At 34.7% G+C, this 60,948-nt stretch overlaps 5 protein-coding genes across 6 annotated transcripts in view; 2 read left to right on the top strand and 3 right to left on the bottom strand.

Moving 5' to 3' along the window:
• Positions 1 to 5,804: 5,804 nt before the first annotated feature.
• Positions 5,805 to 10,366, bottom strand: LOC132266304 (uncharacterized). Its single transcript, XM_059767162.1, has 2 exons — positions 9,755 to 10,366; positions 5,805 to 6,362 (listed from the first exon to the last, which is right to left on the bottom strand). Exons 1-2 carry the CDS (start codon positions 10,028 to 10,030, stop codon positions 6,174 to 6,176), a joined length of 465 nt encoding a protein of 154 aa, XP_059623145.1. The 5' UTR covers positions 10,031 to 10,366; the 3' UTR covers positions 5,805 to 6,173.
• Positions 10,367 to 17,722: 7,356 nt separating this feature from the next.
• On the bottom strand, positions 17,723 to 19,011 carry LOC132281638 (uncharacterized). The gene has a single exon (XM_059783329.1). The coding sequence runs from the start codon at positions 19,009 to 19,011 to the stop codon at positions 17,893 to 17,895; it is 1,119 nt and encodes a 372-aa protein (XP_059639312.1). The 3' UTR covers positions 17,723 to 17,892.
• A 6,287-nt stretch (positions 19,012 to 25,298) lies between these two features.
• Positions 25,299 to 32,701, bottom strand: LOC132266291 (protein GID8 homolog). 2 transcript variants are annotated; one of them, XM_059767151.1, is made up of 6 exons: positions 32,456 to 32,701; positions 31,555 to 31,714; positions 31,356 to 31,459; positions 27,259 to 27,390; positions 26,798 to 26,954; positions 25,299 to 25,997 (listed from the first exon to the last, which is right to left on the bottom strand). In XM_059767151.1, exons 1-6 carry the CDS (start codon positions 32,504 to 32,506, stop codon positions 25,876 to 25,878), a joined length of 726 nt encoding a protein of 241 aa, XP_059623134.1. In that variant the 5' UTR covers positions 32,507 to 32,701; the 3' UTR covers positions 25,299 to 25,875. The 2 variants fall into 2 exon arrangements, with proteins under 2 accessions (XP_059623134.1, XP_059623131.1); XM_059767148.1 differs by having other exon boundaries at positions 31,356 to 31,462; positions 32,456 to 32,700.
• Positions 32,702 to 35,924: 3,223 nt separating this feature from the next.
• Positions 35,925 to 49,054, top strand: LOC132266285 (helicase-like transcription factor CHR28). Its single transcript, XM_059767141.1, has 12 exons — positions 35,925 to 36,470; positions 37,414 to 37,453; positions 37,718 to 38,188; positions 38,307 to 39,355; positions 40,543 to 40,614; positions 41,198 to 41,275; positions 41,372 to 42,275; positions 43,514 to 43,644; positions 43,821 to 44,042; positions 46,537 to 47,154; positions 47,243 to 47,452; positions 48,607 to 49,054. The coding sequence occupies exons 1-12, from the start codon at positions 36,330 to 36,332 to the stop codon at positions 48,709 to 48,711; spliced, it is 4,041 nt and encodes a 1,346-aa protein (XP_059623124.1). The 5' UTR covers positions 35,925 to 36,329; the 3' UTR covers positions 48,712 to 49,054.
• An 11,692-nt stretch (positions 49,055 to 60,746) lies between these two features.
• LOC132266276 (uncharacterized) overlaps positions 60,747 to 60,948 on the top strand; it is an 8,188-nt gene continuing 7,986 nt past the window's right edge. Inside the window, exon 1 of the mRNA XM_059767134.1 lies at positions 60,747 to 60,948. This exon is cut by the window's right edge and continues 126 nt beyond it. Within this exon, the coding sequence (XP_059623117.1) occupies positions 60,853 to 60,948 (96 nt within the window). The 5' untranslated portion in view covers positions 60,747 to 60,852.

Below are 60,948 nucleotides of genomic sequence, written 5' to 3'. Positions count from 1 at the left end.
AACTCTAAGTTTGCCATTCTTCTTCATTACAGGAACAACATTAGACAACCATTCAACATACCTAACTGTTCGAATAAATCCTGCCTTAAGAAGTCTCTCAATTTCTTCTTTAATTTTGAGCTTTACTTCCGAAGACATCCTTCTTGGTGGTTGTTTATATGGCTGAAAATCTTTCTTGATCGGTAATCTATGTTCTACCAATTTTCTAGACAGGCCAGGCATCTCTTCATAACTCCAAGCAAAGCAATCCTTATATTCATTTAATAATTTAATCAAATCGGCCTGGAATTTAGGCTCAAGCAAAGCACTAACAAATAATGGCCGATTATCTTTTTTAGTACTAACATTTATTTCCAATAAAGGATCTTGCACCTCTGCTTTATTATCTTCCATCCTGGAAGGGGCTGACCCCAAATCTTCAAATTGGATTGCATCCAGTTTTTCGAAACCTTCTTCAATTATATCGGCCGTGCTGGCCGATACCTCTTCATATAGTTGTTCTTCTTTGGCCAGTCTCTTGTCAGCCAGATATGCTTTCAGTCTGATGCAAGCGGCCCTGAAAGCTTGCCACTTCTTGTCTTCATTGGTTTTGTGATCCATCAGTAACATCTTCAATGTCCTTGATGGTCGACCTGAAAATATCAATTTTCGGCCGAGCTGCTTCTGACAATAATTCTTTAATATCAACATTAATTAAATTCTTCTTCATTGTTGCCGCTGCTGGTCGTCCCATCCTGTTAATGCCAACAAATTTGATAGGTACAATAGTTTCATCATAAAGTGCAGCCTCAGCCGAATACACCCTAGCTATAAAGGGTTTGTTATCGGCCTCAACAATTTTTACCTCATTTCCGTCCCAAAAAATCAACATTTGATGCAAGGTTGATGGGATGCACATGTTAGGATGAATCCAATCTCGGCCTAAAAGGAGATTATAGGCCGCGGTTGAATCAATGATAAAGAAAGCCGTAAAGGATGTCTTACCGCCAATAGTAATTTTCAAAGGTAGAATACCTTTGGTGTTACTAGATCCTCCATTAAAACCACTAATGGCCACGTCGGTTGGAACTACATCATCCATGGTTTTACCCAATTTCTTCAAAGTAGTTGATGGAATGACATTCACCACCGAACCATTGTCAACCAAAACCCTATTGATTGGCTGACCCCAACCCATACTTTAACATACAACGGCCTCAACTGCTGTGTCATGGACAAAGGTGGTTTTTCAAAAATGATTTTATCGGCCTTAGATGGCTGATCCTGAGAGATCAATCCTATCCCGGCCGATGAACTTGTCGAATCGTTCTTAATTTCTGAAGATTCAGCCTTTTCTTCCTGCTTGGCTGACTCAACATCCCTGTTCACCGTTGGTTCTATCCTTGCTTCAAACACAGAAGGCAAAACAAATACCATGTTACAATTTACCTTATCCGGGAGAGAACCAAAACGAATTCTGTACTTGGCCGCATGCTTTGGATCCTGGTCGGGCTGATCATCTTTTTCTTCATAAAAGCATGCCTTATTCTCAAAGGATGTAACGACCTCCATGTCTTCAGCCACCACTGGTTCAATTTTCCTTTCTAGTTGATCATGGTCGATCTTGTCTTCTTTCCTTTTGAGTTCTGCATTTTTCCTTTGCATCCTCCTTTTTGGGTACGTGTAGGAGGCTGCTTAGGAAACTTTGGGTGACTTACTCGAGTCCATCTGCCATGGTCAACCAAAGGAGGTCTAACCGTTCTTACACGGCTAGATTCTTCTCCTTTTTGAACCCATATTTCTGACTGAATTGTTGGTTTCCTTTTGAAACTAGGATAAAAATGTTGTTCTGGCAGGACTCTATCGGCAACCGATGACCGAATGATTCTCACTGCCCTCGGCCCATTTTCTCTAAATATTGATCGATTGATTTCTTCGTGATTCTGTCTAGGCTGATGGCCTAACCTTTCGTGGACACTGCGCTTTCTGGTTGATTGGAAATAGCCCCTCTTGTCTGAGTCATTCCTTTGGCCTTTGCAATTTGGACAACAACCATGGTTGATGAGGGCAATTTGAGCTTCTCTTAACTGAATTTCCAAGTCCTTAACTTTCTGCTCATCATTACTGGCCGATGAACTACCAAGAACTTTTGGTAATCTTTCTTGTCTACCATTATCAGCGGCTTTTTCAGTTGCCAGGCTGATTACATTGGTACTGACAATATTAGGAAATGGATCACCATCGACCCCCATTACATCTGGCTTCTTTCCAGAGAATTTCAATACACCTTCATCGATAGATTTCTGCAATACATTTCTAAATACATAACAATTGTTAGTAGTATGATTCCATGAATTATGAAATTTGCAGAACTCTCTTCCTTTTAAATTATTGGTCGATGGTATATTGTGTCCTTTTGGCAAAATGATTTGTTTGTCGGCCAACAAATGATCAAAAATTTGTTCTGTTTTGGCCAGATCAAACGTATAAACCTTACCAGTATCAGCCGTACCCTTCCTGGCCGATGAAGTCGATGGCTGAGTACCACTGGTGGATACATTTGGTTTTGTTAAAGCGTCACATACATAAGGCTTCTTTAGAATGACTTCGGCTAAATTAGCTTCAAAATCTTCCTCTTCAACCACATCAGTTGAATAAACTTCATAGTTGGGGTCCCTATAGTACGTACCTTTAGAGGAATTTTTTCGTTCTTTCTCCTCTTTGAGAACCAACTCATACCTGGTAGCTTTCTCAGCCAGGTCATACATATCACGAAATGGAACTCCTTCAAACCTCTTCCGAAGTTCAAAATCAAGGCCGTTCAAAGCCAAACGGATGTACTCCTGTTCTGGAAGAGGTACACGACATCTTAATCTTGCTCTCCTGAATCTTGCAATGAATGTCTCGACCGATTCACTAGGCAATTGACTTAGCCTGGATAAATCGGCCAGAGTAGGTTCTGTCTCTGTACGGTAGAACTGATTGTGGAATAATTCCTCCATCTGTGGCCAATTAAAAACAGAGTTAGGAGGTAGACGAATATACCATGAAAAAGCTGCCCCTGTCAAAGAGTTAGGAAAAAGTCTCAATTTCAACCACGGGCTAACACTGGCCTCTCCACATTGAACCGTGAATCGGCCAATGTGTTCCACGGTCGATTGATTCCCCTCTCCACTAAAGGTTACAAAGTCAGGGACTTTATATCCTCTAGGGAACTCAACTTGGTCTACCACTTCTGGATAAGGAGTTCTATAAATTGGTCGGCCGGCACCTCTAAGTTCCAGGCCATATTCTTCTGTGAGTAAATCAGCTAATTGTCTTCTATCTAACATGACTTGAGGTGGCTGATTTAATATTGGTGGTATCTGATTAAAAACTGGCGGCTGATTAGCCGCTGGTTGATAGCAATTCGGCCAATCATGTGGCTGATTAGCCATATTCTGCCCCCCGAGCCCTACCTGTGGCGGCACATAAGTATACAGTGGGTTCGGTGGCCTCCACCTGATCTGATTGCCCCCCGAGTTCAAAGGCATCCGAGGAGGGTTTGGTAGAATTACCTGTGGCTGCGAACCTACTACTGGTGGCTGATTAGAACCTGCCAACGTAGGCTGAGGATAGTTTTCTGCCCAGGTGAATAGCGTATGAACCGGCTGACTTGATGTTGCACCTGGTTGGAGTGTCACTACTGGCGGCCATGGCTGTGATGTTTCAATGGCCCTCTCTGGCCGAGCAGCTTGTGATAGATTCGGCTGAGAAGCCGATTCCTGATTGTTGGAGCTGCTAGCTTGAGTCGGCTTGTTCAAAATAAAGGCTAAGAGTTGGGACATATTTTCATGCAAGTCGTTGTAGCGTGCTCCCATCCTTCCCATTGCATCTACCAAGGAGCTAACCTGTGCTTGAAGTACGGCTAACTCATCAGTAGGACCTGCTGCAGAGTTCTCAGCCTGTACTGGCTGATCGCCTTCCTCCAAATCTTCATCAGTAGCCACGGCCTTAGAATTTTTTGTGGGCCGTGGCATATTTGCCTCTTTTATAACACTCTAGTCGGGGTCCCACCGGGCGTGCCAAAACGTGTTCGCGCGGTTTTTGTTCCCTACGCCGGTCGATGGACTCTTCGCGGGCGTGCCAGAGTATTTGTACAAAATACTCAAAATATGTAATTGAACACCAGCCTAACCCTTTTTCCGATGGCTGACTCTCAGGTGATTGTGTGGGAGAGAGACTAGTAAGAACTCACAGCAAGGTTCTTTTATACCTTGTTTGTAGCAAGGACTTTTTAGAGTGTCTAAAGAAATGTAACGGCTGATGAATGTTTGAATGGATGGAATGGCCGAGTGAAGACAGGCGGCAAGAACTTAATCGATCGCCGGCCGAACGTGATGGCGAGAACTTAATCAATCGCCATCAGCCAAACACAATGGCAAGAATTTAATCGATCGCCACTGAAACGTGATAGCAAGAATTTAATCAATTGCCATCAGCCAAGTAATGATAAGAATTTAATCAATTGTCACTACGATTCAATGGCAAGAATTTAATCAATTGTCATTGAATTGAAAGCCTAACTAAAATTGCGTAATTAAAATTGGCATAATTGAAATTGAAAGAAAGTAAATGGCTGAATTAAAATAGTTGACAATGATCTAATCAATTGCCATTAAATTGAAATAAAGAAATTGATAAGAAAAAATGACGCAGAGTCAATTGAAAACATTTTTAGTTGAAATGCATGTTTTGTGGTGGTGCTGGACCAGTTAGAAATGGAATACAATACTTCTATTTATAGAAGTTCTATCTCAACTTATTTTCCTAAGTTATTGCTAGAAAATCTCTCCTTCTTTGATTCTTTTTCTTCACAATTTGAACTCAGTCAAATCCTATTGTTATTCTGCTTCCTTTCTTGTTTTGTTTCAGTAGGAAATCTCTGTAAAAACAACCTTCCTCGATTTAATCACATGTAAGTTGCCGAGATATTGCTAAAACGTTGCTAGAAAGTTGCTAAAAAGTTGCTAATTTTTAGCAACTCCCCTCCTTAAGTTTAGCAGCCCGTTTCATTCCCTTAAATGGCCTAATGGCCATTTGTAACTTTTGAACTTATACGGCTATTCCTTTCTTGTTGAAATTCCTACTTTATTGGGATTTAGTTATTTATTGTAACTAAATCTCTTAAGTCTTCTCTTTTGAATTGATGACATATTTGAATTGATTCAAATCTCTACAAATATATTTAGCAACAACCTTATCAACAAAGTGGCTGAAATATATTTGCCTAGATTTTCTCCTTTTGTCTCTCTATTGGCCGACTTCCCTTAAGACATAATAAACACTTGTCAATTTCTCATTGGTCCACGTCATCGCTGAGATGGCTGCCAGTTTTTGGTGCCAACACAAACAAAACGAAATTCTTACTGAACTAAATCCACAAAGGTAAATAAGAATAAAGAACATTTTGAGGGTCCAAATGTAAGTTTCACATGAACAAAAAACAAAACAAAAAAATCATGAAAACTTGATGATTGGGCATTTTCAGCACTGTCATTTCTTCCGTATCTGCTAGCTTTAAAATTGAATTGATACTCTAGGTAGATGACTGATATATGGAGAAAACGGGAGGATCAATCCTATAGTTTGTGTTGGTTTCTTAGTGGCGATTCAATATTCTGATCACCATCCCAACAATATATAAAAGTTGCAATGACCACCCAGATTCAATATTCTGATCACCATCCCAACAATATATAAAAGTTGCAATGACCACCCAAAAAAGAGAGGGGAATCAATTACCAACATCAACTCTTCTCCTCCAAAAAAGAGAGGGGAATCAATTACCAACATCAACTCTTCTCCTCTATTTTATTTACAAGAAAATCGATCCATTTGATGGGTAACCCATCGGAAATCATATCAGAAAACAGTGAAAAATATGATAATAGCAGTGTAAATAAGCCGAAGCCTTGCCTGCTATTCCAATGATAACTCTTTGGAAATGCTGATCCAGCTTGCCCATCGTCAATCACCAAGTGCTATACACAAATATTCAAGTGCATACCGGGAAAAAAAGGGTTACCTTTCAAATTGAAAAAATCAAGGCACTTGTATATCTAAACTCTAAAGATAGTGCATGTCTTTTCCTCAAGTGGGGGTCCATGATGTTGGAGTAAATTTGATGCAGGCACTTCTGATGTTCTGTTTTTTCAGGTTGAGCTTGAGCTTAAGTTCGTGTGTGAGTTGGTGTTTGAGGTGAAAGCAGGCAATGAGATATGTTGATGGGGAGGACACAGGATGTGTTCAGGGGGGCAAGGCATGGGAGCAGGGTGGGCAATGAAGGTAGGAATATCTTCTCCGGGCATCAACACTGAAACTTCTCGGGCATTTGCAGATACCTGAAAGAGAGAAGCTGGCTTACAAAGATGCAAATAGCCTAAAAATGATAACCTCATATGTTACATTATAATAGAAAGAAGTTCTTACTTTTTGTTACATATCACAACATACCAAAGAAGGTATTTGCTTCTATTATAGAAACACAAACGCCAAGAAGCAGTAGAAACTAAAATGCCTAGCCACTTTTAGAGTCATCCAATGCCCAACCACCCCAGCCTCAAATTCACTAAAGCATTTAGACACAAGTTAGACAACCGAACTGCGACGCTACCAAAGGTCCCAGATCAAGCTAAACCTAATTGATTATACAACACTGAAAACAGGTCCAATCAAAATATGAACTAAAGGTCATGGGGATCCAGTAAATGGATGGCTCATGACTCATGATGCATCTGCTCTTGGAACAAATCCAAACCTAGTAAGCACAAAAAAACGGGACTGCTGACTCTATAAAGTGAAAAAAGAAAACGACTAACAATGGGATGATCATAAATGAATAGAAACTTCGAATATCATAATAATTTATCAAGTAGCAACTATGATTTTCCAAAAAAAAAAAAAAAAAAAAAACCAAAAATAGATCATTGGAATCACATATGAGCTTTGGATAGAGTTCTCTGCAGGAGGGATAAATATCATCAGATATGTATGCTCTCGAAACAGTAAATAGAATTTTACAGCTAACAGTGCCTTAGACATCATTAATTATTAGTACATATCGAGATAATGAACTTTTGTATTGCTAACCAAATGAATGACATCACTTTGAAGTCATATTGTTGACATCCAAACACACTGCCACACAAGATAAATTATAATGAGAGATTGACGAGTGACGACCACCAATACTGGAAATGTTTTCTTTGCAATTGAACAGAACAAAACGTATGACAGCAGACTAAGCCAATTGTCAACACTTTAATTTAATCAGCAATGTTAGGGGATCTCCTTTTTCTTTTTCCATTTTAAAATTTTTGAGTAATGACAATATTTCAATAACTGACAATATACTTTATTTGACTTTTTTTAGAATATAAAAGGTGGATTCTTAGATAGACAATAACTTTTTATGAGGATAGATACAACATTAAATATTGATGAGCCTTGCAGGAATTATGACCATTACCAACGGGCCAATGGCCTAGCGGTATCAGCCTCTTACTTCCCAAAAGAAAGTCAGGAGTTCAAGTCTCAGAAGAGACGAGTGTATGTGAGTACCAACTAGGAAAAATAATAATAATAATAAAATAAAATAAAATTATGACCATTCCATCAAACAAGGGGATTTTCTAATAATTGATCAAAGATCCAAACAGAGGACAACTTCTTATGAGAAATCTGTAGAGCATATTTTTTTCTGTAACTCTTCATATCAAAGATCTCTTGTAAGAGATTAAACTAAAACATCTAGTCCTAAGTTCTGGCGGGGATTTGGACTTGCAATTTTGGTATAGCTTCTATCATGCTGGCCTACTAATACCAATTTTGTAGTCTAAAATGTTCATGTATTTGAGGATCTGAAATTGCATAGATCAATGGCACAAATAGCTTTAATAGATATCATGCTTGTTTATGTTTTAGTAGGACAAACCTAAGAGGGATATGATTATCACGTGAAGCAAGTTAGACCTATGAAAGAAAAATCTCATCTAATACACTATAATCAGCATAATAGAATAATTTTGGACAACTTGACTAGATCTTGAACACCGTGCTGTGCTATAGAACTTAGATGGTGCAATAGCATCTTATTACCAAATATTGTTTCATGCAGATTAATCAAATAGTAAAAGGGTAAGTGACAGTACAACCGTAGTTTAGCACATCTTAAGGCTGAACACAACAAATGGGTAATGGTCCACAATCCGCATTATCTGCTTAAGGTGGTCTGATTTGAAAAAATACAGATTTTTCAGAATCATTACTAGACCATGCCACACATGAGGTCTAGTTCAACCAAAAAGGAAATTGGAACAGCTGTTGGATTGCAAATTGTTTTCAACAGTCAAAAAGCAACGATGCACCACCTCACCAATTGACTGAAATAAGGGTGCATATATATAGTGAATAATTTATCAAATCATGTAAAAGTCCACATAGAATTCTTCAAAAAAAGGTATTGCAGACACAGATGGTTCATCGAACGAAACACAATGACCCAAATCACGACTAATCCAATAGGTATGCTTATGTGATGAAACTAGTTGGATTAACATTTAAAGCTGGAAAGAAGACAATAAACTAAGACTTGCCCACAAAGAAAGGTTGACGGCCTGTCCCCCCAACCACGATGCTGCCCATACCCGGCAATCTGGCATTATAAATAATTATAGTGATGGGTTTATGAATCCCCAAGTACAGTGGTGGGTCTAAACACCGAAAATGTTAAGAGTTGTGTATAAAGCAATAGCTCATACACTTTAATTGGGACCAATCAACCAGCAAGCAACCTATTGGATAGACCATTGTTTGAATATTGTGATAAAGAGACAGTGAGATTTTCAATGTACCAAATTTTAGGGGAACATGCACATGCATATATAATAAAGAATTTCAGGAGTAGTTATTGGGATGCTTTATTATCATCTACATGATTTTATTACTACAAAGTACAAAATTTAATATACGGTCTCAAACTTTGTTCATTTGCTAAGCAGAAATCCATTTTGCAAGTTTGTGGATATCAATGTCGAGGCTCCATTAATCTTGTACTAAAATAATGAAAACCAATTAAAAAGGGAGATTATAGATCAAACGTTGAACTTGATTTGACAAAACAAGGTTCCATTTGTTTTGAAGTAAAACATTTTCAATTGTCTGAAAATTCTGGCAAAAATCGTAATAATCAGAGCTAACAAGAGATAAACATGTCCACAGTAAGCATAGAAAAAATCATGATACATGTTTGGTGTGTGGCTTGTCCTTAAAGAGAACAACCTATTATCAAATAAAAACAGTGTGGGAATCTTTTGGGGGGGACAAAATAAAATTTGGTGTAAGAATCAGATAATCAGGGGGACAAAAAAAGAGAGAAACAAATAAAAGGTTAGAACTTTGAAGTGAGATAGGAAAAAGAGGGAAAAGAGAAAAGAAAAGAAAAGGGCAAGAGACTCAGGGAAGACATCTAGAATCAGAAACTTTAAACAAGCATCAACAAATTCCACATATACATATCATAAATGCATGGTAGAAAACAATACCCTTTTCAGTCAAAATGAGCACCATCTCTCAACACAAGAAGAACATCGAACAATTTTTAAGCTTACAAATTTGCAATATTACACTGGAACAATAGCACAAACAGTGTATGGACACAGACATATCACAAAAAGCACACAGACACAGACACATGTATAGAATGTATAGGATAAAGGGAAGTGTGATTACTCACTCTGGGTGATGGATGACCAAGCTTCCCATTGAAGCCCATCTGGGACTCAATATCTCCATGGTAGCGATCACGGGACGGGGTTGAAACCGACGAGGATGGTCTGAGAAACCTCTCAAAAATGGCCATAACAAGGAACATGGAGATGAGGATGGCAGTGGCAACAAAACCAAAAGAAACTGCATTCACTGAGTTATCAAAGTGCCTCCAATTGTCATCTCTCTGTGTGTACAGGGGAGAACTAGTTGGTGGCAAACCCCAACCATCTTTTTCCCCCATTTTCACCTCTAAATTTGACAGAGATTCACTAACATTATCAGTTGTAGAATACCCACAAAGCACAGAACATGTAAGACAATAATGGCAGTTTAGAGAGAGTGTGTGTGTGTTGCTATGGAGGGTATTCAAGGCTTTTGCGCCATTATCAAAACAACCCAATTCCTAAAATCTGCTATGCAGCCCTCTGAAAAGAGAACCCGACTCAGAGAGAGAGAGAGAGACAGAGAGAGAGAGCATGTGGCCCCCGCTTTACAGGCAGGTGACCGGAGGTTGAAAAAGAGAGCCTTGGGATTTGGATAGTTAATATACAGCTCTCCTTTCTTTATTATACAAATTGGAAATAGCACTGTGTTTTGACAGTTGAAATGGACTTCTCACTTCTCCAGCACATATGAAAGCACCAAATTGGGCTTGAGTGGGCTTCACGAGGCCTAACAATATATACTAAGCGAATTTTGAGCCACAAACCCAACAATCTCTACCTTAGCTCAAAATTTTATCTTCAAGTGCTTCTTCATAGCCCCACCTTAATTAGAGATTTCTCCATCTCAAATAAAGTAATAAAGCACTATGATAAATTTGAAAAACACTAACACAAAATTGACCTTCTAATCATTGACAAGGGAGATTAGTGAACTCTATCTTCAAGTGCTTCTTCATAACTCCATCTTTAATTGGAGATTTCTTCATCTCAAATAAAGTAATAAAGCATTATGATGAATTTGAGAAACACTAACACAAAATTGACCTTCAGGATTTAAGTGAAATTTAACCCCTATGGATCAATATATATATATATATATATATAAAGGTGGAACTATGAAGAAACACTTGAAGATAGAATTCACTAATCTCCCTTGTCAATGATTAGAAGGTCAATTTTGTGTTAGTGTTTCTTAAATTCATCATAGTGCTTTATTACTTTATTTGAGATGGAGAAATCTCCAATTAAGGTGAAGCTATGAAGAAGCACTTGAAGATAGAATTTTGAGCTAAGGTGGAGATTGTTGGGTTTGTGGCTCAAAATTCGCGTGCAGAAAATTAGTTTTCTTTTTGGTTTTGAAAGGTTGAAATTTCTAGAGGAAAGTATATCCCATTATGTTTCTATTTTAGAGTTTTGATCATTATGGTAATTTGCTGGACAAAAGTTGAGGAAGATTTGTCCAACAATGAATTGGGTTTGAAGATTCTATAAACAGAAATGAGTGTGAGATGTTTAGAGAGAGAGAGAAGAGAAAAAATATGTAAGGGATTTAAGGGTGAGTATTGTGAGGGAAGGAGAGAGTATATGTAATTCGAAAGAGATAATGAATGAGTGAGTTGAATTTTGACGTGTAAAATCTCTCTCTCATGGACGGACATGAAAGAGATAATAAATGAGTGAGTTGAATTTTGACATGTAAAATCTCTCTCTCACGTACGGACATGACGACCAATGGCATATAACCTGTAAGTTAAAGGGTAAACTAACAACTAATGGTATAAAACCTCCCAATTAGCCAGCGGGGGAGGCCGGTCATGGATAAAAAGTATGTGTAAGTGGATATATGTTTCTTGCAATGAAGAAGAAAAAAAAAAGATAAAAAAAGAAGAAGAAGGTAGTGTAAATTAGGCTAAATCTATCAAGCTTACAAAAAATGAAAAAATAGACCTCATGTATATGTGTATGCACTGTGTGTGTGAATTTCTCGTGTACCCATTTGTGACTCAAAAACTAAACATGGAGCCAGCTGAGCGATGCAATGTTTAAATTGTAATTGTGATTTGTGACCAAACTTTGAGAACCCTCTTTTCTCTTATTCTACCAAAATAATTATTCTGTATTTCATGTTGATTGGTTAACCAAAGAAAATAATAATAATAATAATAATAATTTTTTTATAAATTTTCCTATTTAAATGGACAATTTATTCATTGGTTAGGGACCCAACAGCGTTGATGTTAGGAGGCACAAATTGAGATGGTGTAGTGTAGTCCTTGGGGCTCAAAAAGGAAGAAAATGACATAAAAATAAATACTAAAAAGGAAGAAAAAGAACATATCCAACCAAACTTTGTGGGTGACAAATGACAATTACAACTTAACTTTACAATGTCTCTCGAGTTCCATGGTCTCGCCAACATGATGTTTGAGAAATGAGAGCTAATATCCAAAACTATTACTCTACATACAAACTCCAGCCCCATTAAATCATTAGTTTCTTACCCACCCAAACTTGTAATCTAAGTTATATGTCCTCTGCATTTTTAAGCTGAGAAATGAAAGTTCAAGTCTATGCAGAGTAATGGGAGTGTTACTATCTTGATTTTATAATCCAACGATGTGCGCATTTGTAATATCAGCGTTAAGTTGGATGAGTAGATAAAGTATTGTCCTAATAATAATTTTAGATTCAATAAAATTGCTTGTAGCCTTTTGCAATTAGAAAATCCAGGCCTAAACAAATGAAGTAGAAAAAGGGGGAGAGAGTTTGACTTTTCTCCAACTGAGGGCCAGCCCAATTTGTGATCTTGAAAATGAGAAATATTTACATATTTATTCTTAAGAGAATAATATGTTATTGAAAATAATTTTAATTTATGTAGCATGGACATGGATATGGAATACAGATACGTTGACACGTTAAATTTTTAAAAAGTAAGACACGGGTACGACTTAGACATGATTATATATAAATATAAATTTTTATTTATATACATATATTGATGAACAAGTATCATTTAATACTTTGATTGTGATAATGTGTGTAATGTCAATTTTTCTTTAAAAAAAAATTGAACACTTTAGAATGTGTTCATATTTTTTTAAAAATTATTGGGTAGGTTTGTGTTAGAAATATTAATGTTTGAAAGTGTCTGTCTAAGTGTCCAAAAAATGTCGGGGAAGTGTTTGAAAAGTGTTCAAAATAATAAAAATTTATTTTTATTTATGGACACATATATGAAGTATCCGACGACACGAACACGGCATGAATACGGCACATTTGTAGAAGTGTACGTGCTTCATAGATTTTAATATTTAGGAAAATCATGCCTTAAAATTGAAATTAAAATAATAATAATTTAAAATACAATTATTATTATTTTTTTATTTCATATTTAAAGTGTCCAATTCAATTCTCCAAACCCAATGTATGAATTAGTAATATGTTTACATTTAAAACACTCTTCGAACAGAAGAACAAATATTATCCTAAATCCAGGTAAAAATTAATTTTAGTTAAGTCTTTCAGGATTTGTGATTGATCATTTTGAACCCTTGAAATTTGTGATTTAACCAAAGGTAACCCTTGAACAAATTTAATGTTGCATGTATAATTCTATTAGAAAAAATAAGTAAAGAAGAGTTTGAGGTCATTATACAGTTAAAAATTTAACGATAGGAAGGAAAGAGTTAATTAAAGATGATATAAGGAAAGAAAGGAGAATAGGAAGGATGACTTATTTTTCTTCCTTTACAAATTTTCATCTGCCCAAAAATGAATGGAAGAAAGGAAAGAAAACAAATGAACTATTATAGAAGTTTTAAATTAAATACTATCCTAATTTATAAAAGTTTTAAATTACAATACTAATCTGTATAAATTACAATATTATACATATTATTGGATAAAATGGTAAAAATAATTAAAATTTTCTCTTTCCTTTGTATAACAAATATAGTAAATTATTATATTATTCTCTTGTCTTCTCTTCAACCGAATAAAAAGAAGGAAATACATAATATTTTCCCTACTGATGTCTCATCTATCCCTTTTTCTTTTCCTTTTATCTAATTTTTTTCTTTCTTAATGAACAATGACGTGCACATGATATTTTGAAAATATAAAATTCAAATAATACCCATATATCTTTAGATAATGACATTATATATATATTGAACCAAAAGGAGGAACACTTTAACTATTTTATATTTAATTATTATTTTTATTTATTTCTTATTCAATTATAATTTATAGAAAATACTTTATCTTTTTCAGCAATCAAATTCTTGTTTGTTCTAAAATTAAATGTTAAGAAGGAGTATTTTATTTATTTAATATATATATATATATATATATTGGCTCTAGAGCCCGTAACCAAATGTTGGATCCAAATACAAATCTAATAATGAGGATAATATTGACGAGGACAGTTTCGAAATTGCAAGGAGATGTTTGGACATATAACGATCCGCTACGGTCCAAATTCCAGCAATAAGAAAGGCAGGCTAAAGAATAAAGATTGCTTGGAAACGGCAAAGAAGAGTACCATCCTGTTTCATATCCACAAATTTCAGCACATTTCTGGTCCCCGCTTGACGTGAAAGGACTGATATGAAATTATAGTATAATATTTATTCATGAATTTAATTAGAAATTTATGTTAGATTGTACATTGAATTTAATTAGAAATTTATGTTAGATTGTATATTGAATTTAATTATTCTTTCTTCAATTTTTTATTTCTTTTCTTGATAAGAAACTCGCTCATGAATATAAAAGATTTGAATTCTGACAGGTGAAAGAATTATCAATAAGCCTGTTTCCAGTTTTGTAATTTGTTGAGATAAAATATAAAAATAAATTTTTTTTTTGTTGAATTATAAACCATTAATTAGCAGAATAGTAAGATAAAAACAGCTTATAAGTATATGTCGGGGTCGGGACCGACCGGAGGTAACACCACTTGGTACTCGAGAGGTGGCTCCACCCCCATCAATGAAGTCCATCCTTCATTAACAATCACATGCTTCCATGTTGGAATGTGCGCCCATGTCTCCCCAACACCAGAAACTCAATGGTCCCCACAAGTCATTTTCTACACGTGTCCATAAATAGCGACACAACAAGAAGATGTTGCCACGTGGCGTCAACAAGCCCGGTCGGAACTATTGAAGAAGGGTGGCATTACCGTAAATAAAAGGGGCACTTTTTTTTTTTTATCTCTCCTCCGTCGTGAGTGAGTCGGAGTCAGTGTCCCACGAGTCGCGCGTGCGCTACTCGCACGTGCGATTGCTTGCTCCGTTGTAGAAATTGCATGAAGCTTTTCTAAAGCGGTGGTCAAACTTTGACGTTTGACGGAGAGTTTGTGTCAGTTCTGGTGGTGGCACGTGCGAAACACGCGACTGCTCACGTGAATGATCTTTCCTTTCTCTTCTTTTGATGCGTTGAAAAGTTCAAAGCTGGCCTTTGAATTGAAATGAAATGTCGTTTGGACTCCTGCATAGTTCCTATCTACAGAGTCGGGAGGCCCAAATTAATTCACCATGGCCCACTTTATACATGGTGGTTCTATTGCTACTCTCCAAGATGTGGGCCTTAACTTGACCCAAAAATAGAGAGTGAAACTTGGGTGGGTCAAGGGCGTCAGTTCACGTGAAACTCATGATACTACAACCTTAGCTCGTCAAAGTCATGATGGTGTTGTTGTAATATTGTATCACCAATGAATAAAGCATCCAATCTTAAGTTCTTAACCCGACCTTTTTATCAATTACATGTATTCTTAAAATTATAAAAAGTTATAATCTTTAAATTTTTTTATGTTCAAGTTATTAAAAATCTTTGTCAGTCTCTTCGATCAATGTAAATCTAATCCCAATACTATGATCTCAAATGTAACTTATTAAAACTTTCAACCCCGCCCATGTTCCATCCCTAGTCACTGCTAGGGTAATATGTGTGAATTCTTTCATTCCACACACACTACTCTAGCAACAACTGTTATTACTTCGTGTATGTATCTGATTTTTGAGTCAAACTAAAGATGGAAATATATTCAGGAATATCACTAAAATAATATGAGGAATACAAAAGAGTGGATTGGGGGAAGGAAAATTAGCCCAATCTGAGACGTGAAAATGATGGTGGAAAAGAACCAAGTCTGGAGTATGTCACAGCCCAATTTCTTCACCTCTATCTTCTTTTCCTAGCCAACTTTTTATAGCCTTAGGTCATTTAGATTGTATTTGTTGGGCCTCTGGGTCATGTGAGTCAAGGCCCATGTCCCTTTTATGGATTATGATGTCCTAATCCCTACTTTTCCGGATCTACTGTCAAGTGTACGTAACTTCCTTTAATGACCTAAATAGAGGGTGGTTGTAAGGGTCTGTGTGCTTACTCCAACCTGTTTTTCGCTTTTTCTCCTCAAATTAGATCTGCCTTAACAAGACTCAAAATTGATTCTCCATTCTCCATTCCAAAATCCCTTCAACATTCCTAATGATCTCAAAGAGTCCTACTACCAACTCTTCATCTTTAGCTCCCTTGCTTAGCGCGTCATGTCGAAGGTTTAGGCCCGTCGATTGACAAGCCATAACTTGGATCGAGATTCTGAACCCATCGATTGACATTTTATGACTTGATCGGATTAAGATTCTAGATCTATCAATCGACAGTCTGTGACTTGATTGAATCGAGGTTTTGATTCCATCGATCGACAGTTTGTAACTTGATCGGATCGAGATTCTAAATTCATCGATTAACAGTTTGTGACTTGATCAGATTAAGATTCTGGGCCTCGATCAATAGTTTATGGCTTGGCTCTTGCTATGGGCTTGCATTTTTGCTGAGTTGGCCAGTCTATGTTATTGACCAAGTGTTCAAATCATTATGTCTTGTACTTGATGGTGATGACTACTTTGTTGACTTGGCTACCATGCTGACTTGGCGTAACCAACATCCACACTTAGTTTGTCAGTGGTACAAAAAAACTCAAAAACGAAGAGAGAATCTTGTGTTTAATTAATTGGCCGCCAAGATTTTAATCATCACTACCGTGTCTCGAGAAGATCCAAATAAATATATAGCTAGGTGAGAGTGTGGAAAAAACTAAGTTGGTTGGCCATTATTCAATTATAATATACTATTTCATGGAGTATATTGGGAAGAGTTTTTTATATCTAAGAAAATATTTTATTTAACTGAGTTATTATATATACCCATCTCATAACATACGACGTAAACGGCCAGAATCATTGTAGTATATTGGTTAGGAAGCATGCGACAAGCCCGGACAAGGAGATGGAAATTTAGGGTTCAACAATTAAAAAGAGTTCACGTGAAATCTTTCCCAATAAATGGATAAAATGCGACAAGCCCATTTGTTCGTTTATATGTGTACACCAATTAAGGATATAAAAAATAATTCCAATTCATCAAACTTTTTCAATTTCAGTTCTTAGAATAATGCTATTTGTAATAAAAAAAAAGTAAAATGTACACCAATTAAGGATATATAAAATGATTCTAATTTATCAAACTTTTTGTACTTACATTTGAGTTTATTCACTCTATTAAATGGATAAAAAAAAATTCAATTACACAAATAAGTTAAAGTAATCGAGTCTAAATAGTATTATTCTAAGAACTGAAATTGAAACACACAATTATTCGTTTACACAATTGTTCGTTTATATGTGTTTTAATTAAACCATTGATTACTGTACCTTCCCGAATTCTAACTCATATTTGTGCATTGGAGGGGAACTTTAGGCCCCAAATGAAAAGCAGTGTCATCTACTCACACAAATGAACTAATTAACTCAAACAACATATTATCAAAATCACCATCATTAGCACAAAACACACACACACACACACAGAGAATCATGTTAGGAAGCAGCATTACTTATTAATTGACTAACAAAAACATGTCATGGAAAAGTTACGGGGCTATTGGTAATCTATCCAAACATGACATGATTATAGTTTGGAAAAGTATCTAACTCGTTTACTATTTTTTGACAAAACAACTTCTTTTTATCTGCCTCACATATAATATATTTAAAGAGATAAAGACATATAATCTTTAATAAAAAAAACAAGTTTTTTTATTTAATTTTTTTTTAATTTTTTCCTTTGGTAAGGTAAGCGGAGAGTCTTAAGAAAGTTGAACAACACAACAATGACTACAGAGCTCTCTTTCTCCGTCCAACACCATCGGCTCAAGGCCCTTCCACGCGTCGCCGCTTGCTGACGTGTCAAATACGTGTACAATCCATATGGTCCTTGATGAATCCCCAGCCTTCCGATAAGCCGCCAAGAAGTACAAGTAGGTCCCAATTGATGCCACTGTAAGGTAAAAACGTTTGATGGATGAACAATTTTCTTCGTCACCGTACGATGTGGATGCTAGGGATGAAAGAATTTCTCTCTGTGACCCATCGACTATGTACCAAATATTCTCCTTTCCATCATATGCTTCAATGTGACCCTTCCAAGAATTTAAGCAGTCACCAGAACTAAATAATTTCCCGTCCACCGGAATAATCTGATTTGGTGGGACATCCAATTGCCACATCCCCGACTTGTGGTCCCACTTTCCAACCTCGGTATCATACACGTCAGCAGAGCTACGCAAGACGACTCGGTCCAAGTCACCCCGTTCCGCAAATCCACCAACGATGTGGATTTTCCCCTGCCAAGTCACACCCACGCATTTATACCTCAAGGTACTCATATTTGGTAAACAAGTCCACATGTCAAGCGACGGATCGTACACTTCAGCAGATGAGATACCCCTAGTGCTATCCCGGGTGGACTGTCCCCCAGCCACGTAGATCTTGTTGTCATACACCGTACAAGCAAAAGTGTATCGTGGTACATGAAGCGGTGCACACTCGGTCCATTGTTCGGAGATGACATTGTAACACAAAACCGTTGACCGGACTTGGATGTTCATGTCCACAATGTCGGCCGATTCGTCGGTGACGTGGGCGATTTCTTTCTTGCAAAGGCGGCCGCCGATGATGTAAATGTTGTCTCCGATTGATATCATGGCAAAATCCTTCAAAACAAGATTCTCCTCTAGGCCAGGAATGGAGGTGACACGACTCCAAGTATTGTTACATGGATTGAAAGAGTCTATCCAAGTAGATATGTTTACATTAGGTGCTGGCTCTCTGAAGCAAACTGAGACATAGATTTGAGGGCGTGAAGTGGAGTTTTCCGGCGATGAAGGCGGCGTGGAGTGTGACGAAGGGGATGGGAGGGAACCCATTGAATTGGTGGTGGGGGTTGGTGGTAAATTTTAGTGTGCAAGTCTAAGGTACATTATGATTGTCAAATGAGTAGTGTAATATAGATGGAAGTTAGATATATAGTATTAGTGTAGCGGAGAAAACAAGAAAAGGGTGATTTGTGAACCATCGACTAGTACGAATGTTGGGGCAGCATCCTAAGCAATCTTGATGGTGAAACCTAGGGTTTTCTTGTTCATGATTGATTGAATTTTTATGGCGGGTCGGTTGTCTCATGTGCTGTTGTTCATGGTGGATTTTGGTGAATTCAATGTAAATTTTAGGGGATTTCAATAATGAGAACTCCAAACAGTGTTAATTAGAGCAATAATTTGATGTCTTTTACCATATTAAGTGGCACATAATTGTTTGTATTCGATCATTCCACATCAACGATTTGCGTTCTGAATTTGATTAGCATAAAATAGTTACACGCATCTAACTACGCAATAAGAGACAATGTAAGAAAAAATAATGATTCTCAATAGAAGGAACTATAATTTAATGGTATAATTTTTTTATTCTAAAAAATGAAGTCTTTAAAAGAAGAAATTCTAGTTGTTAACAAAAAAGTATTTACTTTAACATTCCAAATATATATATACATGTACAAATATAAAGGACATATTCTAAACTCCAATATTTCAAACATTTAAGGTGCATACCTTTCATCAAACAAAGTATATTATTTTGAAAAAAAAAAAAAAACATTAATTGATCAGCATTGATATAAAGTAATATAAACTATAAAATTGAGTGGTCACCTAATATACAAGAAAAAATATAATAAAAAAGATCGTAACCTGAAGTAAGTAATAGTCAAAACACATAATAACTTTTTTCTTCAATTTGTTTTTAGTCAACCAAGCAATATGATTAAGAGACTCATTTCTTACAATTTATCTTCCTTTGATTTCAATTTCAATTTCAATCTTCGCACAAAACAAAGGATTATATTATTAAGCTATATGCCAACCAGTCTTAAGAATTAATATAAGCTTTGTTAAAATCTCATATACAGATGTTTTAAGGTCGTCATACGACTCATATATACCTGAAATCTGTACTCTAGTATTAAATTGAAAGTTTTCTTAATTAATATACAAAATGCTATAACATTGCCATTATTTAAGAATTTAAAGAAAAAGGAATTAGATTTATTTATCAAAAAAAAAAAAAATTTTTGAATGACTTGTTGTACATAGACATTAGAATTTTTATTTATTCCATATAAGAATTCTCGACCTTCTATATTGGACGTCTAGAAAATATCATTAGAGTGCAACTAAAAAAAACAATTGATACATGCTATCATTGAATAGATTTATCCTTGTACTCAAACATCTCCCACTTAAGTACATTAAACTATACAATTGCATAAATGGTCCAAGGTCGTGTTTGTTGTGTGTGTTTGTGCGTGAGAGAGAGCATGCAGAAGGAGGAGGGTGCCACTCTGAAAAAGCACCTGAAAAGAAGAAGGAGCAAATCCAAATGAGATATGCTACATGATACTCTATCTATCTATCTATCTATATATATATATATATATATATATATATAATATGTAGATCTTGAACCTCACACTTTGGTCTTATTGAGCCAAGCGCTGGACAGTTTGGTTTGCTTATCAAGAACTGTGTTTTTAGATTATTTAAAGTGCAAATTAAGTGTTAAAACTAGGCATGTTCCAAGATGGTATATATATATATATATATATATATATATATATCTGCTTTTGAACTTGTAAACTTTGTTTAATGCAATTAATAGCATACAGTATACTTTTTCTTGGTTAAAAAAGCAAAACATAAACTAAAAAAACAAACCAGTCAACCTTTCTAGTGCTGTTCTCTCAAAGTACAATACTTTTTGTTGTATACATGTGCATATCACTTGACTTTTACCACATTAAAAATCCATATTATTGCCCTCAACTAACAATCATATGCATGTGGTGTGCGTGTTGGGTTTTATTGATAGCTTTTGAGCCCGTGAAATCAAACCTGTAGTCACGATCGATCATAAATAAGGAAGAGAGTATCTTTAATTCCCATAATATGTTTGTAGTCCAAAACCAAATAAAAATTTACCATAAGAAAGAGCACGGAACTAATAGTCTAGAAAAGAAAATCACAATCAACTTTTTTTTAAAATTTGACCACACTCATCCTCCTCTTTTGACAAAAGAGATTACTAATTAGTTGTAATAACACAAATTGTAATCCCTGCATGACTGAATAATAAATAAATAATTAAATATTGGGTAGTGCCTTCTCTACTCCTAGCAAGTGTAGTGTGAGAGGAGTTACGGATTGACAAAAATTGACAGTTATTAATTTATTATAACATCACTATTGTGAGGAATAAATGTAAAAAAATAAAAATAAAAAGATGTAAAGAGGGTTCATCATATAATAAAAGGATTACCCAAAGATGGTAATACCAAAAATATATATATATATATATACAAAATTACATCCCACTACAAATTTCCAACAAAATTTGGTTGAGAAAACAACTTAAATGCAAAGCCTACGGGAATGATTTGTAAGAATCGGTAATTGAAGTCAAAGAGTTAGTTAAGCAACTTAAGTGCACACTCGCGCACACACACACTTCGTCCTATGAGACTTAAAATCTTGAAATTTTGATCTTTTATTTTGAAAGATCAAAATTTGGTTTAAAAAACAACTTAAATGCAAGGCCTACGCGAATGATTTGTAAGAATCGATAATTGAAGTCAAAGAGTTAGTTAAGCAACTTAAGTGCACACTCACACGCACACATACACTTCGTCCTATGAGACTTAAAATCTTGAAATTTTGATCTTTTATTTTGAAAGACGGTAAAATACTAATAGATTAGAGCCTTGATAATTAAATATTGTAACTTTTAATATTGTAATTAATAATTAATCCATCCGTCCTAAAATACTTGTCCATCTTTTTATTTTGAAATGTCCCAAAAAAACATGTCCCATTTCAAAATAGAATATACTATTTTTTATAATATTTCAAACTATCATTTTAACTAAACAACTATACTTATTACGGAATACTATTTTATCTTTTACCAATAATATATTTAAAACTTTACTCTTATCAATATAATAAAAATTATTAAAATTCTACTACCATCAAATGTTGGATTTTTCATGCAAGACATGTATTTTGGAAGAGAGAGAGAGAGAAATTGAATTCCAAAAACGGAAAGGATTGACAAGAAATGACAGGACCGCTTCGAATTATCGAATTGTGATGACTGTTAATATGTATGTGTGAGGGAGATTCTTTCTTTGTGTTGCAGACTTGCAGAGAAAACACGAGCAAAAGCACTCTGAGGAAAGCAATAATAGAACAAACTTTCACCTCTAAAAGTAAAAATAAGGTGAAGCTAGTTTTGGGAGATGGGAATATTTGGGCTTTTGCCCACTCTGGTATGAACAATTTGGGCCTACAGTTCCACATTGTTTTCAGATGTGGGCTCCTCCCTTCTCAGTCCACCTTTTCTCGGCAATTCCCTACAGCTCACCAGTCCAGAATTCCAGATCATAATGGTCCACAGCCTACTAAAAATGGGCCCCACTGAAAAGAAAATGCCAAGTGGCAAAAGCTGACCCATATTATTCCCCATTACCCACAAAACATAGGTCCAAAAGAGTGGTATGCAGTGAAGCCAAGTTCTAAGACAAAGGTTGCATTGTAGGATAGGATGACATGTCATATGAAATTAGGGCCAACTGCCCCACACCACATTTAAGGGTACAGTGGATAGTGGTGTATAGTACATAATGGACCAATGTGAGGGTATAATGGGACAAAAATGAGAATATGTGAAGGCAAAAGGGCTTTGGAGATGAAGACAAAAAGAAGAAGTTTAAAGAGCCCACAAGGCATTCAACTTCTTCTTGCAATCTGCTGGAGACAAAGCAGTTTTGAGCAAAAAAGCGTGTGTGGATTTGATTGATCATTTAAGACTTGTCTCCCTATTATTTCAATAGGGACTTATTAGGGAGTTAGTATGGAGGTATCAACAATGGACCACATGTCCATTTATTTCTCAATGGGCCCGAACCCTTATGCGAATTTGAATTTTCAACTTATTTTCTAGACTAGTTTCAAGTGAATTCGAATTCTCATCTTTAGATTAGGAATGTTATTATAAAGTTATTCTATTGAAGTTAGGTGCAACAAGAATCACTACCTCGACTATTAAGGGAGACTGAAAAATTCAGAACCTTTTATGTTAATCTCTTGTTGATAGGCATTATATTTTTAAAATAATACAGCTCATAAGGCACAAACAAATCATTTTTCATACCAAGTTTGTCATGATTTTCTATGAATAATAATAAGAGGTGAACCAACCTGAAGCACTTTTGATGATTTACGGAAATCTCTTATAATCTTGGCATGGGAAAGTATTTAATATGTAATCAATTATGCAGTTAGACTATAGCATGGGTTGAAATGGTTTGTTATTTTTTTTTTTTTTTTTATTTAAATCCAAAAAAACAAAAAATAAGAAGAAGAAGAGAGAAATAAAAGGGAAGCTATTAATATGTGATAGTATCTTTAGATTGTGAACAGTTCCTCTAAGCATGTATATACGTTTATGAATCTATGATGCTTATTAGTTCATTGATAGTTTGAGTTTGATTAAAGCACGAGTGCATATTTGTTTCGACTTTTAAAATATGTGCATGTGAGTTGTGACTTGTGAGAGTAGAGTCGGTCAACGAATCTTCTGTTATAATCAGGGACGGATTTGCATGCAAATCAGAGACAATTACTCTCTGAATTTTTTTAATAAATATATTTAATTTCACTACTAATATACCCATAAAATATTACATTTGCCCTCGCCTTACCTCTGGCTTACCAAGTTACAATGTGTGAGTGTTGTAGTGATTTTTATCACAATCACATTTATTTTCAACACATTTATATTTATTTTTTATTTTTTTAGTAATATGTAAGATGTTAAAAAACGTATGTGTGCGCGCGTGCGTATAAGAAAACGGGGGGCGAGGAATTCACAGTTAAGTGCCGATTAATTGGGCTGTGATAGTGATATGACCATAGAGAAGCTTTCTGCTGTGTGTGTGGATGATGGAATTCTAGATTCCCAATGCACAGAAAGCTTAGCACCCATAAAAGACAGCAATTGAAAGGGGCGGAGCTTCTTTAAAATACCATAATATAAAGATTTTGCATTTATTAGTGTGTGTGTACTCTGCTTTCGGTCTCCTTCCTATAAAAAACGTTGAAGCCCCCTCCCTTTTTCTGCTTCATTCTTAAGCTTTTTAGTCCCTTCTCATTTCAACTCAACTCTCCTTTGTATCTTCTCTCTACTCTTTTGGTCATCATACATTCCTGAACCAAACTTCTTCATGCTCCTCTAAGTCTCTTCCTTTCTAATTTCCACTTCAACTGTTCTTCAAAGCAGATTGAAGAAAACACTGCTTAGTTTATGTGCATTACTTGCTCTGCAATGGCGAGTGCTCGAATGCTTGAAAATTGGATGGGTAGCAAATTTGCATGCTTTTGAGTTTTACCTTGTGTTTGTATACACATTATCGATATGGGTTTGGTTGGAAGCTTGGTATGGGTGAATAGTTACAGTAAGAAGCAATGCAGAAGCCTATTCTGGAGGATGAGAGCAGCGGTGAAGAAGGCAGTCAAGAATGGCGGCAAACAGCAATGCAACTTCCAGTATGATCCTTCGAGTTACGCCCTCAACTTTGATGATGGTGGCTGCAATTTGGGAGATGGAGCAAATGCAATACACCAGGCTAAATTTCACAACTTTTCTGCAACCACTACTTCCGTTTTCGTTATCTGGGTAAAGTCCCAGTGATTTCATAAAGGGATGGCAATTTTTCTTCTCCCTGTTTGTTTCTCCTCTTCCTGGATATTGCATGAGTTATAATTACATTTTTTTTTTTTTTTGGAATTTCGAAGGAATTTTTACCATGTTCTTGCAACACTAGAGCACCATTTCCTTCATTAACATTGCATTTGTATTGATAGATCTGAGAGGAGGAAATATGGGATCTGGAATTTGATTGTGGAACACAGGAAAGGAGACAAAGCATGGTTAGAAAGACAACGTCTAATTATAATTTATCACTTATTTTGAATAATAAAATAAGGATTTCAAATCCATCCAAGAATCTAGTGGAAATCCATATTCGAGCTGTAAGCATTATAAGATTTAATTCAAATCCGCCATTCCAAACACAACCTGAAGTTAAATGGCATTCCAGTGAAAACCAAACCAGAGGCATTAACATTGCAGGATAATCATTTGACAAGAATGCTTTACAATTTAGCGGATCCTTGTCGTCCTAATACAAAATGAAATAACATCACGACTATACGGTTAACATTGGTCGACCCAATTCATATAGGATTAGGACAAGGATGGTCCTGATGATGACAACTATACTGTTTACAGTAAGGATGAAAATCATAATAAAACAGACAAAGCAGTACATATACAGAGTATATATATCCAGATTAAAATGATACCAATTGGATCAACTTCAGCAAAATTCTATGTTTGTTTCACATCAAATGCCATGGGGAATCCATACATGATTGAACTGAAACAAGGAGTATTGCCAATCATCTGTACAGCGACTTAAAGCCAGTGAACAGCTTTTGAGATGAAATGTAACACCCTAACACAATCCAAATCTTGACGACATTCATGAACAACTATCTTCCACTGCCTACTCGAGTAAAGATACAAGATTCTACATCCCACTTCGTTCATTCTGGTTTATCTGCAACACAAGATCTGCATACCTGGATCATCACGGCAAGAAACTTGCACACCTTTCAAACAACAGGATCTTCAAGGGCAGCAGTAGATAGATTCTTAATGCGAGGATAAGAAGCTTTCTCTTCAAGTTGGTTCTGGGCCCATATCAGCATCTTTAAAAGGCTTGGAAGCTTTGGATCTGTAGTTCATTGATCATTTGCACATCACGACTCTTGAAAATTCGCAATACAACAAAATTTAACCAGAAATATATAGAAAGCTAGGCCAGTCAAAACTAACAATGCCTCTCGGAAAACAGAGCATTGTCTTATCAGGCACCACAAAGTACATCAATGCGGACACGTACGTTACAAAAGTCTACAGTGGTGATGCCAATGATTTGTTGTGTTCTGTGTGTTTTGGCTACTGTCTTAAAAGCAAAAAACAAGCTCCTCTGGGCTCACGCACTATTACATACTCTTCAAACCATATGGTAATCTTGTTGTCCATTTAATAGATGGAATATTGTTAAAAAGGCATAAAACATAATTTGAACATTAAGCCATATTGCAAATAACCAAAAAAGTGGATGATATAGAAAGAATTCTGCCTCTAAGGTTACAGTGTAAAGTAATTTTACACAGTTCATCCTTACTCAGCAAACTTGTACCACCTACATTCATCTCCTCTTAGTATACTATAGCATTGCCCCTGGCACAAATTGCAATATTGCACTTGGCGTAAAATCTGAAAGTATCCCTCCTACAACACTGAAATATAAGAACATTTTTCGGCAAAGTGAAAGAATGAGCCTATTTGTTCTTATAAAGGTTTCGCCCCCCCTCTCCATAAGGATTTTTTTGGCCCAAGATCCTAACACACTCCTTTTGGCAAAACAAGATTAAGGTATTGATCCAAATAGGTTGGAATGAGGTTTTGTTGATAGTAAAAAGTGTGTGAATATAGAACATAAGTATTGTTAATGTAAAAGCAACTAACCCTTTTCATGACTCTGGCTTGTAAGGATGGCTGCATTCACCTCACTCGCTGTCTTTAGGCGCTGTGATATGTCTAGAAGTTCTCCAACAGGACAGTTCGTAAAGTCCTCAAAAGCCAGCAGTGCAACCGTCCTCTCCAACTCTTCTAAAAAGATTAGCTGCAGAAAGTTATACTATGCTTAAAGGCCACATATTAGCATTAAATCTCATAATTGTCACAAGTTAATAAGAAACTATTGTTGCAGGAGATTTTCCATTAGGATCACACTAATCCAGGAGATTATCCATTAAGATCATACTATCTTAAATTTGGCATCCTCTATAGTTTCAACCAACATGTCTATAAACAGTGGCCTAATGAAGTTCAGTTGTCTGGAATAAAGAAGAAAACTGGAACAGACTTCACGAACAAAATTTTTTGCAGATATAGGCATAAAACAATTACAGGAAACCGAGAATTACATTTTCCTCTCCCCTTGGTGCAAGCTCTTCCTGAGCAAACTCCAAAGCCTCTTCCACTTTTCCATTCCGAATCAATTCTATTAACCTTTGCTGTTGGAGATGGAAAAATAGTTGGGGATTTGTATCCAGGATCTGCATAAAAAATTGCAACAAGAAGGTGAAACTTTTGATTGAAAATCAAAAAGATTATGATCCGGGTCTGTTGTTCAAGGTTTTAATATCAAGCTTGGTGACTCATAATCATACTTAAATAGATCTATGAGACATGTTCTTGAGTTGCTAGGACAAAAAGATCGGGTTGATTAATGAATAAATAAATAAACATCATGTCAAATTTATGTCGTCAATTATTTGTAGGACCTATAGAATAAATGTATTTAATTGTTAATAGAACACTCTTGCGTGTTTAAAATAACCTGTCCTTAAGAATGGCGCAAATAATATGGAAAGATGCAGAACGAAAGAGCCTCAATAAATACAAGTATCTCTGTGTGTGTGTGTGTGTGTGTGTCTCCAAGAAATGTAATTATTTATTGATAGAAACCCATGTATATTTGAAATAAATAAATCCTTGAGAATGATGTGAAAAAACTGGAAAAGTAGCAATATGAAAGGGACTCTACTCGCCATGACCACCTCTTGAATTCTCAAAATTCTACTACTCCATCACCGCAATAGGATGAAAAGAGATTTTTGCTTTGAGGTCCTCATATTCTAATTAGAAGTAGCCTCTCTCTCTATCTCTCTCTCCCCCCTCCCTCTTCCTCCTCTCTACCAAGACTCATCGCAATAAGAAATACTAAGGAATCGACTTATATAAGGTATGGTTCCATTTTGTTTTACAGCAAAAATTTGAAGGTTTGTGTTAAAAATATTTCTCAACTGAATGTTCACCTAAAATTATATACTAGGATATGAGGAATAGACTAAAAATAAGTCCAAAAATTGAGTACAGGTCCGTAGACAGATGGCATACACCAGCACAAATATACTGCATCTAATATGATATTGTAAGAGGTCATTTAATTCTCCTGTGAAGGTATTCTCGAATAACATTAGACGATTCTGAAGGATATAAGACCTCCACTATATTTCATCCTCACCTATCCAACACACAAATACTTTTGTTCGATACATCCAGATTTGTGTTTGGGGTCATATCATATCAACACATGTATCTGGGGTAAGTAGCAAAGTCCCAACACAAGCTTTAATTTACTAAAACAACGGTCTAATCCTCTTTTTATAGATAAAATAAAGTCGAATACTCTATATTGAGGTCTTAATAACATCGATTAGGTTGCATAGCATTGTTTGTTTTACGATTTCCCAAATAATAGTACAGATTTACTGGGCAACTCTAATTGGAACTTACTGCACCAACATTTTAAGATCCACCATGCTATAACTGAATTCAACTACACTCTGCTAGAGTTTCTCTTGGAAAACAATCTCTTGCAGCTCTTTTATCGTTGTGACTCCTGTAGCTAATGTCCATGAGATTAGACAATTCGTGTATATTTTTCACAGAAACATGAAATCAAAGTAAGTGATAAAGTAGCTGAAGGATATGGAAATAAAGGTATCATTACCGAAACTTTGCCTTGCCTAGATATGACATGCCGTATTTCTTCTGATTTTTTTTTTTTTTTTTGATAAGTAATATTTCTTCTGATAATAGAAACTTTGCTTTAAATTTGAAATTTTCTTGTCAAATCTTTACAGCAAAATTTCTTACACTAGCATAAACTTGTATATACCAAATTTTCTTGTTCCCAATATCACCTATTGAATAAAGCTAGTTGATGTGCAAGGATTTGTCTTTAACAAGGACTACTTTAATAATCATTATCCCTTATCATCATTTAAAACATTTTTAAAAAATAATAAATAAAATAAAATACAAAAAAAAAAATAGTATATGCCAACGCTATTGGTTAGAATCCAATTTGTTCTAAGTGAAAAATAAATAAATGAGCTGTTTTAAATGGACATAGATCATCTTTACCATTCTTTTGTAGTTTACATACATTTTATAATATTTCATAACACGTTTGCAACAATAACAATAACTTCTTTTAAAAAAGAAAAAAAATCAAACAATAACAAAAAGAGGAAGAAGAAGGGGGGTGGGGAGAAAGAGGACACTATTCTTCAAGATAACTTAACTTATTTAAAGGATCAACAAAAAACATAGCTCTAACACAAACATCAATAGACCCTTAAAAACATGATCTAACAAAGCTAATACAGCAGAATTTGTAATTCCATTGCCATTTGCCAACATTTATCGTGACGATCATAATATATATATATACACACGCACACAAAATGGTGTTCCCCTGCTCACCATCATCCGCGACTCAAACTACGCCCATTGGATGATATCCAACGGGCTTAAATAAAAACCAGCCACTTGTTTATAATGCAGTTTTAGAAGTCAAAACCACCTTCTCATGAAAGGAAAGTGGATATCCGTAAATCACGCCATGAGAGAGAAAATAGCCAATTAATATTTACTACTATAAAAAGGGCATTTAACCCTATTTGGATTTTGGACCCTAAAAAAAAAAAAACACTATTTGGATTCCCTCTCTCCTCAACACAAACAACTCATATTTTATCCATCACCCCAAAGATAGATAAATGTTTCATAGTGATAATTGACTCATTGTAATGCATGTTCGTGGATTTGTAGCCTTAAGACAAAGCAGGATTGAAGGATAGAAGAACATCGAGATTCAGTGCTTGTGCTAGGCACTAGTGAGCATGGGCCATAGATATAGTCCAACTCTGAGATAGGATCTGAGGGGGTAAAATAATCATTAACTAGGATCAAAAGCATAGAGGTGTGCATAACAGTTACCAGATCATTGGAGTTAAGCTCTTTCGGTTGTTGGTTTCATATAAAAGCTAATTTCACTCTGCCGTTAAATCGAAGTCAAACATTTCATTTTGTGTGACTTGTTATTTTGATCTAATATCTTCATTCAAATTCATTTCCAACTTCTCATTTTAGTATAATTATTGACACATAATCAATTTTCCATACAAAAATCTAAACTCTATAGCAACCCAAACAATCGAAAGTTTATCCTTGTAAATCCTACCTAAGATGCAACCAAACCTTTCAAGAGAAATCTCCGTCTCTTTGTCAAAGAAACTGTGCAAGAAGATTTCCAGAAATCAATAAGTGGTTCACTATAATTATACTCATAATTAATGTGATGGGAGAAGAACACTCGCCATGAGAAGAGAGTTGTCGAGGTGAATAAATTCTAAATGAGGTAGGCATTTTCATCATCATCTTATCAGATGATGGCCATTGGCAACCTTTTCTCTCTCTCCTTTCCTTTATAAATCTTTCTATGTAAAATATGACAACTCGTCAATAAAAAGGTGGTTTTTGGTTTTTCAAAACCGCTGATTCCGTTAATGGCTGGTTTTCATTTAAGCCAGTTGGATGATATCCAGCGGGCATAGTTTGAGTCGCAAATGATTCTGCCTGCACGACGGTAAGCAGGTGAACACCACCGAATAATGAATATATGTGCATATATACTTATAAGGATATGGGATAGTCAAATCAAAAGTTAGGGCCAATAGAGAATAGCTCAGGTGTTGCATGTTGACAATTCCTCTCCATTTATATGCAATTTTATGAAATATCATCACATCCACGACGTCATTGAGGAAAACAAGATGTGGACCAACATCACAGCCCAAGTAATTAGAACAAATCATTCTTTCAATTACATTTTACAAAATTATCCAAATTTATCAAATTCAATAACTGACTGAGTAAAGGGAAAGAACCTTAATATTGTTAAAAGATCCCAAATTCTTAAGTAATATTATGATGTCAACAATACAATTTTAACAATTACCAACATAAATTTTGGGAATTTCAACTAACTATGAAACCTGGGCTTCTAAGCATTTCTATCATGAAGTTGCAGTCCATTTTAAACCAAGAGTTATCAAATTTGAATCACATTTTTAAGTCAACCATGCACAATTTGTAAATTTCGAGAAAAGTACAGCCATATAATCTTTCTCTTGAGGATGGTAAAAGAGAAATTGATAGATTATCGAACCTCGGGGTTCAAATCATTAACTTTTTCAATTGCATCCACAACATTCCCAGACTGTACTGCCTTTTTAACTGCCATGCGGTCCGTTATTGTTGCAAGATCTATGTCTGCTATTTATCTATAAGGAGAAGCACGTGCTCAGAAACGAATTATGCCACCAATATAAAAACACGATAGATACATAAATTAAAATAAAGGATACGTTCAGTTCCGGACTCCATTCTGAACTTTTCTGCAGCATCAACATAACCCTCGGTGACAAGAAAGTTCATCACCAATTTATTCATATCTTCTTTCCGAATCTTTACATCGTTGAGCTTTTTCTCCCACTCCTCTTTTGTAATCACTTTCTTCGAAGTAGCCTGTGAATATATAGAATTCAGACATAACCACATTCTTACCAAAAATTATTTAGGTGTATTTTTCACATTCAATGATAATTGAGTTTTTTGCCTGCATCTTTAATGTGTCAATTTTTATGCAAATTGATTGTCATGAGTGAGACAATAAATGTAAATACCAGAACTGATAGAATAAAAAATAACTAGCATCATCCAAACATGTTTTAAAATCCAATACTATTGATTGTAGACTTGTAATTGCCTCACCATTTTCGTCAAGGGAAGTCTTTCTTTTCTTTCTTCTTTTTCTTCTCTTTTTTTTTTTTTTTTGTTTCGTGTTTTTCTTTTCAACAGTTTCTGTTCTTTAATAAATGCTAATGGAAAAGATGAAAGTACTATTGCCCAGTTGAATTGTATCAAGATTACTTAATGTGCGTTAACTGGTGTCTTTCTTCCCCCTACACACGAACCTGTGTGTGCGTATTTATATATATATATATATAATCGAATATTGATACATATATGTGTGTATATATGTAGATAAAAAATTTCTTACATGTCGATCAACAAAAATAAGTGCCAACCCAAATCAAAATTTGTGCGCTTCGTATAACCCTAAAAACTAATAATCCTCTTCTTATGTATCAGATCCTTCGCTAGGCATTTAAATACACAAGGTAATATCATAACGAATCTAGTATAAATCATAATTGGTCAAGAACATGTACTCGAAATGAGGATGAGTAGGGAAATTTTGTTTACCATTGCTTCAATTTCTTGGAGCTGACGAATGACAATCCAGAACAATGACATCAGTACGCCCCCTTCAAACCCATCTAAATCGCTAACCTACTTCTTCAATTTTCCTGTTGTAATATCGAATAAGCACCAGACTAATGAGAAATCACTGTGATGAAGTTCAGAAATGCACACACACATCTGTGTGTAATGTGTGTATATCACCGTGAATGCTAATCGAGATCGGACCGGCTCAACCCTGTTTTGCGTTTTTTCCTTTCCTAAATTACCCTACTATATGACCTAAAGTACTAATATACCCTTATTTAATGTTGTTATTATTATTATTTCCCTCAACTCCTGCCATGATTTTGAAGATAATCAAACTTTCTATCTTCCGCTCTGAAAGAAGAGGTGATGTATAACAATGCTTCGTGGATTCGTAATTCTTTTTAAGAGTTCGATATAGTTATATATATTCATAAATCGATTTATATTTATATTCGTCTGAATTTGTTATACTACAATCGCAAATGATACTACAATTGTGAATCACCAATATACATTAATAATCTTATAAACATATGAATTATATATTTAAACATTGTAAGGTAATAATAAAGAGCAGTGATTTAGAGACCGAATTCGGTGGTTATCGAATTTATTTTATATGAGAGAAATGGTGAGTTTCATCACATGACAGTGGAATCCACTAATACATTCATATAATTTGAATTTGGTAACTGTCGAATTCGATAAATCATTATTCAGGAGTAAAATCTTTCATTAATTACTTTGAACTCTCAAATAGATTGTGACTTTTGAATTAGTGCAATTACAAATAAACCATACATATTAATTAAGCTCGAATACTTTTGCGTCTTGTGAAAGTCTAGCCGAATAAACAATAATCACCTTGATTTTTTCGAATATCTGTGGTGTATTCATCCGGCAACGGAGGAAAGTTTTGATAGATTTTGATGTCCATTGGTGAGATTGAGGAGTAAGAAACAGCTTTATCCATTTTTCGACCAAAATTTTTTCTTTTGTGGTATTTGAAGAAAAAGATTTATTATAATGTGAAATTTGAATTTTTTGACTTTTCATAGACTGCATTTAGCAGTGTTAACTCTCTGTCTCTTTGATTCCCTGTTTGGTTGACTTGAAGTTAACATGAAATGTTTTGAAAATACTATATATGACATTATTCTATTGGATGGGTTACCGGTTAATGGCCTTGACGTGGCACCGGGGGTATTTTCATCTCCAACAATCTTTTAAGATACATTGTCATATCACTAATGTGTGAGATTACACAACTTTTTTACACTGCCAGATTAACATATTTCCTTTCTCATTATTCTTTCTCGTATCATTAAAGAATCAATCATATATTAAGTATGTTTGTAAAAGTTATGTGGGGTCCTGATATGACACATGGTTGATTGTCATTAGGAGATATATTTTTACACAAAAATATAAAATAGCAACTAAAATTAAATAATCTAAATTTTTTTATATAAATTCATCATGACATATTAGATTTACGCAAAAATATATATATATATATATATATATACAACAGTTAGAGATGCTCTTAGGAGCAAATATAAAAAACAAAATATTTGGACGGTCGAGTCTAGTGGTTTGGTGGTCACAGTTAGCACGTCACAAAGCCAATCCAATAAGAGCAATGCCACATGGAGTAGTTTGAAGTCTCATTAAACCAGTCAAAAAAAAGGCACACACAAACATAAAAAAAGGGGGCGCACACAACAACCAAAAAATAAAAAATTTGAATAGAGATAGGAGACACCTATATAGAAAGAGTCTCATAGGTAAGTAATTAAAATCAGGTTGAAGGGGGCCACATAGTGTTATAACATTAAATTTTAAAAATAAATAAAATAATTGCAATAAATTTTTTTTTTTTTCCGGGGCATTTTTAATGTACATTTTTAAGAACAAATCAGTAAATCATATGAGAAAAATAAATAGAAAGAAGATTAGTTAAAAGTTCATTAATAAAGTTGTCATTATCCAGTATTATTTATTTTTTATTTTTTTTTTGTCTCTCTTTAAATCATAACAAATAATACATATATTTATAATAAACACTTTTACTATTAAGTTTAAATTTTTAAAGGCAAGACCAAAATGTTCAAAAGAGTGATAAATAATTTATTTCACAAACCGTCTTTAATTTACATAAATAATAACTTTATAAAATTTTGGAGAGTGAACTTCAATTTTCTTATACAAAAGTATCATTAACAATCATGAATAATTGCTTTTAATATAATTCTAAAAATTTTTGGGGGCAAATATATATATTTGTTTGTCATTGGCAAAAAAAACTGGAACACGAGGGACTTGAATCCTCTAAGTTGAATTCGTTACAGATTGACATCTGCACCGTGTAAACTAATTTAAATAAAGTTAAAAAACTGCACCGTTTTGAAATAAATTATTTTTAAAGTTTAAAAATTGCACCATTTTGAATTTTTTAATAAAAATTTATCAAAATTTAAAAACTACACCATTTTGAATTAAGAAAAATTCACTATAATCTAATAATGTTTAATGTCATTATCTCTCTCTCATCTTTTTAAAAAATAATCCTTTGAATCATAAAGCCTTAATAGGGCCAAATTTAAAATTTTATACAAAATTACCATTAATAATTATTAACAACTATACTTTATTACTATAGTATTTTTTAAAGAATATTTGGCCATTGCCCCCATGTCTCTGCTCGTGCACTGTGGTGTCCAACCTTAGGGTATTGGTTAACTTGCACCATATAATATACGACCTATTATAATAGTAAAGTGATGTTATAATGATAAAAATGTCATTTAATATAAATTTAAGAAAAAATTAAATTTTAAAATAATTTTTATTTTAGGTTTTCTTTTCTTGGTTAATTTTTTTAAAATAAAATTTTAAATATTATTTCAAGGTATTTTCATTTTTTTTATAGACAATTAAAAAAAAAAAATTACTGATTTTTAAACAATATTATGTCGAAAGAGTATTGATATTAATTTTATTTTTCTTTAAAGGGGCAATATTTTCTTAAATTATATTAAAAAGATTTTATTTATTATAACATCACTTTGTAATAAATTGGATAGTTAGAATGTTTATTACGCCAAAAAAAATTTTTAATTTATTTTTCTTTCAGTGACGGTTTCTTGTCAAGAGGAAATTTAATGACATTTGTCCGAATTTTAATAGGACGAAATTTCACAAATAGGTACACGAGAGAATTTGAAAATTTAAAATTTCTACTCACATGTCTGCTCTCAGTTTTGTTTCGTAAGACAAGGAGCAGGCCCTCTCTAACTTCAATGGGAAGTAATTACTATACGCGTGTGAATCGCGTGACACTAGTAGTAATCTTTATCCTAGTGTGAAACGGACAACTCGGCGTAGAATAACCAAGTCCCTCACTTTTCTTCACATTGGAGTTATAAGAAAACAACACACAAATAGAAATAGTCGTCGATTCACGCACTCTTTTTTTAACCTACGCCACCACATTCTTCACGACTTTGTCTCTCCCTTACGCCCAAACCCTTTCTCTCTCTGAATTCTTCAATTCCCAGATAAAGGAACAAAAGTCGCATCATAGAAACTGCTAGGAACCTTCTCGCTAATTAACACCCTCGGCAACGACGACTAAAACGACTCTCTCTCTCTCTCTCTCTCTCTCTATACAGCTATAATAGTTCTCTCTATATACATATGATTAATCGATCCCTCTTCATGATTTCGTTGATAATGAGATTTGATTTGCCCCAGTGTTTGGTTTCTGGAATTCAAGTTTCGGAACTCTGACTTGGGATTTCGAGGTATTGAAGAAAATTAGGGTTTTTATTTTTTTTCGATTGCGATGCTGATGGCAGACGATAGTTCGAATATTTGGTCCGTTGACGATTTATCGGCAGTTGACGATTTATCAGACGATATTGATCTATCCATGGACATTCAGTCGTTTCTTGACATTCTTGAAGAGAGTCCCGATCGCTCGCAGGTTGGTTTGACGCAACGGTGTTATCGAAGATTCAAATTTTTTTGATACTTCCTTAACACATATTATGCAATCTAGTGTAGTTTGCTTTGTATTATTTGCTAAGCCTTATTGAATTGCTTTTGGCGAGATCGCACGAGAACATAGTATATTGGATGACATTCGCCACCTTTGACTAGTATTGAATTCCTGATTGTTTTTATTTTTTTGGGTAAGAATGGTTAGTCTTTGTTACTTCAATTGTTGGCATCACTAGTATAGTTCAGGGCGTACTGTTTCAATCTTCCTTTTTCAGGGAGATTAACTCTGCTACAAATAATGGGTTTTTAGTTGTGTTGATAGATGTATGGAATAAGCATCAGAAATAACTCTTCACAGCTGATAATTATTTAGGCACAATACCCTTTTCTAAATAGATGAAATTGATTAATACCCTTTTCTTAATACATGAAATTTATTGTACTTATCATTCATTTAGCTCTTCAGTCTTCAGTCAGCATGTTAGGTATATACTATATACTATCTATTGAGTTTTTACCAAGGTACAATTGCCTTCATGGTCAAAGAGAGGCCAGTGCTGTTGAAGATGGAACTTACAGTTTATTTAGGTTTGCCAGTTCCCTTTAATTTTTGCATAGATTATTATTATTATTTTTTTTGACACGCTAATCACTCATTCTCCTGTTTGGTTGTGGAGAAAGGGAAACTTAATGGGTATTGGAGAAAGGGAAACTTAATGGGTAAAAATAGTAATTAATGACATGACAATCTTTTAATGATTTAGCTGGCAGCATTTTGTCTATCTCTCTCTCTCTATATGTGTATCTGTGCATTAAGTTTTGAATAGCTTTCCTGTGGCATGTTCTTTGTATAAGCGGCAAGTCCTTTTATCTAATAACAAGATTCCACTCCTTGGACACTAAATCTAGTATTTCTAATTTTGCAGAGTAGTCCAGAAGGTTTGTCATTAGAGAATGTACAGCAAGGTGAGTCAACTTCTGATGTTGGTGGTATCAATTACTCGCTGCTCTGAATTGATAATCTTATGATTATGAAGATCATTCATCCCAATACATGTTATATGTATTTTTACTTATCAAAAAAATAAAAAATAAAATACATATTATATGTATTTTTAAATGAGATTTGTTATGCTATTTTATTTACATAGAAAGCGGAGATACAGGAGACCGGGTTTCAAGTTTGGATGTCTTAACATTTACGTCTTGACTTTGTAAATTGTTGATTAGGATTGCCGGATTTGGAATCGGCACCTTCTTTTGTGGCTGAGATTCCGGGATCTGTTACATTCTCCCCTTCGTACAACTCGGAAGCTTCAGATTCTAGAGCTGGGGGTTCGGATGGTTCATTTGAGCCCATTGGGAATTCTGTCTTGGAATTTGACTATGGGAAGCTGATACCTTCAGAAGAGATTGGCTCTCCAATGCATAGCTACTCTCCGAGTCTTGAGAACTGGATGGGTTTTGGTCACAGTACTCCTTCTTCGGAGAGGGATGGAGCTTCTCAGAATGCTTCGTCTTATAGCAGATGTGGTGGTAAAGAAATTAAAATCGAAATACACAATTGTAGTACTTCATATAATTTTGCTTCTAGAGATGCTAATCACGTTTCAGATGTCAGAGAGACTTCCAATCTTAATCACCACAATGGGGAAACTGAATCCAAGTTCAGGCATTTGCAAGGGGATACTCATTCTAAATGTATGTTAATTGTTTGCTTATATGATTGTACATTGGCATCTCTATTTTGCTTGTGTATTGTTTGGTATTGGTCTTTGTTCATTGCCTTTTCACTGAGTAAGATTATTTGGAATTTCAGATGTGTCTCAAGACCCATTGATAGAGAACTCATATATTAATTATGGGCAGTTTTGTCATACAAGTGAAAATAGCTTGAAAGCCTCTGGAGCACCAGATATTGTGGAGCCTTCCACCATGGATGTGGACACTTCCTTGCATAATGCATATTATACTCCTTCCAATAATTGTGAAATTCCTGACAGCATATACGAAATTGGTGACCATTATTCAGATTTTCAGTATTGTAGAGGTGAAGCATTTTTTGCTGGTCCCTCAAGGCAATATCGGCCTGATAGTTTCAGTTTTCAACTTCTATCAAATGATGATGATGAAATGATGATCCATTTAAAGGATGAAGTAGGGGAGCTTTCAACGCAAAATGCATGCTCGAATGGTATGATGATTTTAGGGACTCAGGTGGAAAGAGAAGGTGAAACAGTTGCAGAAGCACCTGGGATAGACATGTCGAGTGTAAAGCAAGTAGTTAATGTGAAGGATGAAAGAAGTGATGAGGTGGTTGCACCTCAAAACTGGGTGCGCCAATCTGGATTATCTGGTGATGGTTTTTCTGCTGACAAAGGCTTAAGGCAGTCATTGCCTGGTTTTCTGCATTCCTTTTCAACTAACAAGCATGCATCTCATGTGAAGGATGAAAAAGAAGGCATATCCCTTGCTGCATCTGAGAGAACTCACCAATCTCTTGATACCATTAATGGAACTGAAGGAAGAAACTCCACTCCGGTTTCAATTGGAAAGCAGTTGGGTTGCACAACGGAACAAAGAGAGAGTAAACCTACTCAACTCAAGAGTATGGAATCTCATTTATCAAAAGGCAGCTACCGAGCAATTCAGAGTAGCGTCTCATATTCTTCTAATGACAATGACTCTGATATTTGTATTCTTGAAGATATTAGTGAACCTGCACCTTCAAACATATCATATGGTAATGGGAAGTCCCTTGTTACATCGCAGCGTTCTAACTATAGTAACCCTCTTCATCACGTGGGAGTTGGAGGTGTGAGGCTTAAGACAAACGATGAACGATTAATTTTTCGAGTTGCACTGCAGGTAACATCTTGTTCATGATCATTATCTCTTAGCATTAATGAACGAAGAAGTTAATTTTTCCTTCCAACAAAGTTCTTCCTGGAAATGCCTTGTTATGGAAGGGCTTTTGTGTTCGAAAGCTCTCCAAAACCCAAAGTCTATCTTGAGGTCGTACTCACCACGAGCTTGTGCCCTCAGCTGCAGCATTTTTAATCCAATGGATGAGGGCTCGAGCTTACGTGCGAGCACTCTTATCATGGTCTTTACATTTGAAAATTCTCACTGCCCCAAGCTTGTACTCACTACTCAAAAATACCAAAAGATTTGGTCACAGATACAATGAGCTTGCCATCCGGCGGCATATGTTTTAACAATTAATATCCAGTTCTTAAAGCATTTCTTTTACTTTTTTTCAATTTTTTTTTTACTACTTGACGTTAAAGATGCACAAGTATGACTTTTTCCTTACTTTTTTCCCCTTGTACTCTAATGGGAAAACAATGTTAGTGTAATACATCCCTCTTTTGTTTTTGCCCTTGTTTTTAGTAAATTTATATTTGCTAATATGATTGGCTTCTATGGAATTGGGCTGAATCAGTAAGTTTTATAATCTATAAGGCATATATATATATATATATTATCTTTTTTTTTTTCTTTCTTTCTGGAATGCTTGATATATAGGACACTTTTCACAATTAATGACTGGTTTGTGAGAAGCCACTTTTCTCTGATGCAAAAAGCCCACAATAACGAAATTGGGAGATATACCAAACCAGAACTTTATTATTCCTCTCTACTATGAGATGTATTGACAAGTTGTTCCTTGTTCATTGTTTTTATGCTCACATTTCTTTCATATGCACATCGTAAACTCAATGTCTGACTCATCTGTCCAATACAATATTGTAATTCTCTAGAAAGAAACATGTTTGGCACTGCACCAATGTACCCATGTTCGGATTTTGAGTTGTTGGTTTCTCCAATGCCTCCTGTCTGTGCTGTAACATGACCTTCGCTTACAGTAGTTGAAATTCATATCTTTTTCATGCTTCCAGGACTTCTGTCTCATAACTCTGATGAATTTGTTTTTGAGGGAAAATGGCCTCTTCTTTTTTTATTTATTTTTTATTATTTGGTTTCATGTTCAATGGATGTTGTTTCTAATGACCAAAACTTTGTCGAGATTGATGTCGTTGTTTGAATTGCAGGATCTTTCTCAGCCAAAATCTGAAGCTAGTCCACCAGATGGTCTTTTGGCAGTTCCTCTTCTGAGACACCAGGTTTGGAGCTTTTCTTCCCGTTATTTCGTTTTGGTAGCTTTAGTTAAGCACAGAAATAATATTACAAATAAACCGTGACATTGGCATTAATGTCTGAAATGTTACCAATACAAGAGTTAGTTGGTTAAGAGGAATTTTGTTAGGTTTCGATGACAAATTGATCTAGCATATTTCCGTAATATTGAATGGTTACAAATAGAGTAATTTTGAATGTTTTAGGAAATGACGGTAGATTGGATAATTATAATCTTTCAAATTTACTGTTTTTTAAGGGGAGGGGGGGGAGGGGGAGTGGGGGACATTTCATATTTGGCCATTTGATGATGTTTTCTGCTGCAGTTCACCCTTTTAGCACTCTTTTGCATGTTATTACTGTTTATCCTTTTTTCGAGGCATTAAAACTAGAATTATTTGTCCCTTGTTTAATTTAAGGATTTGCCTATTGTTTCTGTGTCTGTCAGTTTTTCATCCTATCTCTGTGTGTGTGTGTGTGTATATATATATGATTTTTTTTTTTTGTTTGATGGGGGGTTGGAATATGTACTATGTATTGCCAGTTGACATTAGTTGATGTTCTGGACAGCGAATTGCTTTATCATGGATGGTACAGAAGGAGACAGCCAGTTTCCACTGCTCTGGAGGAATTCTTGCAGATGACCAGGTTTTTTTTTCTTCTTTTCTATTGATGATACTTTTTTTAAGCTCTATTTAATGGTACATTTGCCCAAGGAGTTTATCTTGATTTCTTCTGGGGCAGGGACTGGGGAAAACAATATCAACAATTGCACTTATACTTAAGGAAAGGTCTCCATCATCTAGACTTTGTCCTTCCGATATGAAACAAAATGGAATTGAGACGTTAAACTTGGACGAGGATGATGATAGTGCGTCTGAGCTTGATAAATCGAAGCAGGATACCAAATCTTGTCAAGTTATGTCAAATGGAAGTTTAATGAATTGTAAGAACACTCCTGCACAAGCCAAGGGAAGGCTAGCTGCCGGAACTCTTGTTGTCTGTCCTACAAGTGTCCTTCGGCAATGGGCTGAGGAGTTGCATAGTAAAGTAAACAGCAAAGCTAATCTCTCTGTTTTAATATACCACGGAAGTAATCGAACAAAGGATCCTTCTGAGTTGACGAAGTATGATGTTGTCCTTACAACATATTCAATTGTAAGCATGGAGGTCCCAAAGCAGCCCCTTGTTGATAAGGATGACGATGAAACAAGAAATCTTGAAATCCATGCTGTTCCGTCTATGGGATTTTCATCCAGTAAGAAAAGGAAATATCCTCCTAGTTCTGATAAGAGATATAAGAAGGGTAAAGACGGTGGATTGCTTGAATCTGTTGCTCGCCCTCTTGCAAGGGTTGGATGGTTTAGAGTTGTTTTGGATGAGGCCCAGAGCATTAAAAATTACAGAACTCAAGTAGCCAGGGCTTGTTGGGGTCTTCGTGCTAAACGTAGGTGGTGCTTGTCAGGGACGCCCATCCAGAATGCAGTTGATGATCTTTATAGCTACTTCAGATTTCTGAGATATGATCCATATGCTGTATATAAATCATTTTGTTCCACAATAAAGGTCCCAATTAATAGGAATCCAGCAAATGGGTACAGAAAGCTACAAGCTGTCTTGAAGACAATAATGCTTCGTCGCACTAAAGGTGAGAACACAGAAAGTTAAGCGTATTAGTTATTTCGACCTTAAACAACTGTGAAAAGTGTAGTCTAATCGGGTTTTTCTTTTCTTTCTTATTTCTATTTATTTTTTTTAATTATGTTTTGCAAGACTTTTGAATTGTCTCTCACATTAAAGCTCTTCAGAAGCTTCCTTGTTTTATCGTGTGAATTGTTGTATCCCCATATCTGCTCCCTTTTGAGGTTACAGATTTTCTGGGTTTGCTTGTTTTTGTGATTGCAAGCATTATTTTATCCATTACATTTGTTGGGGGATCTAGATTTTAAAGGAAGTATCTGTTCACAGGTTCACGAACTTCTGGCAATTTGTTTTTTCTGCCAAGTTACTTGTTGACATTTCTGATAAATCACAAACTGATGGAGAAACATGGTTGAAATGAACACTTTTATATCAGTTGGGACATTTTGTTTTTTTGACATGATCTGTTATAGAATGGAACGTTTATATCAGACATGGTTGGTTAGCATATGCGCCTTGAAAGTCTCCCATTTGGTGTAGCTGCAAGTTAGATCAAATACTTTCAGGCATTGCAATTCTGTTCTAAACTATACTAGAATGGTGCAGTTTCTTTAAGTATTGACCTTGGTTTACGGTTCCTATGTTCGTCCTCAGCAAACATTTTGGTATTGGAGTAAAATCGTTACATACTTTTTGGATGCATTATTCTTTTGCAGCTATTGTTATTTTAGTTACTCGTAAGTCATAACTACTTTTGAGCATTTAGGTTTGGTTTGATATAACTGAAATTGAAGTATTGAAATTTTTAGGAGCTGAATTTTAAGTGCTGAAGTAATAAGCGGTAGTTACAAACTGGGAATTTCTTCTGTGCAGTGACATTCATTTAATAATTTTACTCCCTTTAAGTGATGTTGAAATTGCGTTATCTATCTAACACACTGAACTGGATAAACACTTAATCTGTTCAGAATAAATGTTTAATTGTATTGTCAAATAGCATCTTAGTATTCGAAATTCTTTATTTGCATTGAAGAATCAGTCAAAATTATTTTTAGAATTGGTGTTGTGATACTTCGTCATGCCATCAGACTCATGGATTTGGAGGTTCATTGCATATGATCTGTTCATTCATTTGACGAGTTCTATTTTGATGGTTATTTTGACTGTAGAAATGCAGCTAGGACTGCATCAATGTGCAAACTACTGTAAGGACTTATGATAATTTGATGGTGAATGTTGCATTAGGCACACTTCTTGATGGGGAACCAATCGTTACTTTACCGCCAAAATCAGTAGAACTGAAAAAAGTGGATTTTACTAAGGAAGAGCGGGATTTCTACTGCAGACTAGAGGATGATTCGCGTGCTCAATTTGCAGTACGTGTTAATTTGAATTTTCTTTTTTGCCTAGTCTGATATTTTACTGTATGTTTTGGTTATGCAATTTCTCTCCCCCTTTCATATATATATTTTTTGGTACATTTATCTTTATTTTATGCAAGTATACATATACACGTTCCTTTTGACCTCTAGAGTGGGTTTTATTATGTCAGGAATATGCAGCTGCTGGAACTGTCAAACAAAATTATGTTAATATCTTATTGATGCTTCTGCGCCTTCGGCAAGCTTGTGATCACCCTCTTCTTGTTAAGGGATATGATTCTAGTTCTGCGTGGAAATCGTCCCTGAAGATGGCAAGAAAACTTCCTCGGGAGAAACTAGTTTGTCTTCTGAATTGTTTGGAAGCTTCTTTGGCAATTTGCGGGATATGCAATGTACGTGATCATACTAATACCATGTGGATTTCAATTTTCAATTTTTTTTCTCTCTTTGCTTGTGTGTATGATTTGTTGATTTTTTCAATAAGATATCTAATGAGTTAAACCCAGCGGGGCCAAAGAAAAACTAATGAGTTTAATGCACTAATGGGTTGGTTGGTTACCTTCCAGCATCATGTAGACATTGTGGTGGATGACTTTTTTTAAGTATCATATAAATTGATTTTTAGTTTTCCAGTATAGTTTTTTTTTGGTTCATTTTTCTATGCTATCGGATTTCTTTCCTTTGGAATCTTCTTACAGTTTGTGGATGAAGTCTAATACACTAGTCGATTATTTTTTCTCCTTTTAAAATCTTTAGCAGGCATAAATTGCATATATTGAAGTTCATGTGCTCAGTGTGTGACAAGATAACTTTATCAAATTCAAGAGAAGCTTCTTGATTTTTGTTGGCTGTGATGGGTTTTGTGATCATCAGCCATATTGCCTAATAATGGACGTCTTGTTTGGGTTCCACACCACTAGATATGACCTCCACTGACCTTATACGAGCTATGATTCTGTGATAAATTGATTGATATGGGATGCGCAACATGAAACAGTGAACTATTGGACACTTAACACTTTACGCGTTCAAGAATTTTTATTGAAATAAAGGAAAGTTACCCCTGGTTTTTGGTGTTTGCTGTTTTAACTTCGAAAGGAATCTACAAAAACATCTGCGAAAACCAAGATGTAAGTGTAAATAAATTCACAAAATCATAATAAACATATTTTGAATTAAGTGTTTCTAGAACACTTCATTTTCCTAGCAAATATTGTTGATCCTTACACCTGTGGTAAATGCTAAATTTCCCTAATTTATTTGACTTTAATTAGGTGGTTGTGGTGCTGCCTGTCTGCGCTCTTCCTTTAGTTCGTTTGCTTTTAACATAGCTCATCTTGTGTTCCCTTTGTATGTGTTGTTTCTTTAATCAATGGCAAAAAGTAACTACCAGACAGGCCTGCCAGCGGAGCAGATTTTAGGCAAGATCCAATATTTAACTCAGATGTGTTAAAGGGGTATTAATCTGACGATCCAATATGAAACTGGATCTAATTGATCTGTCAACTAATGAACCAATGGTGGATTTAGGATGATCTGATTCATTAATGATTTCCAGCTTCCTATATTTTTTATATTATATTAGCTAAAAACCCCGTTTCCTTTCCAGCTTTAGATTTTTTTATAGATCTAAAGGTGCATAAATCTCATATAAGATTTAAGAAGCAGAAGTTCTAAGGTTTTCTAATTTTATATCACAAGCTTCTCCTTACCACCATATATCCCGTCTTCTCCCCTTTTTCCTTATCCCACACTCTCATTTGGTGGTTTCAACTCCAACTAGAGGTGCAGGATTTTTTTACTCTTCTTTCTCATTGTTCTCTTTCAATAGCTTCTGTGATGCCACTGGAAGCTGCTGAAGCCTTTGCCTCAGGGTCTGCTGATGGATTTTGTGCCATCTTCTTCTTCTTCTCCCATTCCCTCCACCCCTCTTTCTCCACCCTTGTTCTTTATCTGCCACCAATACTGATATGATCTTCTATACTGAAATTGATTTGTCTTGATGATGGCTCTTTGTGTATCCAAGTGTTGAAACAAATCAAGGATTTAATAGATTATATATATGTAGTTTTTCATATTGAAACGGATTATCAGATGAGAGGTCCAATTATTACTAAATATTTTGTTTTTATTTGAAAACATTATCCGCTGGATAACTGACTTGGAGTGGATCTGCTTTTTTGCTTAAGAGTGTCCCATTTAAATCCGATCTGTTTGCAGGCCTACTCTAAATGAGCCTACCATACTAATACCGGCTACAACTTAGATTTGGACATATAGCCACATATAATATTTCCATCAGGAAAAATGGCTGCAGACAATGTCAATAAGTGGGATATTATGATGATTTCAATGGGACCTGTTAGACATGCGAAGTTTTAGAGATGTGATGATATTACCAGAATTGGATGAAGCCAAATGAGCGAGGTGCTGTGGCTAAGATATGCAGAAGCATGAGTGTGCGGAATTTGACGGTTTGACGGATTATCAATATTAGATGGAAAATGGATGGTGTTCGAGTTAATTTATGTAAAGATCATAGGCGAGGTAGAAGTCAAAGATGCCTTTCACCTAGAAAAGGGGTGATCTGTTCTTGTTCTTCATGTCTCCGTGTTTCTGGATGCAATAATTTTAGTTTCGGGTTTGATTAGTTTGCTAATCATTATGGTGGAAGAGTACATTAGCCATCATATATTACAATATGGATCTTGTTTTGGACGTATTCCATTGCAGAACTAATTATATGTTCTCTGAAGGTTCTTGGGCTTAAAATTCACCAGTTTCTCTTTTTCTGCATATAATCCTTGTCTTAATTAATCATTATCATTTACATTCTAAATGTCACTAAATTCATGAGGTCTTTGTTCCTTGTTGATGTTTTTATAGGATCCGCCTGAAGATGGTGTTGTTACGAGCTGTGGGCACGTTTTTTGCAATCAATGCATTTGTGAACATCTTACAGGTGATGACAGCCAGTGTCCAGCCCCAAATTGTAGAGCTCAAATCAGTGCATCTTCAGTGTTCTCTAGGACCACATTAAGAAGTTCTCTGTCTGACCAGTCTGATCCGGATACTATCCCTGATCATTCTAGTTCTGAATCCACTAAGAGACATGAGCCTTGTTCTGCAAGTTGCGCATTTGATTCCTCCAAAATCAAAGCTGCTCTTGAGGTCCTTCAATCATTGTCTAAACCACGGGATTGTAAAAATTCCTTGAAATCTATGGATGAGAGTGCTAGTTGCTCAGAGAACTCATCCAATCTTCATGTAGAGTCATCATTTAGGAAGACACCTGATAACGAAACTCCTATTTTGGATAATGATTTGAAGGATTCAATTAAAGTAGCGGGTGAGAAAGCAATTGTCTTCTCCCAGTGGACAAGGATGTTGGATTTGCTTGAAGCTTGTCTTAAAAGTTCTTCCATCCAGTACAGGAGACTTGATGGAACCATGTCTGTCATGGCCAGAGATAAAGCTGTGAAAGATTTCAACACTCTCCCAGAGGTTTGCGGGGATTTTTTATAATATAATTTAGTATCAGCTTCTTTTTATGAATTTGATTCTGAAATTTGATGTCTTTTACGTTGTTTAGGTGTCAGTTATGATTATGTCTTTGAAAGCTGCGAGTCTTGGACTAAACATGGTTGCAGCGTGTCATGTTCTTCTTCTGGACCTTTGGTGGAACCCTACTACTGAAGATCAAGCAATTGACAGGGCACATCGGATTGGGCAGACGCGTCCTGTTACAGTTTTGCGTTTGACTGTGAAAGATACGGTTGAAGACCGCATCTTAGCTCTTCAGGTATAATTTTGTGTTCTAATGTTTGAATTGTTTTTTTGTTTAAATGTATAAAATATTGATGTTGACAAGATGGTAATTATTGGAGCATGTGGCTACTGATCTCCTCTTCTTTTCTCTATATATTTTTTTCATTATTATTTTTAAATGAGGAAATTGTGTTCTTGGTTGATTTCTTGTTCATGTGCTGAACTGAACTTCATTGTTGGATAGTAATTATGAATGTGTGACTTTAACTGGTTGATCAAGAAATAGGCAAGGAGAAACTCATTTAATTGCTTTTTGAATACTGCCTGGTTTCTTAAGAGTACCATTTTTTCTAAACTTTATGTTGACAGGATCTTTTGGCTCAGTTAAAACTTTACTGCCTTTTCCTATTTATATGTCGTCGTGAGGGCCAAGAGATGAATGTAATAAAGGGGGATTGATATACTGGTAGTTCTTGGGGGAGACAAACACTGGGCAGTGGAACAGCTTCCCTTGGAAAAACTTACACTTCCAGTTTAGAACTTCATTTGGTTTTAACATCATATTAATGTTTGCTTGTTATTTAAGAGAAGGATTGATGCTCGGTGAGCTTGAATGCATCTTCGCATGCCTAAAATAGTCTGGTTTAGATCAGGAAACTTTTTTGGAGAGAGAGAGAAACTCGATTCCACAGTAAATTCATTCTTGAAATGTTATCAAACTAATGAGCATGGTGCCAGGGAAGCACATTTTGCTTGTACAGACAATGCCCATTACTCTTGTGATGCCTAACAAGGGGTATGTACCGCATTTGGACTGGGGACAACTAGCCAGTAGGCATGGCATTTCTGCAAATTTATTGTTGACCCCAGACGCCTGGTCCCTTGTGCTGGGACAACGGGCATTTAGTTATGAACTTCATTTTCAATACATAATAGCCATATATGGCCCATATAAATATGATTTCATTTGCAAGTCAATTATGTAAAGGATCATCCCTATGAAGCTTTCATTATTTACTATAATTTGAATAATGTAAGTGGAACTGACATTATCCTTTTTGTATATGTTTGCATTATGTTAAAGATGTGAAATTCATGTTGTTCTATGGTTCCTAGTTCTTAATATTTGTATTCTATCGTTCCATTGAATTGTGAAATGCTAATTCAAGATATACTTTTGAATTGCAGCAAAAGAAGAGAGAGATGGTTGCATCTGCATTTGGAGAGGATGAGACAGGTAGTCGTCAAACTCGCCTTACTACGGAGGACTTGAAATACCTGTTCATGGTTTAATTAGGAGGGGTGTCTGCTTAGTATATAGATTCTGTTCTAGCTGCAGCATTGTTACCTCCATAGTTGAAGCTATTCTAACAATAGATCTTTAGGATTAACAGGAAAAGAGGCCTCATTTTACAGAAGATCTTGTGAATTGTCTTAAAAAAAATTCACATGATCTATTCTTTTAACGATTGGATATTCTTGCTTTCTCGTTGTATAGGATGTAGATTTCAATAGCTTACACCAATTAAAGATAGGGAGTTAGTTGAGATTCTTTCAAGTATAGTTTAAACAGTAGTTTTTTTTTCTTATGAATGATAGTTTGATTGGTAAATTTGATCATCTTTTTCCCCGGCTATTACCTTCTTTATTATTATTATTATTTATTTAATAGTTAGACAAGACATTATGCCGTAGCCTTAATGGCTATTGTGATTAAATCTAAACAGTTGTGACACTACGACACGTGATATTGTGGCAACAAACAATTATCTGCTTTTTTCTTTCATTTTGTTAGCATTCTATTATGTTGAGGTTCATGTAAAAGCTATGAAACAACTATGGATAATAAGAGGTCAAGGCAGGGATGATGATAGAAGCCCACTGAAATGTTTGGAGCAAAATGTGTTGGGCTGATGTCAGTTCTGCATTGTTTTGTTATGTTTCACTACGGTTTACAGTGAGTGTAAGGATTACCGGGTCACATGGGTCAATATGCCCGGTGAATGTTCTTTATGCTCAAACTATTTTATGTGCCTTTTAGGTTTGCTACGTATATAATTCGCGAAGAGCTGCTTATTTTGATCCTGTATTTCTTGGCCAAGTGAAGAAACACCATACATATTGTCAGATCCATGCACAGATGAAGAGGGTGATTGCACTGTCTTTTGAATCAATTAGGCTGTGCTGCCTTTTTTTCTTTGGGATGAAGTAAAATTTTGGGGCCAAATGAAGGATTTGAAATGAATTGATTCCTATAACGTCTATCCATCCAAGAATTTTCAATAGAGATTTAGGTCCAATGTCATGACCATATAGGTTTTTCTTAAAATGATTTTATTTATTTTTTCGAAAATAATTGTTAACACTACTAAGGAAATTTTAATCTTATATTAAGGGCCACCATTATCCTGAATTGATATTAAAGGATATTTTTTTATCATTATAATATGTTGGTCCTTTTTTTATTATTTTTTATTTTTTAAGGTCGCTCTGTGCAAAAAATTGAAAGTAGGGGGGTGTGTGATGCAATTTGCCCTAGCATCTTAGTAATTAATGTGAAAACAAGACGCATAAATTGATTAAAGAGTTTGTTTGAGATTAATCCAAATAAGGATTTAATAGGAGGAACCTGAATTGTTCATTTATGACAAGTGATACGGGATTATTCCCAATTAAGTATAAATAAAATTATAAACGAATTCACTATTGGTTCCAATGTCTAGTGGTTAGGAACTCAGGAACCGATTTCAAATCTCGGTGGGACCTCTTTCCTGTTCTTGTTTTACTAACACGAATGGTTCGCTTTAAAACCTCCTCTCTTTTTTTTTTTTTTTTTTTTTGAAGGAAAATGATACGGAAAGCGAAATATAAAACTTGAAAAGTTTTGGAATCTGATATGGCTGGTCCATGTCAAATAATTAAAAAAAAAAAAAAAAAAAAGGGTTTCTGTATAACAGAAAGGAAAAAAATACAAATAAAAAAAAAAAAAAAAAAAATAGCTTTCATCCTCTTCCCTCACAAATTCGGTAACTCATAAAAAAAGAGAGAAAAAAGCGCTGGGTTTTGGAGGTAAGGCTATTGATTTTATAATTTCAAAACCCTAGGGACCTATACTATAGATCGAAGCCCTAATTTTATGTGCAAATCTCTAGTTATGTTCTTTAATCTTGTAAACTGTATGTTATTTGTTTTCCTCTCTTCTTCATTACCGAAATTTTAAATTAAAATACATAACAAATTATAGATTAGTGAATCATTACCTAAGTTCTAAATGCAAAATCCAACATTTTAGAAATATGATAAAGTTTTGGATTATTTTTCTGTAATAGAGCTCTCTCTCCCAGGTTAATTGTGAAGACCTTATAGTTTCCCCGTTTGTGAGAAAAGAGGAAGTAAGCAATTTTTTTTTTTTTTTTTTTTCTTTTAGTTATACTGTCGTGTAAGAGAAACACTTTCTATTTTTTAAAGTGAATGAATGATGTGGCCAGTCACATCAGATCCGGAGACTTTTCGTGTTTTAATCATTAGTGATTTTCAAATATTGTCCAATTATAAAACGGACCAAAACTACTCTAAGTCATGTTAATGGACTGAAGTAGCCTATACCGATACTTTAACAATTTGGATATAAAATTTAATATTTTTATTTATTACTATATTACAATATACATAAATATATATATGTTCTATGTGTTAATTTATAATATATATTCCATTAATTTATAATGTACTATATATTATATGTTATCTATATGTTCATTATTTACTATTAGGTTTATTTGGATGCCCTATTCCATATATTCATGACTCTATTCTGTCAGTCAATTGGTTTTTATCCAAATTCAAATTCAATCAATTCAATTAAATGTTGGGATTCAAATCTAATAATTCGTTAACTAAATAAATTAAATATGAAGTATGGTCGATTCGAATTGTATCCGCTTAGCTGCATAACCATACCTACACCATAGCATTCCGGCACTACATGAATTCAAACGTTACTTTCTATTATACAGATATTTTTCAATCCCATACAAGTTGGCTTCTATAAACCTTAACACTTCTGGGCTTCTTTGACAATGGACGTGACACAAAAACAGACCAATTTAACCCACAATTCTAAAGACCGTTTCAAGCCCACAGCCCCGTTTTCTCAAAGTCGAACGATCGGGCTTGGATCTCTTTCTAAAACTTCGGGCCAAGCTGGCCCGGCCCGTTATACATAACACCCCGCTCTTTTTTTTTCCCCCAAATTTGAACTCTATATTAAGTACGGATTCGAACATATATCACACAAGTTCAATTTCGAAAGGGCATTTCTCCGTTTGATTGAAAGTTTTTCTCCGTTTCCTTCAGAGTAATAAGTGCTGTTTCTCACCTCTCAAACCAAATCCAGGTAAAGTTCTCTCTCTGTAAATATAAATATATATCATATACATACACGAATATATCTTCTTATCATTTTAATCTTGAAGGCTATTTGAATTTTCATGTAATTTTGGAAACTTTGTAGAAATTACGTTATTGACTCGTATGACTCTGTTGCTTGAATTAAAGCTCCTCCGTGTTTCTATTGATTATCTAGACTTTATTTCTTGGATTTGTTCTGTATTAAATGATCTTTTCAATTAATATTTTAAAACCGATCTGTTTGTGTTCATTTGTAATTTGCAGTTCATTTTTGCTTTACTATATTCAATTACTTGCATAAAAACGTTTTGTGTCTATCATATTTGTGGATAAATCAATGGATTTCATATTTCTATTGCGTTTGGGAGCGGAGCACCGAATGGCGCCTTGAAATTTGAATTTGGAATAGAACTAAATTTTCTCCAATTCTAAATTCAAACCGCAAATTCGATGCTCCCAAATATAAGCATGTATCTTCGGACGTGAAGTTTGGATTTGACATTCTATTTGGTTTGGTACAAACTGCCTTGAGTTAAATTGGATGCCTGGTTAGTTTTCATTGAATATTTCTAAAAAATAGTTTAATTTTGCCACTAAGTTATCAAGGATTCAAGATGCTCAATTTTTCGAGTTCTTTTTCTGTTTCTTTTGTTGGAAAAACATAGCTATAGAGGTTAAATTTCATGATTTGTGTTTATGATAAACTAACAGGATCATAATTTAGGTAAAAGTAAGCTACTATGTTTGAAAATAAGAGAAATTATTGGAATTTCTGAGGTGATGTAATTGTTGGTTTTTTATTTTATTTATTTTTAAAAATTCATCTACAATACCAAAAGAAGAAGTTTGACCATTGTTGCCACATTTGTACTCTTGCTACCTTCAGTACCTTGACTGATTCAATTGACACTTGCATTTGCAGTTTCTACTTTCTAACTATGTACTGTTATCTACCATAATTGTAATTGCACTCCCCCAAAACATAGGACTTCTCTGCTCAGCTCAGCTCAGCTCATCTCACCTCCTAACTGGTACCTTAGAGTCAAGGGCGTAACTCAGCGGAGACTAATTTCTTGAGAATCCTAAAAATAGGTCCTTACATAGTGAGTTTTAATATGCTAGAAATATTTAAGATATGGCCCCTATGAATGTTTATAATCCCTACTTGAGTCATTTAGCTCGTGTTTTGGAAGTATGCTTTCGAAGGAAATTTCAAAATTTAATTACAGCCCCTATCCTATCACTTTTCTCATTTTATGCATTTAGAACTTTATGAAATACTTTTAATCTATATAAACAATCTTCTTAAATCTACTTTTTCAAAAATTAAGTTGTAATGAAAATTATACACTTTCTTAATACTAATTTGGTCCCACAACTAAAAATTTCTAGGACAGCCCTGCTCATAGTCCTGTCTAACCTCATGCAATTAAACGTTGTAAAAGAGGCACTCAATGATTGTAATTGTGCCATTACATGGTGATAAGATCTTCTATTCCTCTGGTGATGTTATGCTTTCTTTTTTTATAACGTAGGAACTTGTATTGTTTAAATAAAGTTATATGGCGATTGTTTTTGGAATCAAAAGATTTGTTATCCAGTGGCTCATTCAGCTGCAAAGTAATATTATGATGATGTGATTGAAGCGGATTTTGGCCATAAATATTAAATATTGTTATTTTTTCTTTTTTTCATTTCCTGGGAAGTAATCTACTGTACTTTATAGTCATTAACTATTGCACATTTGTTCTCACAACTACTTTTTTTAAAAAAAAAAAAAATTGCACTATCCAACTATTTTGCAACCTTCTTAAAGTACTGCAGGTTTCTCCTTTCCATACTAAACCTACACTTGACAGTTTCCTTAACAATTTCAGGACTAAAGTACTATTTCAATCTATATGGCAGAATCTCAGAAGGGAGCTTCTTCATCTGTCAATTCGAAAGAGAGAGATTCACTTCTGGGATCCTTGCTATCGAAATAATAGTTATTTTCATACGTGTGATCCTTGCTATCGAAATAATAGTTATTATCATACATGTGAAGCAGATATGGAAATTGGCAAGGACTTTCTTAGTAAATGGAAATCAATGTCTGTGGCAGAAAATGACATGATGGATTTTGACTTTGATACTGTTGTCAAAGGAAAGAAAAAGACATACGATTTTGACCACTTGTAAGTGCCATTCAAAACCTTTTGAGTTATTTTAGTGTGTAACTTACTATCACCAGATAGAACTCCCGAAGCAATAAATTTTTCTAGAGATATGCATTTCGGACTTGATGTCAATTTTGACAACATATTATCATTCAAAGTAGACATATCAGATCTTTATATCAATTCCACTTTGAATAAAACTAGAAAGGAAACATCTTAAAGATGAATCTGCCCCTGGAAATCGCATAAACTTCTCATTTGATGTTAATAAGTGTACAAATTTCTTTTGAGGCTCCTGTTGATATCTACATTTAGTAATTATGCAGATTGGAAGGTTGTAATCTAATTTTCAGTATACGATATCTGACTCATTTTTTTGTCAATTGGATAGTTTTGGTTTGGGGGGAAGCCTAATGAAAGAAGAGAAAACGTCTAAAGAAAACCAAGATAGCAAAGGAGCTTCAAATATAATTGAGTTCCAGGATCCTTCTTTCCAATGTGCGTGTGAGTGTGAATCAACTCCAGATATTGCTGTAGAACTAGAGGGGGAAGTTAGTTCTCTGGACACAAAAATGAGTACCAGTTCAGATGGAGAACAGGATGTTCACGGCAAATTGACAGTGGGTTTGAAATTTAAAAATGAAAAAATGCAATTGGAGGATTCCCTTCCACAAGATATGGCAGAGTCACTGAAGAATGATGGTAAAAGGAATAGCTTTGGCCGCGATGATCGTACTCCAACAGGCAGTATAATTGATGTTGAACCTGCGCAGGCTGACTCAATGACCTACAGAGAGAGTTATAATTCAACTTCAAAGCTGCTTTTGGCGCCATTGAGCTGGTTGGTTGCAATTTACTTGCTAATATTAGATGGAATTTATAGAAATAAGGGCATACTCTGTTCGGTCCGTGTGACTGATAAATGCTATGGCATGTTAAATTGTTCATTTGATGCAGTGGAACCACAGTCAGTAACGTGATTTCAGTGAAAGAAGAAACAAGTGGTATCTGGTCGAAGTTTTTCAAATCAGATGAATATGAGCAGGCCTTTAAGATTCATCATCTAGAGATGACTGGTTCAGTGGCACTAGATTCAAGGGAACAAATTATCAAGTTCATTTCCTGTCAAACCCCTCTCTCTCACTTATGTAAAGTCATCAATTTATTTTATTTTATTTTTGTCAATATGTGTTGTCTTGAATTTGGAGGAGATGGAGATGAAGAAGAAGAAATGGAAGAAGATGAAGATGAAGATGAAGAAGAAGAAGAAAATGAAGAAGAAATGGAAGAAGATGGAGATGAAGAAGATGAAATAATTGCAGTTGCTGAGATAGAAGAAGGATGGCACCTGAGCGGATATAATTACTATATGACAAAGGGGGGACGGAATGGTATAAGGATACCTACTGATGTTGGGGACGAAGGAAATAGAATGTACATAGCATCTAAAGATGGACGCTTTTGTTGGGAGGTGTCCATGATTAAGGTTGAGGAAGGGCTTGTACAGCAGCAAAAATCTTGGATTTATCGTGCTAATAACTGGTCAAATCGTGCTGTTTCTGTTTGGTTTGATTGCGATATAGGACGATTTCTGGCTTTAGCTCCGGGTGTGTTTAATTAGATGTGGTTTAGATACGAAAACTAGAAGGGGAAGTAGTGGTTAGATAGGAAGTTTATAGTGAAAGTGAAGTGAAAAGCATGAAAGTTAAATTTCCAGAGTTTTATGAAAGAGAGTGAATTTTTTTACTACTTACCATGATTTCAAATACTATATCTTTTGAAAAGAGTTTGTGTTATACCAATTTGTTTATATATTTTAGTAGAGAAATAGTATAATATTGGATTATTAAAAATAATATTATATATATTTTATATCTATTCTTAAATTGTTACACATTTAGAATAAGGCTTCATATGATTGGTTTAAACTTTAGATTTTGTTAGATGAAGGCAAACAAAACTTAATGAAGTTGAAGTATATATATTTTTTCGGGGTAAGTAAGTTGAAGTATATTTGTATTAGAATGATTAAACAAAATGTGAATAACGGAATGAAGCAAATTTATAGTATTAAATTTATTTCAATGACAATTAGGTTCTAACATGATTCATTTTTCAGAACAGAACGATTTTTCTACAAATAATGCAGGTTTAGGTTGCACCTGTTGTTTTTGGGAGCCAAGTTTCCAGTCTCTCTAATACTAATTGAATGAACGATTGTAATTATTAATAGTCAAATATATATATATATATATATATATATATATATATATATATATATATAAGAATAATTTTTTATATGAATAAAATTCTTAAGAGTAATTGACAGTGTTTAGCATTATATTAGTAGACATTGGAAGTAAAAGAAATTAGGAATGATCGAAAACAAATATGTTATGTTTGGCGGCACCGAATTGACGGCCTTAGATTTGGTATTGGAGAAATTTTAGTACAAGTTTTGAACTAAAATTCCTCCGATCCTAAATCCAAGACATCAATTTAGTTCTTCCAAACATAATATAAAGTAATTGATAGAGTTTAAGAATTTTTTAGGAGTAGAGAAATTTTATATATATATAATTTATTGAAATAAATAATATTATAAAAAAATTATAATACATTATAAGAAATTAAATATTAGAATAATTTTATGTATGGAATTGTTTGGTTGATAGAATTTAGGATTTTGTTACACACTGTGCAAGTATTCCGTGGTGTTCAAAAAACTCCCTTGGCTTTTCAAATTGAACAAGAAGAACAATTACTCAATTTGAAGATTAAAATATCTAAATTGTCCTTAAGACAAAATAAAAAATAATAAACCCCAAATTATTTATTTATTATTATTTTTATTAAAAAAAAGAAAAAAAGAAACAGCTAAAATTCATTTAAGGGTATTTTGAATTTTTTTTAAAAATAAATTTGGTCAAAATTGACAACCACTGAATAATTTGCACAAAATTTTAAAATATAGCGACTTTATATGCACTTTATAAAAAAGAAGAGTGTTTCTACCATATTTTTTTTTATATAACATGGGTGTTTTTGCACTTTAGCCCCATAATTATATACACAAATCTATATAATTATTTATATTCACGACATCAAAGCAAGACTATTAATAATGAGTTTGTTCACAAAAAAAAAAAGAGTCAAGCTGGGGAGTGTTTAAGATTCCCTCCTTTATTAATGAAACATTAAAAACTTATTTAGATTTGATTGGTTTAGTCATTAAACGAACAGGAAATGAGCCCTTAACTAGTTGAGCTCAAGTTGTTTGTGTAGTTATTCGTAATATGTATACATGAAGGCTCTCATGCGGTCCAAAACAACAAACTTTTCAACGGACCAAAATCGAATTACACTTTATTACTTTATAAGGCTTACCATAGTTAATAATGTTAACATTATTAGTCAATTTACTATAGTTAGCCAATAAATTTATTCAATCTCTCCCGTCTTTAATCTCTTCCATCTTTCTTGCAGTGTTCACCACTGCCACCATAGCCATTGTCTTCACCCCTACAGCCACTGTCTTCACCACTACAACCACAACACAACTACTCATGAAATTGAAAGAAAAAAATAATGGGTCAACCCATCAAGCCAAAAAAATTAAGAGAATAGAAAAATAAAAAATAAATAAGAGAGCAACAATCAGCCATCAAACCAAAAAAAATTAAGAGCTTGGTAATTACGCAGGGTATAGTGGTGCACCAAATGAGGAGGAGGTGTTGCAATATGCCAGAGTTATTGATGTAAGAAATTAAGCTTCATGTTCTTCCTGTGCAAAGTTAGAACCTTTGGCACCTCAACTTTATTGTTCCAACAATAACCATTGTTTTTTGGTTGCAGTGTGCAACTGCGGATCCTGATGGTCGTAAGAGAGCCCTTCTCATTGGAGGAGGTATTGCTAACTTCACTGATGTTGCTACTACTTTCAATGGGATTAAGAGAGCAAAAAAATAAAAAATTAAGAGAGCAAAAAAATAAAAAATTAAAGCGCAAAAGACAAACAATCCCCCTAAATTGAATAGGAAAAAAATTAAGAGAGCAAAATTTTTTTTTTAAAAAAAAAGCTTATTCACAAATCTTAAAAAATTGGTATCATTTGAACCCTAAAAAAAAGCTTATTCATGAAGTGTGGAACAATGAGTCGAAGAAAAAAATTAAGAGAGCAATAGTCAGGCCATCAAGCGAAAAAAAATTAAGAGAGCAAAAAATTAAGAAATAAAAAATAAAAAAATCAAAGTGCTAAAAGAAAAGAGAGAAAGAGAAGAGATTAAGGAGGAGAGAGATTGAATAAAGGTATTGAGGTAAACAACATAGAGGAAGAATGAAGGGAATATCTTATCGAGGTAATCATATTTGTTTTGGTAAATATGCTCTTCAGGCACTTGAACCCGCTTGGATCACATCTAGACAAATAGAAGCCGGACGACGAGCAATGACACGAAATGCACGTCGTGGTGGAAAAATATGGGTACGTATTTTTCCCGACAAACCGGTTATAGTAAGACCTACAGAAACGCGTATGGGTTTGGGGAAAGGATCCCCTGAATTTTGGGTAATAAAGTATAATTGACTAATTGAGTTTTGATCACTTGAAAAGTCCATTGTTTTGGACCGCATGAGAATCTTCTTATATATATTTATTTTTTTATTTTATTAACCCGGGGTGTCCGGGATGGCACAAACCCTTAGGGCCTCTCAACAACCCAACTAATCCCCGAAGACTCAGAAGGGCACCTCCCCACCCGGGCGGGGTAAGTCACTGCAGGGATAGCGGAGGTTAGCCACAAAGAACACCCAGCGGGACTCGAACCCCAGACCTTGGCTTGCTAAGCACCAAAGTCCTGCGAGTAAACCATTGGGCCACATCCGAAGTGAATTAATACTGTGATATTGCTATTTAAATATTATACAAATTCTAAAAGATAATTATAACTCAATATAATAGTAATAATAATAAACTATATAAAAAACTAATAGGGCGATGCTAAAATTTGATTTTATTTCCTAAAAACAAATTCGCTGTGCAACGGTGCTGACGGACTCTGTAGTGTTTGTCTTCCAGGATACAACGATCTTTATTTCTTTGGTTACAACACTTCAGACCGGAGAAATGGGCGAACCAGCTCGATGTAGTACTCTTTCTTTTAGATTGGACTCAAACTTACACTATAGAACTATATGTATGCAAAGAAGAGAGGTAGAAAGAGGAAAAGAATTCAGAAATCTGTAAAAGATTATGAATTTGTGCACCTTATAATTGAACCAGGGGGTATTTATAGGCAACTAGGTGCTTTTCGGGTGACCCAAACCGTCATCGGACGAGATGGTTTAGTCCAAATCATTGCCAAAACACCTATTCAAATTCGTATGCACAGTGCCTGTTTTGAATGGGTATTGTGCACTGGTTTGAACCACATGCACTTATTCAAGCCCAGTTAAAATCTGTTTAAAGAAAATAATCAGATTTTACAATTAAGCCCCAACCTAGGCCAGACTCGGGATGTTTCGAGTCAAGCGGCGCGTGTCGTGAATGGTTTGAGCAAAGGCTAGCCTAGGTCTTCTTCTTAAAAACATGGGTGCCCTTGGGCCAAAACCCAAATGCCAAACTTGGACTACATATATATATATATATATATATATATATATGCTCAAATTAGCATCACTTTCTATTCGATTTGGGACAACTACTTCCCACGTATACATACCCATTACTTATTTTTGTAAACTTATCAAAACACCTTACTTTAGAGTTAATATATCACTAGGATTAGAGTTAATATATCACTAGGATACTTGTTTATATATATATATATATATATATATATAATTTTTTTATTTTTTATTGTCGTATCTTATCTGTACCTTGTTTATTTGAGATTTGCCATATCGCTCTACCGATATCATGTTATATTTGTTTCCGTGAATAAAAAACTACTCAAAATTTAATTATTTTTTAAAATAGAAATATTATACTTCCGTTTTATTTGTATCTATATTCACTATTTGGTGATGAAATTGACGGCTAGGATCTTGATCGCCAAACCAAGAAGAAGGGGAATGTCTTAGTGCTTGTTTGGGATTGTTTCTCTGTCGCTAAAAAAAACTGCAATTAGAACTAGTTTACATGAAGCTAAAAATTGTATCTTTTGTAATTATGCTCGAGGTAAACTTAGGTAACTACTTTTTTTGACAATACAATTCTTTACTTTTCTTTATAAATACAATTTTATACCTTACTAATCTGCATATCTGCATATCGTATTATAATAAGCCACTAAGACACTGGTGTAACCTATATTTAAATTAGTTTTATAACCCCAAAATCAAGCAATGTTAACCAACAATCATACCAAGGGAATGAATCACTCACATTAATATCATATAATATTGTTATTAGTGTATGTCTAATATAGTAAATTAATATTAAAAGTGCTTTAAATAACGTTATTACCAAACAAATTTATACGTGCTTTAAGTATCAGAATGCTTTATAATTAATTACAGTAATTTTGTAACAGATTAAAAACGCTTTTATTATTTTAACAGCAATCCAAAGGGGCTCTACCCAAATTGTCATATCTGTATTCGCTATTCATATGACAGAAAGTTTCGAACCGAGGCCCCTAACGCTACATATTGTCGCGTAAAGCCCAACCATTTGTAGGCCCAAATTTCTCATCCACCATGGTCACATAATTTACAGTATATATACGAGTATATATATATATGGACTACTCCGTATACAGTAGGGATTAGGGTTTGGATGGAGTAAGGAATAAATAGAGGGAATAAATAGTGGTCTATTATTTTATCGTGAAGAAGATCAGCAAATCTGTGAATACAAGATCGAATGGCATACTCCGATTCCGATTCCGATTCCGATTCCGATTCCGATTCGAATCTTATAAGCAGCGTTCGCGTAGAGATGCCTCCCCATCGACCTAAG

Source organism: Cornus florida, unplaced genomic scaffold, assembly GCF_030987335.1.
Source record: "Cornus florida cultivar Cherokee Brave unplaced genomic scaffold, ASM3098733v1 CherokeeBrave_3.0.0_Hap2_Chr01, whole genome shotgun sequence".
Classification (NCBI taxonomy): domain Eukaryota; kingdom Viridiplantae; phylum Streptophyta; class Magnoliopsida; order Cornales; family Cornaceae; genus Cornus; species Cornus florida.
Note: the sequence above shows the minus strand (reverse complement) of the source record. Positions and strands in the feature narration are given on the sequence as shown.

What these genes read in the sequence shown, in the direction of transcription:
- LOC132266285 (XM_059767141.1), top strand. Translation starts at nt 36,330, where the DNA reads ATGCTGATGGCAGACGATAGTTCGAATATTTGGTCCGTTGACGATTTA. An exon ending in ATTAGAGAATGTACAGCAAG is followed by an intron (nt 37,454 to 37,717) that starts GTGAGTCAACTT and finishes ATTGTTGATTAG; the next exon opens with GATTGCCGGATTTGGAATCG. An exon ending in TTTTTCGAGTTGCACTGCAG is followed by an intron (nt 39,356 to 40,542) that starts GTAACATCTTGT and finishes TTTGAATTGCAG; the next exon opens with GATCTTTCTCAGCCAAAATC.
- LOC132266304 (XM_059767162.1), bottom strand. Translation starts at nt 10,030, where the DNA reads ATGGGGGAAAAAGATGGTTGGGGTTTGCCACCAACTAGTTCTCCCCTG. An exon ending in TTGGTCATCCATCACCCAGA is followed by an intron (nt 6,363 to 9,754) that starts GTGAGTAATCAC and finishes TCTCTCTTTCAG; the next exon opens with GTATCTGCAAATGCCCGAGA.
- LOC132281638 (XM_059783329.1), bottom strand. Translation starts at nt 19,011, where the DNA reads ATGGGTTCCCTCCCATCCCCTTCGTCACACTCCACGCCGCCTTCATCG.
- LOC132266291 (XM_059767148.1), bottom strand. Translation starts at nt 32,506, where the DNA reads ATGTCATTGTTCTGGATTGTCATTCGTCAGCTCCAAGAAATTGAAGCA. An exon ending in AATGGAGTCCGGAACTGAAC is followed by an intron (nt 31,463 to 31,554) that starts GTATCCTTTATT and finishes ATAGATAAATAG; the next exon opens with CAGACATAGATCTTGCAACA. An exon ending in AAGCCAGAGTCATGAAAAGG is followed by an intron (nt 25,998 to 26,797) that starts GTTAGTTGCTTT and finishes AATGAACTACAG; the next exon opens with ATCCAAAGCTTCCAAGCCTT.